Source organism: Oryctolagus cuniculus, chromosome 1 (assembly GCF_051225735.1).
Source record: "Oryctolagus cuniculus isolate XC-2025 breed Fujian yellow rabbit chromosome 1, ASM5122573v1, whole genome shotgun sequence".
NCBI classification, from domain to species: Eukaryota; Metazoa; Chordata; class Mammalia; order Lagomorpha; family Leporidae; genus Oryctolagus; species Oryctolagus cuniculus.
Window position 1 is genome coordinate 129389262 of NC_142867.1, and position 72089 is coordinate 129461350.

The window sequence follows — 72089 nt, forward strand, 5'->3', positions numbered from 1 at the left end:
GGTTCCCTGTAATAAACTGAAAAAGACAGATTCAGTAACAGAAAAATCACACAGATTTATTAATGCATAATAGAAAGAAAAATCACAGATTGAGAGACAATCACAGGTGTGTGATTACCCACTCGTCCAAAATTATTCTAAATCACATTCTCGGTGTTTTGACTATAGGGAAAGGGGAGAATAAGGAATGTCAAGGGGACAGTTAATGATTTTTAGGATAGATTTGGAGAACATACAATGGCTTGAGACACAGCCTATTGGGTCAGCAGAACAGACAACTGTACAAAAAAATTACAGTGGAGCAGGATTGGTTGGGAGCTTTCAAAATGGACTTGGGTCCTTTTGTTAAAACAGGTATCAGGAAAAGAGTTTGGCATAGCAGTTAAGTTGCAACTTGGGATGCCCGAATCCCATATCTGAGAGCTTGGGTTCAAGTCGTCGCTCTGCTTCTGATCCAAGCTTCCTGTGAGTAAGCACTCAGGGTGGATCCCTGCCACCCACACGGGAGACCAAGGTGAAGTCCTGGGCTTCTGGCTTCAGCCTGGCCCAGTGCTGGTGGCTGTGGGCGTTACCCAGCAGACGGACGCTCTCTCTCTTCCATAAACAACAAAAAATGCACTTAAGAATTTTTTAAAGCCATGAGACACTTTTGCAGCTGAGCTCTTGAAATGGGCTGTTAAGCAGACACCCGCATAGGTGATAAAGGGAGGCTTAGGTCCTACTGTTCCGTGTGGATGGCCGATCTAGGGGAGAGGTGAACTGAGCGGAGGGCTCAGCTTTATTCAGGAGGCCAGCGCTCTGGAAGGGAAAGCTCACACCTTCACTCTCAAAAGTGCTTTTCCCGCCTTGCTAGGTGGCAAGAGCAGTTTTAAAGGAGCTTGGGGCAAGTTAGGGCCAGCGCTGTGTCATAGCAGGTAAAGCCACTGCCTGCGGTGCCAGCATCCCATATGGACACCAGTTTGCGTCCCAGCTGCTTCACTTTCGATCCAGTTCTCAACTAGGGCCTGAGAAAGCAGTGGAGGATGGCCCAAGTGCTTGGGCTCCTGCACTCTCATGGGAGACCCGGAAAAAGCTCCTGGTTCTTGGCTTTGAATTGGCTCCATTCTGGCTATTGTGGCCATTTGGGCAGTGAACCAGCAGATGGAAGACTTTCTCTCTCTCTCTATCTCTCTCTGCCTCTGCCTTCTGTAACTCTACCTTTCAAATAAATAAATAAATCTTTTTAAAAAAATTAAAAAAAATGATTAATCAGCAATCACCTTTTGTTACAAAGTGAAAGGGAGAAGGAAGATATATTAATTATGGACACATGTATATGCATACCTGGGGATGGGGAGGAACTGCTATTTCTGAAATTCACTGGCCTCCATAAGAGTTTCTGAAAATATCTCTCGGCTCCTTAAGACTATGTCCAGACCTCTTCTTGGAACACAGTTTGGACTTTGCTGCACTAAATACAATTCCTGACAAATAGGAGATACCGTTAACAACCCCCTTTGCAGTTTGGGCTATAAAACCAGTCACCATTGTGCAAAAACATGGAGCTCATTTTCAATGTTACTCCAATTTTGTTTCTCTCAGATTACAGTCCTAACAAGCCCCAAGTAAACTCAATTTGATATGGGATGACTAGACAGAGTTAGCTCTAGGTAAGCTGGAATTCTTGCAATCCTGCAATGTAATGTTATCTCTCTATTTTTTTAGAAAGAGATTTATTTATTTGTTTATTTGAAAGGCAGAGTTACAGAGAAGCCAGGGAGAGGAGAGGAGAGGAGTTGGTGGGGGGAGAGAGAGGTGTTCCATCTGCTAGTTTACTCCCCAGATGGCAACAGTGGCTGGAGCTGGGGTGACTGGAGTCAGGAGTTTCTTCCAGGTCTCCCATTCCCATGTAGGTGCAGGGGCCCAAGGACCTGGACCACCTCCACTGCTTTCCCAGGCTATAGCAGGAGCTGGATCGGAAGTGGAGCAGCCGGAACTCAAACAGGCGCCCATATGGAATGCCGTCACTGCAGGCAGCAGTGCCATAGTGCTGGCCCCATAATCTTATCTCTTTAACTGTCAGCTTGATTCACTTACTGTCCCAAGATGCATCGGTGTCTCATCTGGGACCAGAAGATGCAGATGCCATGAGGTGTCATAAACATACCAGAAGGCTTGAGGCACGCTAAGACTCCACTCCATTTGTTGAGTTAATCAAGGCACCACCCCTGCCTCATAAAAGAGGCTGCGAATGAGGAAGAGTTCTCTTTGCCACAGACCCCCCAGAAGTTCTACTTCGGCTTTCTCTGTGAGGGCAGCACTCTGGCTCGCTCATGCTCTCTCTGTGGGGCACGGCTCGCTCATGCTGGTACTGCTCCTTGAGGCAGCCCACACTCAATTGTGAATGTATGTTCACTCTCTCAGTTGTAAGCAAACACTCTTCTTCGCTCACTTCTACTTAGAATTTGTATCTCTGGGTAGGGAATGGCAGGAGCCTGGATTAAAAATCAAGGTACATAGGCCCACAGCAAAGTCTTTGTTCCTGACTGGATTGATTTTATCTCAGGTAAAGCAAGAATTGTAAATTATTCTCTTTGGAATATTGAATGAGACTGAAATAGAGAACAACTGGGTGACAATGGTCTGTCCCGTGTCTCTCTTCCGTGATTAGCTTAGTGAATGGAAACTCAGGCAGGGGGCAGAGGTGATTGCTATCTTCCTTGGCAGACGTACCTTAAGAAGACAAAGAGAAGGCAGGGGAATTCCCTTCCAGCACCTGCTGCTTTGCTCGATAAGAACCTTCTATTTAAAAGGGTCAGCAAGGGCATACTGTGCTGTAGTTGGTAAAGCCTCTGCAGGGCCGACATCCCATATAGATGCTGATTTGAGTCCCAGCTGCTCCATTTCCGATCCAGCTCTCCGCTATGGCCTGGGAAAGCAGTAGAAGATGGTCCAAGTCCTTGAGCCCCTGCACTTGCGTGGGAGACCTGGAAGAAGCTCTGGGCTCCTGGCTCTGGATCAGCACAGCTCTGGTTGGTGCAGCAAATTTGGGGAGTGAACCAGCAGATGGAAGACCTCTCTCTCTCTACCTCTCTTTCTGCCTCTCCTTCTCTCTCTGTGTAACTCTGACTTTCAAATAAACAGATCTTTAAAAAAATTAGCATACCAGGGTACTACATTTTGGGGTAACTGGCCCAAACTCCTTCAGCATCAAGAGATAGGCATTGAATGATCAACTTATACACTACCAACTTGGCTCAGCAGTCTTCCCAAAACCATCCAAAATCTCCTGTGGAAACACAGAGTAGTTACTCTCCCTTCATAAGCTGTTTAAGATGAGCAGAAAGCATCAGCGTTGTGGCATAGCAGGTAAAACTGTCATCTGTGACGCCTGCATCCTGCTTGGGTGGTGTTTTGTATCCCAGCTGATCCACTTCCAGTCCAGCTCCCTGCTAATGGCCTGGGAAAAGCAGCTGAATATGACCCAAATGCTTGGGCCCCTGGCACCCACATGGAAGACCCTGATGAAGTTCTCGGTTCCTGGTATCAGCCTGACCCAGCACTGGCTGGGGAGTGAACCAGTGGATGCAAGATATCTCTCTCTCTCTCTCTCTCTCTCTCTGTGTGTGTGTGTGTGTGTGTGTACGTGTGTGTGTGTGTCCCTCTTTCTGTGTAACCCTTTCAAAATAAATGACTAAATTGTTTTTTTTCTAAAGATGAGAAGAAAAATAAAGCTTAACGCCCCTGTTGAAGGGTAGGGCACGTTATTCCTTGGGTGACTCACCTGCCCTGCTCTTAGCGCTGTGCAGGGATCCCATGCTGCTGCAGGAGTTTGTGACCTCCCTGTTCCCCCTGCCTGTTTCCTGGCTGCACAGAGGGATGTGGAGAAGGAGTTCCTGAAATACACAGGAAAACAGGCAGCTGCAGGGACGAGAAACCAAGGGCACAGAGCCCAGCCATCTCACCTCACAAGTGTCTTCTTGCCAGAGACAGCAGGAGGTGGCTCCTTTCACACTCCCCTCCTGAGCAGTTGTGCGGTTCCCCGTGACGACTCAGTAGCACTGCCAGTCCCTGCCCACTGCCTGGCCCAGCCGCCTGGTGGTCATCAGACGGTTCTCCCCTTTAGTAGCTGGGAGGTTAATTGCTTTGCACTGTGTGGTGTTCAGAGCTGCTTCCTGAGGCTCAGAACCCCATCACTCCAGCAACCTGAGACATCTCATCCTCTGTCTTAAATTCTCCTCTCCCCCTCGTATGCACATAATTGAATGATTAGTACTACTCTGGGCACCTCATTCACATGCAGGTGAACTTGGCCCCAGGACACCTTACACAGGGCTCCCACGAAGGTGCAGCGGCCCAAGCACTTGGGTCATCTTCCAGTGCTTTCCCAGGCCACAAGCAGAGAGCTAGACCAGAGGAGGAGCACCTGGGACACAAACCGGTGCCCATGTGGGCTGCAGGCGCTGCAGGCAGAGGCTTAGCCTACTACACCACAGTGTTGGCCCCACAAATGACTTCTGGAGTCCAGTGATTAGAAACTTGTCAGGCCAGCTGTGTCACTCCCTCAGGTCAATGAATTCCTTTTGATAAAGGACAGGCAAGTATACCTTGGGCTAAAGGAGACAGATGAGAGGCTGGGTCCTGCCTGTACAGCAGTTTGGTCTCAGCATTGATGAACAAACACATCAGCCTCAGCCATTCTAATTCCTTGCAGGAAAGTACATAAAATTGGAATTTACCTCTTACCCCTGCATCCTTTCAAAAGACCAGCTCAGCCTCACACCCAGTATTGTTCCCCACCCCACCCCCTGCATTCTTTTCCCGGTTTGAAACCCCCCATAAACTTAAAAAGCCTGTTTGGAGAAACTCACCCCTGTCTACTGCCCCCTCCACCCCGCTTGGGACCCTTAGCCCTCCCTAAGATGTACGAGGCCCAGCCCCCTGGAGGACTGCGCCCTCTGCCAGTGTTCAGTCTGTGCATGCTGGCAGTTGGTCACTCACCTCTGCAAATTTATTTTTCTTGAATAAATTCGTTCTGGCTGTGAGTTTGTATCCTGCTTCCTCTCTGTTCTGTGCCCCTTTTCCTTACGAGTATCGTGGAGATGCGCTTAGGAAGCCTGGGTCCCCATTCTGGATTTGCGTCTCTGACCTTCAGCTTTTTCACAAACTGAACTCAGAAACAGCCACCACTCAAGGTCATCATCATGAGGTCGCTCGTGCCAGGTGCTGTGCCTGCTGTGTGGCACCAGGTGAGCTCACCCCTCAGTGGCCCCTGGGACATTCACTCTTACTCTAGACCCAAGTCACACTCCACCCCGCAGTGCCTTCAGGGAAACACCCTCACCCCCGAGTCCCTTTGCTACAGAAGTATTTTAACCATAGCAAATGCATCTTCTCTTGCCCTCTTTTCACATTTTAACTGACAAAAACCAACTGCTAATCTTGTGACTTACTTGTGACTACTCTTGTGAATAATAATGTTTGCATAAGAATTTCAGGAGCCAGCTGAGAGGAAATGACTAGAATGGCTGACCTTGCACCCCAGCGAAGAAAGAAATTTGCAGCCTCCAACTACAGACATATCAAAGAAAGCTCTGCCTGATGATCATCAGAGCACATTCAGAAAACCTGCCTAAAAATCTTTGGAGGAGACCCATTTTTCTTTTTAACCACAGCCCCTCAACGCAGCTATTCCTTTCTCTTGCAAATCCTCCCTCTGAATGTTGGGAAGTAAGAGTGCATGTCTGATTGAGTGATCCACTCTTTCCCCAAGACTTCTGGTTACTTGAAATAAACCTTTTCCTCTTATCAACTCCTGCCTCTGGTAAATAGCCTGTCCATCAGCGATCAGCAAGAGCTTGATTTTGTCCAGTAAAAATACGACCAACACACCTTCCACCCATGGAAGCACCTTCCTCTGGTCTGATAAGGGCAGCAGGCTAAGCAGGCCATTTCTGCATTTGTGGGAATGAGCTGGCAGCATATACATGGTCATATATCATGGCATCTTCTGTGTGATGAGAAGTGAGGCCCAGACGCATGATGGGGAATGGGCATTCTGAGCCTGCAGCCACACTGGATTGGCACAGAAGGAGGTGGGGTTTTGGGTTACATGGGTTACATGGGGTTGTAGAACAAAGTCCGCTGGTGGTCTCTCAGCTCCTCTTCCCTCACTAGCTCCCTGCCTAACCCACATCAGTACCTTGGCTGGCTCTGAATTAAATTGACAGAGGTTAATAAGAGAAAATCCATGTTTAATTACATACATATGCATGCAAGCCCCTTGAAAATACGAGTAGAAGAAGGGTCAGCTGTGGACCCTTGTGGACCACCCTGAGTTACAGAAAGGGATAGGGGATGGGACTTCTGTTGTAGGACAGTGTGAGGAGGAAATGCATGGTGAATAATGACTGTCTTAGGAAGATAAAAAGTCTCTCTGGTTGATAAAGTTGTCTTTAAGCAGCCCTCCTCTTAATACAGACACTTTGATTCATGCAAATATCTTTTATAGATGTAAATCTCCTTTGCAAAATTCAGCATTTCAGAGCTACTCCTGGTCTACAGCTTCTCAGAATAACCAACTGGCATTGTGCCAAAGAATGATATTTTGGGGTGGCACATTCTGGTCTCCTACAGCCACGTTTGGGGTGGTGTGTCCCGAGCATCTCTAGTTTCCATGGTGATGTGACGTCATGCCTTGCTAAGCAGTTATGTCGGCTTTGTGAAGAGCTCGGAGAAGAAGAAGCCGTGGGATGGAAGGCTTGTGTGTGTTTGCAAACACACCTTCTCTTAAGTACCCACGCCCTCCCACTTGGTAACATGTCCGTCACTTGGAATCCAATGGCAGCACCAGTGAGGTGGGCAGAGCTGACTTGGTTTCCATGGAAATGCTATGGCACCCTTGGCAAAATGAATCTATTTTGTGTAAGCAAAAGATGGGAAATAGTAGCTTAGATAAGAAGAAGAGAGCTGACTCATCTCCAAATTCACCTCTTGCCACTTACATTAGCCAGCTGGTGTTCCAGCTGGAGTTTGGGAGACAAAGCTCCTGTCTTCAGATTACGTCTGTGTCAAAGTAATTGTAATAAAGGCTACTTTGCTTTTCACAATTTTACCTTAATGAAAGAATCTTCCCTTTGTGAATAATATTTGCATAAGAATTTCAGGAGTCTACTGAAAAGAGAAGATTTGGAATAGCAGGCTCTTGACCAAGCTAACAAAGAGGACCCCACCCAACTGATGCTGAGCACCATCCTCAAGAGGCCTCCACCGGGCTCAGGTCCTGGACTGCCCCGATGGGCCTGAGGACATAATCAGAACAAAATCCAAAAACCTGCGTAATTATCAACTGACCAGAGTCACAGTTTCATTTCTAATCTCTCCCTGTCCCTTTAAAAACCCTCTTTGCTGGCTTGCTTGGTGGAAAGAGCACATGTAGGATAAAGACATCTCTCTTTCCTCATGACTGCCAGTTTCTTGAAATAAACTCTGTCTTCATACCAACACCCTACTCTGGTAAATTGATTATGCAAGCAGTGAGCAGCAAGGGTCCAGATATTTGTCCAGTAACATCAGGGCCTGGCAGACCCCACAGACTCCAGATCTCAACCACACTCGTTCATTCCACCTGGTGCCAATCTCTCAGGAGCCTGTAAGATCCTTTGGGGCATGTGTTGCTTCTTGAGATCTCTGTTACCGTTTGCTGCCAGGTGAGACAATAAGCAGTTTTTGGTGTGTTATTTCTCTCAAGAATCACAGTATAAGAGAGGGAAGAGATATACAGTACAGCACATGCTAACTGATCATAAAGATAGGATTAAATGTCAAAGAGATCACATAAATAAGAACAGTGTCTACTAATAATAACTGATTAAAAAGGAGAGAACAGTCCAACATGGGAAGTAGGATTCACAGCAGACTCATAGAATGACAAATGCCCTAAATAGCACTCTGGCCTCAGAATCAGCCCTTAAGGCATTTGGATCTGGCTAAAAAGCCCACGAGGGTTTCTCAGGCATGGAAAGCCAAGACACTGTGGCAAAAAAATGACCTAAATGAAATATCTCTGTGAAAAAAAAATCTCTGTGGCAAAAAAATGACCTAAATGAAATATCTCTGTGAAAAAAAAATCTCTGTGGCAAAAAAATGACCTAAATGAAATATCTTTGTGCCATCAAAGAAGGAGGCACCTTTCTCTGAAGAGAGGAAAGAATTTCCACTTTGATTATGGCCTAGTCTAAATTAGGTCAGAGTTTGTGAACTCAAGAGGCTTCCATAGCCTTGGCAGCTCATGACAAGAGCCTCGGGTGATTACTGGCGTCATAAATAAGAGTGTCAATTGTTAAATCAACAACAGGAGTCACTGTGCACTTGCTCCCAATGTAGGACCTCTGTCCTTAATGTGTTGTACCATGAGAATTAAAGGTAAAACTAGTCTTCAAACAGTACTTTATACTTTGTGTGTCTGTGTGGGTGCAAACTGTTGAAATCTTTACTTAGTGTAGAGTTGATATTCTGTATATAAAGATAATTAAAATGAATCTTAATGAAGAATGGGATGGGAGAGGGAGTAGGAGATGGGATGGTTTGCAGGTTGGAGGATGGTTATGGGGGGAAAACTGCTATAATCCAATAGTTTTACTTTTGAAATTTATATTTATCAAATAAAAGTTTTCTATAAAAAAGAAAATAATGTATGCAAAACAAAACACACAAAAAAACACAGAATCACAGCATAAAGCATGTGTTGCTATTTTTTTTTCCTCCTAAGGTCAAAGAAACTGAAAGTGAATTAAGTGAGTTGGTTAACATCTCATAAGCAGGACAGGCAGGAGTCAAACCCAGGTTCATCAACAACTGTGTCCCAGACCTCAGAGCCTTAGAGAACATCTGATTACAGATGTTCAAATGAATGAATGAGTGAAGATAGGAGGGTGCCAGGAGCAGAGTTCACTCCTTATTCAGCGTTGGGGCAGGAGTATGACTCAGGAGTTAGACAGGCTAATAGACTGTTAGGTCAGGTCCCTGTTGGAAGGAGAAAAGGGACAGAGTCCCTTTAAGAGTGAACGAAGTGCTTGCTTCTTTCCAGAGGCTTCCTGCAGCAGCATTTAGTTTTTTCAGAGAATAGGCTAAGCAGGATTACTAATTCCAGCCCTCTGATGGTTTGTTAGTCTAGCCTCCTGATTAGTTGTTATTCTAGTCCTCTGACGGGTTGTTTGTTGTTGTTCTGTTCTTCTCCTGATTGGTTAAATCTAGGTAGCCTTTTTTTGTGTGTAAAAGGGCCAGTACCCACAGGCTTCCTGGGCAACTCTTCCTAAGGAGGCCCCTCCTGACTGCTGTGGCAGGTGGTTTCTCACTTTAATAAATCTCACTTTGCTCACTGCTCTTGCCCATGTGGAAATGCTCCTTTGATGTGAGATAAGAGCTGAGATTGCCTTCATCATCCTGTAACATGACCAGCCCAAGCAGGTGGCACTCAATAATGATTGATAACAGGGGTGCTGGGTCCTGAATCATCCACCCAAGCCTGAACCCCAGCCTCTAACCCAGCACCTTGAATGCAGATGCTGGACACCACCAGGTCCCAGCTTCTAGCCTTGTTCCTTTGAATTAATTGCCCTGTTTTTGATTGCTAATCCACCACTTACTAAAATTATCTCACTGGATTCATGAGGTCAATTATTTCTCTAACAATTAATATCTTGATGGCCCCTATTGTCCGAAGGACTTTCTCTGGGTGGGGGGAATTCCAGGCTCAGTGCAGAACTTCACTACCACCTACATGCGGCCCCCAGACTGGCTGACATCCACCTTTCCATCATAAAGAACTTGGCATCACTGACCAATTGAGAAGTCCACAAGCACTGAGCGCCACAAGCCAACCAGGAACCTGGATATAAGCTGAATGTGTACATCTCAGTCCTAACTTGTATCCATAATTGCCTTCACCGCTAATCCCTCAGGGAGCCTGGGAATTAGGTGATAGGAGCCTGGCTCCTCACTCTGTGCATTGCAGTGAATGACTCCTTTCTCCCACTGTCCCTATGTGAGTGATTGGCTTTCTGCCAGTGTAGGGGGTTCCTTGGCACCTGCTCCAACAGTTTTGGGAGTTGCTCCATATCAAGCCCTCACTCCTGCTATTCTTGTCTGAATTAACAGCCACTGACACCACTCAAATCACCATCTAGAGAAACTGACAGGAGTGGATTCTTTTTCTGGATCCTTCTCTGGAGGCCAGGCTCAGTGCAGGGGATCTGGATTCTTGGCAGACAGTCTGTTCTAGCTCATCTGCCATTCCTGATGTTGGCCCTGGCCCTGGCCCACAGTGAGAACTTTCCGAATGGCACAGGAACTGATTTTGTCTTTAGAGCACCCAGAACAGTGTTCCTGGGCAAGAGACACTTTCAGAAGCTTTCTTCAGCTGTCAGCCCCTCTTGGCAACTATGGAAAAGAAGGGAGGGGTGTGAAAGAATCCACATCTGTCCAGATACGGCAGAAATCTGCTTCTTCAGCCTGGCAGTAGGGATGATAAAATCTCTCCATGTTCCTCCTCATGCAACCAAGGCTGAGGTCTCTTCTCATCAGGAGCACAGGATCTGATACCCACCCAAGACAGCAACACATGAGACTCCCACTGTGGTTCTTCTGGGACTTCCTGTTTGGACACATCACCCATGGCTTGCATCTCTCTCCCTGAAGGTAAGAAACATGGGGCTGAGGGCCTCTGGAGAAGCAGAAGTACAGGCACAAGGACAAGCTTGCAAGTTTCCTGCTGTTATAGCTTCATTGGGCTGAGTAGCAAACACTCACACAACCTACTAACTTAAAACCAGCACCATTTTGTGATGTAGCATGACTGTGTTAGTCACAGGTGGGGGCAGAACTTGGCTAAGCGATTGCTCTGAGTGCATCCACTGTCCCTAGAGGTTGCATGGTCCACAGACACCAGGAACTCTCCAAAGTGTCCCAGCAGAGACATCACAAGGACCGGGACTTGTTAGTTCAGGGGCCACAAGGCTGTTGATTGCTTTTTCTTTTATTTGTCTTCAAGGCAATAAATCAGGCTTCCCAGAGAGCAGTGTTTGGGGTGTATGAGCACTGGGATTTTGAGGCAGATGAAAGAGTTCATGTTTGGGATGTGAACAAATCCCTCTGCTCATTCTGTCCTACATCACTTTCCTTCCAGAACCATCTGAAGTCCCTTGGAGACTCCCTGGGGGAGCTGAGATTCAAGGCTGTTGTCACTGGGGAACTCGGAGAGGAGGCTGCAGAACAAGGACGGGAGCGAATGAGGACGGGAAATACAGCAGGGAGGAAAAACCATGGCTGAGGAACAGAAGCACGGAGGGACAGACACAGAACCAGGGGTCTGAAGGGGCGGAGAGGAGGAAGGAATGTTGTGGTGAGGGAGAGCAGCAAGAAACCTGTGCCGACGAGAGAGAAGCCTCAGCCAAAGTGAGAAGAAAGGTTGTTCCTGAAGATGGAGACGCAAAAGGTCAACTTAGACATCAAAGGGACTGCCCTGAGTAGAGAGAGGGAAGCGTGGGAACCACAGACTTCAGAGGGGAGGGAGGCAGCACTTGCAGGGCCGTGGGCGGGGCCGGAGGGAGTGGCTCGCTCTGTTCTGTCCTCAAGGGCCCCACATTTCTTTCTACTCAGAGACCGTGGCTGGGTCAAGATGGTTGAGGTGACAATAATAGAACTTTTCTCCTTTCCATTTTGGAGTTGGCCTCATTCCCAAGCCTCTCTGTGGAGTGGCCGGGATGGAGAAGGGAAACTGGCTAGGAGTGAGGTGGCAGCACGCGAGAAGGGACAGGCTGTCCCCAGCATACCCTGGGAGACAGTGGTACCTGGGTGTGCAAACCAGGTGTGCCACAGATGAAGGCTGACTGGTGAGGAGGGGCCTTCAGTCCTCGTGCACAGCTGTGTGACAGCCAGCGTCCCCTCTTGTGGCCTCCTTGGCTCCAGAGGAGAACCGCAGTCTGAGAATGCAGAGTGAGACACCTCCCGGTGTCCAGTCCCTGCCCTACACTTGGCCCTGACCAGTGGGCTGGAGAAGGTGGGAGGGGGCCATGGCCACCTGCCTCTGTGGCTGCTGACAGGGCCACTGCATCTCCAGCAAGCTGGAAATGCTGCTAGTCACAGAGTCTCACAATGCGCAAGTGGAAGCCCCAGGGTCAGCTGTCTGTCAGACATCTGCCTCTTCCCAGTGGGTTGACTCTGGTCACATCACCAGCCTCAGTGGTCTTGCCTGTAAGCTTTGCAGCTCACTGTGAGCCTTGGAGTGGGTGCCTTTCCAGGGGGCGACTCACCCTCGCATGCAGAGGGTGATTGGTGCTGTCTGCAGAGGACCCGATGACCATAGTCCCACACTTGGTAAGAGGAGGTTTCAGCAGCTCCATCATCGGGAGGGGACAGTTTCCCTATTCTAGAACTATTCTAGATGCACGTGCTTCACGTGAAGCCCGGCAAGCACACCCCTGCTTGCTCACACCAGTGTGAGCCCAGCCTGATGTGTGGCCCCATAGGAGATCCCACTATGGATGGGGCCCTTAGCCTGGGAAGACTCCTGGGAAGGAGACAGGAGGGTGGAGACCTCCGTCTCCCTCCCCCTCCACCGAGTGACTCAGGCAATACACCTCACAGCATCTGCCGCAACTGATGGGTTAAGGGAAGTTGTGTCAGCTCCGTGGCTTCATTGCTTTGTAAGTGATCATGGCGCCTTCAGGGCCTGGAGTGTGATTCCCTAAGTAACCCGGGTCATTCACTCATTTGCAGAAACCATGCAGAGCTGCCCCTTCCTGAGCTGAGCCCTGCATCCAGCCCAGTGACAAGAGTGCTCCCTTCTGAGAGCAGTGAGCTCTCTCCTGGGAAGGGTCTCCCCTCCTCAACCCCTTTCCTGTCTTTAACGAGGACCCTTTGAGCCACAGCTACTCTCCTTCCTAGAAAACAAGAGCTTGCTTAGTTCCTAGCAGCTTCAGGAAAATTTTGGTTATGAGTACCTAGAACCCATATCTAGATGACAGCTTAGACAAAGGTACTTATTCATTGTCTTCAGTAAGTAAAAACTGGGGCAACTGAACTTTGAGGAAAAACTTCAGAGTTGGGGAGTTGAACAACACCTGGGTCACCTCTCCCTTTTCTTTCTTTCTTTTTTTTTTTTTTTTTTTTTTTTACAGGCAGAGTGGACAGTGAGAGAGACAGAGAGAAAGGTCTTCCTTTGCCATTGGTTCACCCTCCAATGGCCGCCACGGCCGGCGCGCTGAGGCCGGCGCACCGCGCTGATCCGGTGGTAGGAGCCAGGTACTTATCCTGGTCTCCCATGGGGTGCAGGGCCCAAGCACTTGGGCCATCCTCCACTGCACTGCCTGGCCACAGCAGAGAGCTGGCCTGGAAGAGGGGCAACCGGGACAGAATCCGGTGCCCCAACTGGGACTAGAACCCGGTGTGCCGGCGCCGCAAGGCAGAGGATTAGCCTAGTGAGCCATGGCGCTGGCCTCACCTCTCCCTTTTCAAATCTGCCCCTGAACTTGGGGGGAAATTATCAGGTACCTTATCTCCAGCAGAGCACAGGCCAGCAGCACTGCTCATCTTCTTGCTGCCACATGTAAATGAGACCTGGCCGGTGCCCTGGCTCACTTGGCTAATCCTCTTCCTGTGGCGCCGGCACCCTGGGTTCTAGTCCCGGTTGCTCCTCTTCCAGTCCAGCTCTCTGCTGTGGCCCGGGAGGGCAGTGGAGGATGGCCCAAGTGCTTGGGCCCCTGCACCTGGGTGGGAGACCAGGAAGAAGCACCTGGCTCCTGGCTTCGGATCGGCACAGTTCTGGCCATAGCGGCCATTTTGGGGGATAAACCAAGGGAAGGAAGACCTTTCTCTCTGTCTCTCTCTCTCACTGTCTAACTCTGCCTGTCAAATAAATAAATAAATAAAAATTTAAAAAAACATGTAAATGAGACCTGCTGTCTCTAGTCTCAAGTTTAAAAATATCTGGCTGTGAATAAGATCCCGTGCCTGCTTGAAATGGAAGGAGGATGCCTCCAGGGCAGCCCAGCTCAGTCACTCATGAGCTAAGTGTGGGGTCTGCTCTCCCCAAGCCCTGCACTCTGTCAGGAGGGGTGCCCACTATTTCCCCAGGACTGAAGGAGCACCTGTGGGGAATCTTGACAGATTATTTTTCTTTTGGGTCTGATGGCCCATATGTACTTGGGTAGCAGCCTATCACATGTTTAGTGAAGACCTTCATATAGACTATAGATGGTAGATAAACTCTTGCACTATGACATAATTACTAAAGAGGAATGGGACATATATACACCCTGGGAGAAAATGATTGGAAATGTCAGACCTAACCCAGACAATGCATTGCCAATAGATGCCATCATGCAAACTGGTGAGTGTGTGCCATCAACGCAAATGTGGTTGCAGACCAGCCAGATCCTGAACACAGCAGGAAGGTGCCAGAGCTTCCCTTAATTTGACAATGATCCAAAAATATACATAATAATAATCAAGGGCTAATTAAGCTTCAAAAATAAGGAAATAATCAACTACGCTAGAGTGAAGACTGCATTATTGTTCTGTTTTTGTTGTAGAAAATTATGTTACAACATCATTGTCATACAATTAAATAATCAAAGGATATTCACCAAACACACAAAGAAACAAAGAGCAGGAATTGTGAAAGTTATGGCAAATATGTGCTTAATATAGTGCAAGTGTTTTTCTAGATTATCGAGTTTCTTGGCCAGTTTTCTTAAACTTGCAATTTATTGTGATTCTCCATTCAAAAAAATACTTCGTTATACAATTACTTTTGTATGATGCTACATACAAAATATATGGAAAATAGGGTAAAAATGTAAGCTTATTTTGGTGCAAAAATGTTTGAAATATGTGTGCAGTGTTTTCATAATGTGCATTCACCGTGAGCTTTTTGAAGACTCCCTGTATTTATAACATTGTTTTCTCCTTCTACCTCTCTTTCATAAAGAATATCTTTCCCTATTTCATAAGCCTCAGGCCTTAGGCCTTAGGCTCCTGGGCCCACCCCTTGTGGGGTACTGACCATCTTTTCCAGTGCAGATGCATGGGGGTTGCAGGAAACAATGTCTTTTTGGGTGCAGAGGCACAGCCAGGAAGTTGGTGCACTTGGGTTAGGCCTGTCTGGGGGTCTTTTCACCTCCTTTGTCTTTCTCTTTCTTCTCTCCTGTTTGCAGGACCTTATCTGGCTTTTGCCATCTCTTGTGGCTTCCGTTCATGGCATTTTCTGTGGCCTCCTTTATGCATTCAGGGGACTATGTGACCCACATTAAAGTTACTTGTGTATATTTCGGCCTCTTCAGTTCCCCTGGGGTAGGGACTGTTCCCGGAACCTAGCCTGATCCGTGGCACCTAATAGCCACACAATCCATGAGGATCACTTTGATCCAAACTGGTTTTGGTGAAGGTTCCAGTTTTAAGACTGAATATGTCAGGCTCAGCATAGAGGTCAGGTTCGAGCCCAGCAGAGATTTCCCCAGGGAGAGTAGGGAACAAGGCATCTCCGCAGAAGGACTTCAATAACTCAAGAGTGCAGGAGGGTGGACCAGTTGTCTTGTATTTGTAGCACCAAATTCTTGGTGTGGCAGAGACTTGCAGCTGTTTGCCAGACTGATTCTTATGGGTCAGATACAAGACAAAGGTGTATTCCCGCCTCCCTTGCTATGGGTGTGCTCCCATGACGGTGTTGCACGGCAAGTCCACAATCCAGTGAGGAGACCGGTAAGGACCTGCAGCTCATGCCTGATGGCTGCCTGTGGCAGAATGAGGCTTTGGAGGGTGATGTGCTTTACTCTAATTCCACAGATTTGAACACTTTCAAAAAACCACCTTCATAGAAATATCTAGAATAATGGTTGACTGAATCCTTGGCACTCAGTGGTAGAGTCAAGTTGGCACCTAAAATTAAACACCACAAGTCTGTTCCTTATCAGTTCAGCTCCCATGTGCATCCTACCTAAGTCATCCTATTCTCTGAGTGCATACAATAACAAGGTCGTGTTCTGCCTAACTACCATGACACAGCTGTCAGGCAGACCACCCAAGCGCACTAACCCTCTCCACAGAAGAGGATACAAAAACCTTGAGTGGCATTTACGCTCACTGGTATCTTAAAACGTAAGTGCTGTGGTGAACACTGCAATAACACAGTGGTGTAAGTCTATGCGGATGTAGGTGAGAATGGGAAGAAGAGCTTGTAACACAGTTCATAACGTATTGTGAAATACTCCTGACGCAGTCCTGATCTCTGCACCTGGCTGCATGGTTGTGACTGATATTCATAGCAACCATCTTCTATTACCTGTCTTGTGTTGTCTTTGCTATGGCAAGCACCTCAGCTGGGCCTGAGGCTTCACCTGATAGGGTGATGCAAACTTTCATTTCTAAAGGGTCTGGGCCATTGATAGTCCTCCCTGGATTGTAGTATTAGAGTTTTTCATGAGCCAAGGTTGCAGGCAGTGTGCAGGAGCTGGAGAAGACACAGAAATAGACTGTTCTAGGGCCTGCAGAAGGAACACAGCCTTGCCAGCACCTTGATTTAAGCACTGGGAGACCGTGTCTGACTCCTGGCCTCTGTAACTGGGAAAATGCCTCAGCTTTTTAGGCAACACAGTTTGTGGTACTCTGTTACAGCAGTAATAGGAAACTAATACGGGAATTAATTTATAAAATTATATTAAGCCGCTGAAATAGTGGAGTCAGTTGATAAAAGAGCCAAGTTCACCTATGCAAAATACTTAGGGACTAAGAAATAAAATCTCCACTTCAGGATAATGAGATTGGAAAGCAATAAAGCCACTTCCTACTGTGAAATCAATCCCTCTTTTGGGTTGGCCTCTAGACAGGAGCTTCTGAGTGACAGGCCCCCACTCCCCCACTCTGCAGTGCCCACATGACCCCAGAGCCTCTCGGTGCGGCATTTCTCAGGCATATAACTCAGTACTCACCATGGGAGCAAGCAGCCTGCAAGCTGCCAAACCGAGTCCCCTAATGCTTTAATTGGTACTTATTCCAGGCGGTTCATTTTAAAGTCCCCAGTTTCTGCCAGATGCACAGTCAGGCTGACCTGACAAGGGTCTGACTATGGCAGAGCAGGGTGATAATTAACCGGCCCTACACTCCCCTGCTGGGATTAATATCCTTATGTCATTTGGCCATCACTCTGGAAACTTCATTTGGTTTTCCACTAATCAGCAGTTCTCTGTCTCAGTACCAAGTAGATGATCAATACATATTTCTCTAGTAAGTGAATGTCCAAGTCGGAAGCCTGGAAGTGTCTAATTTCAGTTGGTTCAGGCCCTACTCAGTCTCTAACTTTTCCTCTGGAAAGTCTGGGGACACATGGGTTCCCAGGACGCCAGGGTGCTGGCTAATTGGCTGGGGGAGTTTGTCATGAAGGACGTAAAAACCCAGCGTGTGCATGCTATGCATCCCAGTAGACAGTCAAAGGGGCTGAAAGCTCTCGTATGGGCCCATCGAGGCAGTCTTCCTTCCCATGCATCAGAGTAGAAGAAACCCAAGAAGTCTGGGCATTCTCTGGACCCCTGTCCCCTGCAACTGACATAAGTGGAGCTTAGTGGCACAGGCTTCAGATCCAGATGGACTTGAATTTCAAACCCTGCTCTGGCCGCCTCTTGCTAGAGCTGGGACTCTGAGCTGGCTGCACAGTTCCTCCCGGATTCAGTTTCCTCATATATAAAATGAAGATAATAATAGCACTGACTTTATTGGATTGTTCTGAGGATTAAATCAAGTTAAATTGCTTAGCACAGTGCGTGGCAGTCAGCAACGTCTCCATAACTCTTCCCTCGCTTTGCTGGCCTGTATCTTCCCTCACTGCGGTTCCAACCTCCTCCAGAAATCCTTGAACTCTGAATTCAGGGCTGGGAAGAACCTGGGAAGCACAGAGGCCCATCCAGTGGGGTTTGTAGCTGGAGCCCTAGCCCCGCAGGAGTGGGCACACCAGATGGAGCCAGGCACAGTGTGTCTCTTGTAGCACAGCTTCTGTAATTGGTCAAAATGTCAGTTCCTCCCTCAGGGGCACAGGCTGGAGAGTGGGGTTGGGGGTGGAGCCCCTGGGCATAAGGTGCTTTCCAGGATGGAGGGCAGGGTTCCTGGTGTGCAGGCCTAGAGCCAAGGTACTGAAGGTTGGGACAGCAGAACCCTTAGTGCTTTTCTGACTCAGCCTCATATGGAGGCTAGAAGAAAGGAAGTGGAGCTCAAAGGAGGGACCTCTTTCCTAATACACCCTGTTCCCTGTCCCTGCTGAAACCAGATTCGGTGGGGGACTAAAGTGTTCCCCCAGCTGAGGTGTGACTCAGTCACATTGGCCACTGTGAACTCCACGGTGCAGTGAGGGGATTCAGGTGCTTGGGAGACAGACTCCTCAGCCATCTTCTGGCTTCTTGAATGAACCACACAGTGACAGGGACAGCTCTTGCTTCCAGGGCAGGCACTCCTTCCCACAGAGAATCGCTAATCTAATTAGGGTCACACTTGCAGCTTTCCTTTTCACCTCTCCTCCAGTGGGAAAGGGACTGCACTTAAATTCGCTTTTCTTCTCCCTTCAGCATCCTGTATGAATACTGCATTAGTCAAAGCTCTCCTTTCTGTATTCATCATGTGCTAATCGTGTTGTGCAATAAAAGAATGTCTAAGAGCCAACATAATTAATGACAACGTTATGCAGATGGGCATTTGGAAAGGTGCATCTTCATTCTGCACAAAAGCAAGTGTTGTGGCTGCTCTTCATTGTATTTGAGGAATGCATTCATCTGTATTTCTCATTCCATTTTCCATCAGTCACTCAGGGAACACTTACCAAGTGCTTGCTCTCCCTGAGGCTCTGTGCAGTTTCAGGTGTGGGAAGATGAGCCACCCCCTGGAGCTGCTGGCAGTGCCCCGTGGACACAGAAATGCAGACACACAAGGAGACAAGCACTGCGGTGGAGCAGGCTGCAGGGGCAGGTACGAAGTCTTCTGGAACAGGGAGAAGGATTAGGAATGGCTTGTGAAAGAGAACTTGAACTGCGGATGTGGGAGGAAAACTTGCTCCGGGAAGAACGTGAGGACGAGAGAACCTCTGAGCAAACATTTCCTGAGTGTCCGCAGTGCTCTCTCTCGGCCAGGCTGTGGGATGCAGCACAAGCAAGAAACGGAGCACGCGTTCCTGGACAGCGGCCCTTCGCCAGACACTCCAGAGGCTGCCCCCCCCCCCCCAGCAATGCACACCAGGGGCCTCTGCAAGACCTTGGTGAAGAAGGCGTCTTGTGTTGAATTGCAAAGCTGATGCTGAGTGGAGGCAAGGACTGGAATTGGGGTTTGATTATGAAGGCAACAAGGAGCTTTTGCAGGATAGCAAGTGGGGAAGGTAGGGCGTGGTTTTCTAACAATGATGGCAGTGACAACCAAGGGCTGTAGAGCTTCACTTCTGTCTGGCCCTGGACTCAGCCTTCACTCAGCTTTCAGTGTGGACAGCACATTGGCCAGAGACTGTGCTGTGGGGGAGCAGCAGTGTGTGTACAGTGCAGGCGGAAGAGCCTGTTACCAAAAGCTTGGTCCCTGTCCCCAGTTCCAAATCAAAATCATAAAGACAAGATTTGAGGCTGAAGAAAGAGAAAGTTTAACCTGTTGGCAGATGAGGAGGTAGCAGACCTCCATCTCAAGAACTAATGCCCTCTGCATGGGCGTGCTTTGGGGTTTTAAGGAGGTTACAAGAAAGGGGAAGCCGGTCTAATAAAATCATGAAGGAGCTTTGAGCCGCTGGTGATCCTTGAGGGACACAGGTGGTGAGATTACACCTGGCTTGAAAGGTTGTCTTGCTCTGGTTGGTTGGCTGGTAGGATGACCCAAGAGGGCTTCAGTCAGCCTGGTGGCTATATGCAGGTGGTGGTTACTTCCTGCCCCAGACCTGGAATTCTCCTAAAGGAAACCTCTCAAGACAATACTGACCACCATCGTGTAATCTATTGGAGAAGCAAATGACCTAATGAGTCCGGTGATTAGACACTTGCAAGGCTGGCTGTAACACTCCCTCAATTCAGTGAGTTAAGCTAATGAGGGTGGACGTGAGACTGGGGCCTGATGGTATCAAGCCTCTGCATTCAAAGCACTGTTTGGGGGACTGGTTTCGAGCCCAGAGGAAGCTTATTCTGCATGAGCAGAGAGAAACAGAGGAGCACCCAGAGCCATGGTTAAACTGTGGTATAAGCCCTTCAACCTGGTAACCAGGGAGGAGAAAGACTGTTGGTTACTGCCTCTAGGCCTCCTGCTTCCTTGGGTTGTCTATGAAATCCCTGGGAAGGGGGCACACCGTGATGTCCCATGCCTGCGGGTAGAAGGACCTGAAAGCCTTTGGTTTGCTATAGTCGTGCTATCGTTGGTCTTTGAAAAGCTGACCCATTGCCATTGACAAGGCATCTGTTTAGCTGTCACCTGCTTCCAGTCCTGTTTGTGTGACTAAGGGCTCCCTAAACAGGGACAACTTGGCTACGCCATCAGTCCGCCTGTTGGTGGCTGTCTCCGTCCATTTTGTGCACTATAGCACACTACGCCAGACTTGGGCATTTACAAAGAACAGCGATTTATTGCCTCAGGGCTCTGGAGGCTGGAGATCCAAGGCAGAGGGGCGTTCTCTAGGAGGGACCCTCTGGCTGTGCCCTAACATGGTGGCATGCACCTCATGGAAAGAGGCCTGCACTGCACCAGCTCAGCTCCTTTTTGCTATTTTTACAAAGCCATCAGTCCCATCACAGGCCCACCCTCATGGCCTCCTCTAATCCTAACCACCTCCCAGAGGTTACTCTCTCAAAGATCACCCATGTACCAATTTGAGGATTAATTGTGCAGCACGTGAACTTTTGGGGGGACACCAGCTGCTCTTCTTGCTCCCCTTCTTTGCATAATGCAAGCCCCATCAGTCACCCTGTTACTCACTTATTTTCCTTTTCAGCAACTAGCAGTGGTATAGCCCAGAGCGGTGTGCCCAGTGCCCTGGTCTGCCGTGTGGCTGACATCCAGTGCACTTTTATAGAACAAACACATGAACAGTGCATCTCCCCCAGGTCGTGCCTTCCAAGCTCTGTGCCTGCTGGCATTGTTTTTCCACCAGTGCTTGGGGTCTTTTCCACCCGACAAATGCCTGTTTGCTTCTGGACAGCTCAGTTCAAGTATCAGCGCCGTGGCCCTGAAACCCAGGCACCCTCCATGATGTTTATGGAGTAAGTGACTCATATTTATCTCTGTAAATGTCAGTCTTATTGGCTTTGACCCATCTTCCCATCTTTTCTAAATTATTTTTGAAGCCTTGTTTTGTGATCCAATCTGTAAGTGACCCACAATAGGCTGTGCCATCCACAATTAAATAAATGCACACTCTCTGTATTCATCCTGTTTCTATTTGTTTAAAATAGGTTGCACCAAACAGGGCTGACAAATATCATCTGTCATGTAGCTCAGGAAGACAAATGAGACTGACCGAGACAAAATATGGTGCTGGTAGCAGGCACTTATGTTGGAGATAAATTTGTATCTTTCCTATACCTGAATTTTCTTCCTCTGCCCTCATACCGTCCCTGCTCATCAGTCTACATACCCTTAGCCTAGTAAAAATGATGCTAGTTATGATATCCATACCCCACATCAGAGCTTTGGGTTTAACTCTAGCTTCCTGCTACTACAGACCCTGGGAGGCAGCAGGAGATGGCTCGGGTACCTGGGTCTCTACCACTCAGATGGGAGACCTGCACTGAGCTTCTGCCCCCCAGCTTCTGTTTCAGTCCTGGCCCAGACACTGTAGTCATTTGTGGAGTGAAATAGCAAACAAGACCTCTGTCTGTGTATCTGGATGTCTGTCTGTGTCTCTTTGCATCTCAAACACATTTTTTTAAAAAAAGAGCATTTCATATGTCACCAATTCTATGACATCTTAGTTCTCTCAAACAAAATCTTGTCTCCCTTCACGTTACAAAACAAGTTGTGTTTTCTCTGTGCTGTGGGCGGACTATGTCTTGGTACCTGAATTCATACAGAAATTTCACCCCTAAAGTGAAGAGTTAATAGCACTGAGAGGGTGAAAACTTGCTCTGACGCTGGTGTTCGGAAGGGGAGCCGAGAGGGGGTCCTCAGCCATTGGGGCTGTGGCCTCAGATGGGTGTTCTGCTGTGGTCTCTGAGTTCTTGTGAGAGGTTTGTTATAGAAGTCTGCATTTGAGCCCAGTACCTCTCTCTGTTTTCTGGCTTGCTGTGTGAGCCTTCCTCCCTCCACCCATACTCTGCCATCTGCCATCTGCCATCCGTCATCTGCCATGGGAGTCTTTGCCAAAGCCCACCTCCAACTCTGGACTTTTGGCTGCCAGAATAGTGAGCTAAATATGCCTCTCTTCCCTTCATGTGTGGCTTACCTCAGGTATTTCCTTATAGTAATGAGAAGCTTTCTAACACACCTTACGATACTCATTCATCTGATAAATATTCACTGAACATCTGCAATTTTGCAGCTGTTGCAATAGACACTGGGTCACAAAGATGGATTGGAGTGGAGCTTCACCTTGTCTTCATCTATCAGATGATTGGTCTGATCCCACATCTGTTGCTTGTGGGTTAGGCAAGTGGTGTAGAATTTTTAAGACTTAGTTTCGTTTCTGTAAAAATGGGAACAAGATGGCCCACTCCCCATAGTCCTGCAGAGTGGATGAGATCACAGGGCATCTGGCACAGTGTTTGGTATGTGACTGACATCTGATGATTGTTTGTTCCCCCTCCCCTATGCCCTGGATTGTGATAAGGAGTTCCTCTCGTGCACTTCTCTCTTTTCTGTTGCACTCAGCACAGACTGGCCCTAAGGAGACTTTCTGAGGCTCCCTGGGCTGCGTGGAGTTGATGTAGGATCCTGTACTTCTGTGTCCAAGAGCTGGGTTCTTGTCTTCCAGAGACGCACCAGCTCAAGCACCAAACACCAATACAGTCCTCCCTGCGCGTCTTCAGTGGCTCCCTAGGGAACACTCACTGTGCGGCATCTTCAGTGCACTCAGAGTGCCTCAGAAAAAGCCTTGGTCCATGGAACAACGGAACAGATGAGCATTCCAGGCCTCTACGGGCCATGAGGTTAATATGTCCCAATGTCATGGCCTCTGGGAGACCCTGGAGCTTGATAGCAGTTGCGGTCTATTGAGCATGTGTCCAAACACCTGACCTGTCTTCCTCCTCATTTTTATACTTTAGCCAAATTCTTTTATGCCTGTTGCACGCCCTTCCTACTTCATTTCTGAGCCCTCTGTGTCCCCCGTTCCACAATATTCTATTATGTTCCTTCTCCTCCCTGCTTGGGCTCCAGTTTGGCCTCTCCTTCCAGCTCTCCTCTATCCCAACCCTTGGACTCAATCAGATCCAAGAAGCACTTTGCACAAACAATGTGCTGGGTGTTGTTCAAAGTACCCTGCAAGACAAACACACAAACCAGCCTTTCCAAGCTTTGGAAAGATTCCAGTCTCCCTGCAAATTTGTGAGGCAATGTGACAGAGAGACAGGCACACACACACACACACACACAGATGAGAGAGAGTGTGGAGGTGTGAGGATCGCTCCCATTCACCAGTTTAGTCCCCCGATGTCCCATAGCCGTTGCCAGCTGAGGACTGCTTTGTCCCTTTTGACCAGTCAGTGCCAGCCTCTCACTACCCCCTTACCTCCTGCTCTCTCTGGTTCCCTTACAATTTGCTGTCACCTTCTCTGTCACTCACTGCTGTCTCCTAGAGTGGCATTAGAATTTTATTAAAAAAGAAAAACCTAGCTCAGAGCTGCTACTTGGCTGATCTCATTGCATAGATATAAATACACTTAATGCAAGGGGAAAGCTGTTTAATGGAAATAAATTATGAAAAATGTGCAGTATTGTCTTGGATTTATACAAATCATTCCAATGAACACTCGATCTGTTGGCAGCATGAAGCACTACGCTTCCTCCTCTTGTGCATGCTTTTGTTAAAGCTTTGCAAATCAGGAATCATTGAATATCTTGTCTATGGTTTTTCACACACAGTTTTCTCCACCTGTGCTGGGCCTTACCAGAAACAAAAGAACACACTCCGTTTTGGTGTGACAGCCAATTATTCTGTGGAAACATAGCATTGGCCCTGAATGGGTCTGTTTCCTTTCACTCCCAATGCATGATGATCCTGAAATGAGAGAGGTGAGATCTTTGTCAGTGCTCAGCCCCAGGGCCAAGTGAAGCCTTTCCTGCCTGAGCCTAGACCTCTGCTGGGAGAAACTAGGCTTCATTGTCCACTGTGGGTCTCAGGGGAGGTGCAGAGGAGGAGAAGTAACATCATGGAACTGACCTGGCCTGGGGCTTTTCTGGCTAAACTGAGCCGAAATGGAAAATCCCTGATGGAAGGCAGGACTGAAGACAAGGGATACAGGCCATGGGTAAAGGGGTGATGAGCCCTGAGATTCTGCCTCTCTAAATACCCTTCAAGTGTGGTGTTAAACACCCTTGTTGGATCACTAAGTCACGGGAGCTTCCTTGGCTACTCCATAGTGTTTTCTTTCCCGCATGCGTCTGCACGTGGTGCATTCTCCTCCTTCAATGCCCTTCCCTTGTGACCTGGCGGCTTACACTCAGCCCCAGGTGCTGTCACCCTCACGCTGCCTGCCCCTCAGTGGAATCCCATCCCTGAGAGTCCTCTGACTATAGTCTTCTGCTCTGCTCTTCCCCTGCACACAGAGTGAATCTGTGATAGATCTCTGACCTCAACATGAAAGCCAAGTTATAAAATCTGCAGGCAAAAAAATGGGAGAATAGTTTTAGAAACTCCATGGAGAGAGGATACAGAAAACAAAATACATTAAAATTATTTATTTGACATAATTAAGATTTAAGGGCTCGTTAAGAGAAATCATTAAAGAAAGAAATGTATAGGTGAATGTATCCACACTGAATTGCTTTCTGAACCCCTCAGATACCGAGACCTGCGAGTGCTCAAGACCCTCATGTGAAATGTTGAACCAAGTGCGTAAAACGTTAGGCCTTCCTCCCGTATATTTTAAATCATCTCTGATTATTTTTATTACCTAATAAAATGTGAATCATAGATAAATAGCTGTTATCCTGCAGTATTTAGGGAATAGTAACAAGGAAAAACGTCTACACATTCATTATTAGAATTTTTGATACACTGTACTTGGAATGTGCAGATGTGGGACCCAGAGGTTTGGGGGCTGGCGACCTAATGTAAGACTCGATGATTCAAAGACCATTGCAAGTCAACAGTAAAATGACAAAAGACAAGTTAGTAAAATATTTAGACACTACAGAAACAGGGCATACTGGTTGGTCAAAAAGCATATGAAATAAGCTATGGAGTGGGAGAAAAAGCTTTGCAAAGCATACAACTGATAAATAAAATCAGGCATTCAAAACAGGAAGGAAATTGCTAAGACTGAACAGGAGTAAATAAACTAATTTAAAAACAAGCAAGGCCGGCGCCGCGGCTCAATAGGCTAATCCTCCACCTAGCGGCGCCGGCACACCAGGTTCTAGTCCTGGTCGGGGCGCCGGATTCTGTCCCGGTTGCCCCTCTTCCAGGCCAGTTCTCTGCTGTGGCCAGGGAGTGCAGTGGAGGATGGCCCAAGCGCTTGGGCCCTGCACCCACATGGAGACCAGGAAAAGCACCTGGCTCCTGGCTTCGGATTAGTGCAGCGCGCCGGCCGCGGCAGCCTTTGGAGGGTGAACCAGCGGCAAAAGGAAGACCTTTCTCTCTGTCTCTCTCTCTCACTGTCCACTCTGCCTGTCAAAAAAATAAAAATAAAAATAATAAAAAAAACTAGCAAAACATCTAAGCAGGCTTCTCCATAGAAGATACACAGATGCCAACGAGCATGTGAGAAGACGCTTCCCTCTTACATCACTGAGGAACTGCAAACCAAAGAGCAAGGAGGTGCTACGCTTTGAATGTGTCTCTTCCGAGGTTCAGAGATTGAAACGTGTTGGACAATGTGAGCAGATTGACGTTTAGGGACTTTAAAAGGAGATGAGGCGATGAGGCTGTTATAAAAGAGGCTGCTGCAATATTTGTTCTGTTGCCCTTTGGCTTTTAGCCATGTGAAGACACAGGATTTCTCCCTCTGACAGCAATGAGCTGCCCTCTTGGAAGCAGAGGCCAGCTTCTCCACACAGTCCAACCTGTGGGCACCTTGATCTTGGACTTCCCAGCCTCCAGAATTGTGAAAAGTCAAAGTCTGTTCTGTATAATCACTCAGTTTGGAAACCGATCTGCTTATTAATATTTCTGAAAGTAATAAGCTGTGTGGGTTCTTGCCACAAATTCAAAGAATTCTGAATACTGGCTCAAATAGACCAGGCGACGTGGTTAAGTTTTTAAGCTTTTATTCAGCGAGAGAAATGTATAGGAAAGTGAGGGCTGTATCTAAAGGAGAAAGGGAAGTCTGGAAATTAGGTTGGGGCCATACCAAGCAGAGAGCAGGCCAGGAGCCGCGTACAGCAAGCGTTTGGTTATGAGCAGCTACAAGCAGCTTATCACGTGCAATGAAGTAAATTCACAGAGAGTGGTGGCCCGAAGGCCACGTGCCTGCAAGGTGCAGGGCAACAAGGGGACCCAGGGCAGCAAGGGAAAATAAGGGAAAAAGGGCAGGGCCCACCGGGTTCCACGCCTTTTATCCACTTCTAAAGGGGAGTGGTTAATTAGTTTGATTGGCAGGTGGGCATACAGGTGTGGTCAGGTAGTGGCATGAGATCACACAGGGGCATGGTGAAGGCATGGTCTTCCAGCTGAAAACTTAATCAATTTTATCCTGTTTGCCTGTTTACATCAGTTTGTTTTTCTTTTCTTTTAAAATTTATTTCATTTATTTTAGAGGCCGGCGCCGTGGCTCACTTGGTTAATCCTCCACCTGCAGCGCCGGCATCCCATATGAGCACCAGGTTCTAGTCCCGGTTGCTCCTCTTCCAGGCCAGCTCTCTGCTGTGGCCCGGGAGGGCAGTGGAGGATGGCCCAAGTGCTTGGGCCCTGCACCCGCATGGGAGACCAGGAGAAGCACCTGGCTCCTGGATTCAGATCGGTGCAGCGCCGGCCGTAGTGGCCATTTGGGGAATGAACCAATGGAAGGAAGACCTCTCTCTCTGTCTCTCTCTCTGTCTCTACCCATGAAGTAAAAAAAAGAGAAAACTTATTTTATTTATTTTAAAGTCTGAGTTACAGAGACAGAGAAAGGGAGAGACACAGAGATAGATCCTTCATCCTCTGGTTCATTCCAGAAGGGCTGCAATGGTCAGGACCAGGCAAGACTGAAGTCAGGAGCCAGGAGCTTCTTCTGGGTCTCCCACATGGGTGCAGGAGCCCAAGGACTTGGGCCATCCCTCACTGCTTTCCCAGACACATCAGCAGGGAGCTGAATTGGAAGGGGAGCAATCTGGACTCAAACTGGCGCTGATATGGTATGCTGGTGCTGCAGGTGGCAGCTGTACCTTCAATGCCACAGTGCTGGTCCTGAAACCCCAGAAATTAATCCACCCATCTACAATCAACTGGCCTACATCAGTTTCACATATTTTATTACAGAAGAACAAAACAAACTAAGACAATACCTCCATTAAAATAGCTAAAATCCTCAACACTGACAATTGCTGTGAGAATATGGAGCATAAAGAGCATCCGTTTGTTGCTGGTGGGAGTGTTACATGGAACAGCCCCCTGGGCGACAGTTTGGTAGTTTTCTCACAAAAAGAAATCTACTCTTCCTACATGACTCAGTAATCATGCTCTTTGGTTTCTACTCAAGTGAACTGAAAACTTATATCCACACTAGGAAACCAGCAGATATATTTACAGGAACTTTATTCACAATTTCCCAGTCCTTGATACCAGCACGCCCTCTGGTAGGTGAATGGATAAATCAAATATGGTATATTCAGACCATGGAGTATCATACAGTGAGAAAAATAAATTGGCTATGAAGCCACTAGAAGGCATGAAGGCAGCTTGAATGCATATTACCGTGTGAATGGAGCCAGCTAGAAAGAGTTCTGGGAACCAGGAAAGTGAAGGACACCACCATGCTAATAATTTCAGACTTCCAAGTTCCTGCAAGAAAAAATAAAAGGCATTCGAACTGAAAAGAAAGAAGCAAAATTATCTTTGCAGATAACATGTTCATATATCTGGAAAATACTAAAGATTTCACACAAGATATAAAATAACTGTTAAAGTTAATAGGTGAATTCAGAAACACTGTGGGACATAAATTCAACATGGAAGAATCAGTTACACTTCTGCTCACTGTCAAGGAGCAATTAAAGAGGAAAAATAAATTATAATATTGCTGGTGCTGGTACTGTGGTGTAGTGGGCTAAGCCTCCAGCTGAAGTGTCGGTATCCCATGTGAGCACCAGTTCATGTGCTGATCCTCTTCCAATCCAGCTCTCTGCTTATGGCCTGGGAAAGCAGTAAAAGATGGCCCAAGTGCTTGAGCTCCTGTACCCATATGGGAAGAAGCTCCTGGCTCCTGGCTGCAGATGGGCCCAGCTCTGGTGGCTGTGGCCATTTAGGGAGTGAACTAGCAGATGAGAGACCTCTCTCTCTCTCTCTCTCTCTGTATCTCTTGCTCCCTCTCTATAACTCTGACTTTCAAATACATAAATAAGATCCAGATCCAGGTCCTGCAGCAGCAGGTGGGCAAGGCCAAGAACCAGGTGCAGGCCTGCGGCAAGAGCTGGATGGTGAATAGACGCTGAAGGTGATGTGGGAGTTCTCATGGGAGCATTGAGTTCAAGGAGAAGGAGTTGGACAGGGCTCAAGAACAACTGGCCATGTTCTTACAGAAACTTGAGGGAGCAAAAAAGGCCACAGATGACAGCAATAGGGGAATGAAGGAGATAGAACACCAGGCAGTGAAAGATGAGGAGATGGGGATTGAGGAGATACAGCTCAAATTGGTCAAGCACATTGCTGCGGAGGCTGATGGGAAACACAGCGAGGTCACTCATAAACTGGTTATTCTGGAGCTCAGTTGGACAGAGCTCAGGAGCCAGTGGTGTCTGAACTAAAATGTGTTGAACCACAGAAGGAGTCAGGGATGTTGCTGACAATCTGGGCTCACTCACGGCTGCTAACTGAAAAGTGTTCCGAAGAAGAGGATGAATATTAAGAAGAAATTAAAATTATTTTTGACAAGCTGAAAGAGATTGATGCCTGTGCCATACCTGTGCCAAATCTGCAGAGAGAAAGGTGACAAAACAGGAAAATACAATTCATGACTTTGGAGGAAAAACTTGCCCAGGCCAAGAAGAGATGTGGGCTTACCTTGGGCACTGGATCAGACACAACACAAACTTCACTGTTTCTAAGCAGACAGGAGAGCCTCGTTTCAACAGACACTTCAGAGCCTCATGACTTTCTCTTCTCTTGAGTGAAGTTTCTCTTGCTCTTGCATCTTCACTTTGTGGAAATGTCAAACAGATTATGCACGCATGACCAACTATTTTGTATCCGAGAAGCTTTGAGACCCAGTTAAATGCAGTGCCTTCCTTGTTTCCAATGGCACGAGCGTCTCGGCTCTCTACCATTATCTTTCAGTTGTGTATATTCCTAGAACAGGCAAGGTATTTCGTCTTGAGCAGACTCTTAAGACGGAGGGCCTTTGCTTCTTGGGATAACAAACAACCTCACGCTCTCAGGAACACAAATGCAAAAATAACAGAAGAAAATTGGGGAAGTACATTCCCAGGGGAGAGTTGGAGGGAAGATTGCAGGGGAAATTGTGCAGACAAAAGGGTCACGCTGTGGAGCAGCGTGGAAAGTGCAGATGCACAGAGGTGAGAGGGGACAGGACACATTGATCCCACAGCGTGGGGTCGGGAGGACTGGAGGAAATGCCAGGGTCTGAGAGTGAGGCGAGGGCAGAATGCAGCAGCCTATGCCTCTGGTGATATTGCCTGAGGGAGAACCTTGCAGATCACACTGACTTTGAATCGGGCCCAGAACCCTAGCAAGAACAGGGTACTCACCTATTCCATTGAAGGAAAGACACGTTTCTTTCTCCCCATACAGCCACAAGGGCACCTGGCAATCGGCAAGGAGAAGGCACTTTATTATTATTTTTTTTGACAGGCAGAGTGGACAGTGAGACAAAGAGAAAGATCTTCCTTTTCCGTTGGTTCACCCCACAATGGCCGCTGCGGCCAGCATACCACACTGATCCGAAGCCAGGATCAGATGCTTCCCCTGGTCTCCCATGCGGGTGCAGGGCCCAAGCACTTGGGCCATCCTCCACGGCACTCCCTGGCCACAGCAGAGAGCTGGCCTGGAAGAGGGGCAACCAGGACAGAATCCGGCGCCCTGACTGGGACTAGAACCCAGTGTGCCCGCACCGCAGGAGGAGGATTAGCCTAGTGAGCCGCAGCGCCGGCCAGAAGGCACCTTATTGATACTAGTAGATGCTGCGTCGGCTCCCGTGCTTGCAACCGGGGATTTTACCAGAGGGAAAATTCTGCATTTCCAACTGACTTTGAGGCTGAATGGGAGGGATAACCAGGGGCTGGGGGCCCACTTAGCATTGTGAGGTGCTCCCATCCTCTCAACCTATCTCAGGCTTTAGGGCTCAACTCCCAAGGCAGAGCACCCAAAGCAGCTGGTGCTGCAAATCTCATTGCTGTCTCCATGGGTGGGCAGGCTTGTGGGGTGGAGAGAGGATCTTCTGTACCCTGCGACTGTGGGAGCCTTGCATGCTGTGACTGTGGGAATCCTGTGACTGCACAATAGGATGTAGGGATGTCGCTGGGTCTCTGGGCAGTGACTGTGTATGGCATCAGTGGCTCAGAGCTCACTGACTACCTGGGGTGGGTCATTGCAGAGGGTTTGATACTCACACAGGGGAAAGCAGAGATCCTTTGCGTGGTTCATGCACCAGTATGGGTGAAGGTTGTACTCACTGTAGGATAACTCTGGACATTGATAACCTTGGAAGAGAGGAGATAAGATTCTGATTATGCCAACAGGCATGACAATAGAGGAGATATACCATGCCCAACAGGTGTCATCCTGGATTCTCACCCAACTCTTGACCACCTACACTAGCTCCCTGGCTCTACCCAGCACATGCCTCTGGGTATCCACTGAAAGAGCAGACACTCCACTAAGCCGCAGAGGTATAGTTCAAAGATAAAACACATCAGTGGATAAAACCAACAAGTATTTCCATAAATGCCTAAAAATAAATGTAGAAATATAAGAAACAAGTACAAGGAAGACAACATGACTCCCAAAAAAGAATACAACAAACTATAATATTAGAATATGAAGACAAAGAGAATGATAAAATGCCAAAAAAGACATCCAAAAGAATGATCATAGGATTACTTAGAAATAATGAGAAGCAAATTCATGAGTGAAAGAAATCCATACATGACGTGGATGAACAACATTCCCATGAGATACAGATTTTGAAGAGAAATCAAACTGAAATATTAGACATTAATAATTCAATATGTCAAAAAATAAAATGGAAAGCCTGAACAACAGACTTGGTGAAGCCTAAGAAAGATATCCAAGCTAGAAGAAAAACCTTTGGAAATACCTCAGTCAAACTGAAGAGGAGAAGAAGAGGAAGAAGAAGAAGGGGGACAAGGAGGAAGAGGAGGAAGAGGAGGGGAAGGGAATAGGAAGGAGAATGGGGAAATTAGAAAAATTAAAAACAGTGTTTAACATTTATAGGATACTATCAAATGACCCAACATATGGGTCTTAGGAGGTCCTAAAGGTGTGGAAAGAGAGAATGGATTAGAAAGCATATTCAGTGAAATAATAACAGAAAACTTCCCTAATCTGGGGAAAGAAAGGGACATCCAAGTACAGGAAGCACTTAGAATTCCTAATAGACATGACCAGAAATGATCTTCAACATGACACATTGTAGACAAACTTCCAACAGTAAAACATAAAATAAAAGATTCTAAAATGTGCATGAGAGAAACACCAGACTAACTTCAGAGGGTCTCTGATTAAACTGACAGTTTATTTCTCATCAAAAAACCTATAGGCTAGGAAGAATAGAGAAACATAGTCCAAGTCTTAAAAGAAAGAAAAAGTCAACGCAGAATACTATATCCTGTAAAGCTCTCGTTTATGAAAGAAAGAGAAATCAAATCTTTCTTAACACACAGAAATTGAAAGTAATTGTTACCACTTATCCAGCTTACAAAAGATGCTTACAGATCTGCTACACACAGAAATACAGATATATGGTCATCACTATGAAAACAATGTGAAAACAAACAAATAAAAATCCCCTCTTAGTAGAAGGTAATTCAAAGCAAACAACAGGAATATTTATGGAAAAAGTGTGAAGGCCAAGTAGTTACTTATCAATAGTAACCTTGAATGTAAATGGCCCGAATTCTTCAATTAAAAGATACAGACTGGCTGAATGGATTAAAAAATAAGGCCCATTTATTTGCTGCCTACAAGCAACACACAGACTAAAAGTGAAAGAATGGAAAAGATATTCAATGCTAACAATAAGCAAAAAAAGCAAAGGTCTATCCATCTTAATATCAGACAAAATAGACTTTAACACAAAGATCTGTTAACAGAGACAAAGAAGGGCATTATGTAATGATTAAGAGATCAATTCAATAGGAAGATGTGACTATAATAAAAGTATATGCACCCAATGCCAAGGTGGCTGACTATTTAAAACAAATATTAACAGACCTAAAGGGAGACATAGACAACAGTAATAGAGGATTTCAATACCCCATTTTCATCAATGGAAAGATCAACTAGACAGAAAATCAATAAAGAAACAACAGAGTTATTCAGGACTGTAGACCAAACGGATCTAACTAATATCTACAGAGCATTCCATCCCGCAGCTGGAGAATCCACATTCTTTTCATCAGTACTCTCTCTAGGATGGACTATGTGCTGGGCCATAAAGCAAATCTCAAAAAATTCAAAACAATTGAAATCACATCATGTATCTTTTCTGACTACAATGGAATGAAGCTGGAAATTAACAAACTATTAATCTCTAGAAAACATGCAAACACATGGAGACTGAACAACATACTCCTGAATTAACATTTGATCATAGAAGAAATCAAAAGGGAATTCAAAAAAATTCCTAGAAATGAATGATGCTGACAATAAAGCATATCAAAACTTATGAGATAAACCAAAAGCAATGTTAAGAGGGAAGTTTATAGCAATTAGTGCCTATATCAAGAAATTGGAAAGCCATCAAATAAATGAGCTACCTATGCATCTCAAGAGCCTAAATAAAAAGCAATAAACCAAGCTGAAAATTAGTAGGAGGAAAGAAACAATTAAAATTGGAAAAGAAATAATGAAAATTGAATCAAAAATACAAAAGATTAGTGAAATGAAAAGCTATATTTTTGAAAAAAAAAGCTATATTTTTGAATAAACAGAATTGATACACTATTGGCTCAACTAACCAAAACACTAAAATAAAATAAACAGGGAGAAGATCCAAATTAATAAAATCAGAGATGAAAAAGGAGATGTAACAAATAAAAAGAATCAGCAGGAATTACTACAAACAGCAATATGCAAACAAATTGGAAAATCTAGAAGAAATGGATTGATTCCTAGACACATATAACTACCAAAATTAAGGCATGAAGATGGGGCCAGTGCTGTGGCATGGTGGGTTAATGCCTTGGCCTGAAGCATTGGCATCCCATATGGGCACCGGTTCGAAATCTGGCTGCTCCACTTCCTGTCCAGCTCTCTGCTATGGCCTGGGAAAGCAGTAGAAGATGGCCCAGGTCCTTGGGCCCCTGCACCCATGTGGGAGTCCAGGAAGAAGCTCCTGCCTCCTGGCTTCAGATTGGCACAGCTCCAGCCGTTGTGGCCAATTCGGGAGTAAACCATCGAATGAAAGATCCCTCTCTCTCTCTCTCTCTCTCTCTCTCTCTGCCTCTCCTCTCTCTGTGTAACTCTGACTTTCAAATAAATAAATTAATTTTTAAAAAGGCATGAAGATATTGAAAACCTAAATAGACCAATAACCATGATGGAGATTGAATCAGTAACCAAGACCTTCCCAACAGAAGAGAGCTAGGACCAGATGGCTTCACTGCTGAATTCTACTGGACTTTTCAATAGCTAATTCCAATTCTTCTCAAACTATTCCAAACATTTGAAAGGGAGGGAATCATTCCAAACCCCTTCTATGAGGTCAGCATCACCTTAATTCCAAAACCAGGAAAAGATAACACAAAGAACTATAGACCAAAACTACTGATGAACAAAGATGCAAACATTCTCAATAAAATACTAGCTAATTGAATCCAACAACACATCAGAAAAATCATTCACCCAGTCCAGGTTGGATTTATCCCTGTATACAGGATGGCTCAATATACACAAATTAATAAGTGTAATACAACATTAACAAATTAAAAAATAAAAAAATTATCATCTCAACAGATACAGAGAAAACATTTGAATATACAACATCCTTTCATGATGAAAACCTTAGACAAGTTAGGTATAGAAGGAACATTTCTCAAGATAGTATACAACAAACACACAAACCACCATATTGAATGGGTAAAAGTAGGAAACATTTCCAGTAAGATCCAGAACTAGACGATGCTCACTTTCACCACTGCTATTCAAACTTTGTAATTTTTAGCTAGAGCCATCAGGCAAGAAAAAGAAATCAAAGGGATACAAATTGGAATTGAGGAAGTCAAATTATCTATGTTTTCAGATGACATGATTCTATATTTGGGAGAACAAAATGACTCCACTATGAGACTATTGGAACTCATAAGAACATTTGGTAAAGTTGCATGATATGAAATCAACACACAAAAATCAATAGCTATCGTATACACAGAAAATCTCATGGCTGAGAAAGAAGTTGTAAGATCAGTCCCATTCACAACAGTAACAAAAAAGTTAAATGCCTTGGAATAAATTTAACCAAGGAGGTAAAAGATCTCTACAATGAAAATTGCAAAACACTAAAGAAATAAATAGAATGGGACAAAAAAATGGAAAAATCTTCCATGACTGTGAATTGGAAAAATTAATATCAAAATTGCCAAACTACTGAAAGCAAGCTACAGATTCAATATGATCCAAATCAAATACCAATGACATTCTTCCCAGATCTAGAAAAAAAATGATGCTAAAATTCATATGGAAACACAAGAGACCTAAAATAGCTAATGTAATCTTAAACAACATAAGCAAAGCTGGAGGCATCGCAATACTAGATTTCAAAACACACTACAAGGCGGTTATAATCAAAATTCTCTGGTACTGGGACAAAATAGACATGTAGACCAAAGGAACAGAATAGAATCCCCAGAAATCAATCCACACATCTACAACTAACTTATATTTGACAAAGGAGCTAAAATCAATCCGTGCAGAAAGTACAGTCTCTTCAACAAATGGTGCTGGTAAAATTGGACCTCTGCATACGTAAGTATGAAACAAGACCTCTACCTTACTCTATATACAAAAATCAGTAAGAATGTATCAAAGATCTAAATCTACGGCCTAATACCACCAAAATACTAGAGGACATTGGAGAAACTCTGAAATACATTGGCATAGGCAAAGATTTCTTGGAAAAGACTCCAGAGCATAGGTAATAAAGTAAAAAGTAGACAAACGGGATTACATCAAGCTAGGAAGCTTCTGTACTACAAGGGAAACACTTAAGAAAGTTAAGAATCAACCAACAGAATTTGGAAAAAAGATTTCTAATCTATGCAACTGGTAATGGATTAACATCCAGAAAATTTAAAGATCTCAAGAAATTCAACAATAACAAAACAATACAATTAAGAAATAGGCAAATGAATGAACAGGCATTTTTCAAAAGATGAAATCTGAATGACCAATAGATCCATGAAAAAAATGCTCAGGATCACTAGCCATCAGGGAAATGCAAATCAAAATCACGATGAAGTTTCATCTCAGCCCAGTTAGAATGGCTCTCATACAGAAGTCACAAAACAATAAATGCTGCTAAGGATGTGCAGAAAATCCACTAATCCACAGTTGGTGAGACTGCAAACTGGTCATCTTTTGTGGAAGACAGTATGGAGGTTCCTCAGAAAGCTGAAATAGATGTACCATATGAAATAGATATACCATAAGACCCATATCCCATATCCCAATCAGCATATGAAAGAATTATCTGTACACCAATGTTTATTGCAGCTCAATTCACAATAGCTAAGCTATGGAGTAACCCAGTTGCCTATCAATTGATGATGGAATAAAGAAAATTATATATATATATGTATGTGTATATATATAAAAAATCTATGAGATATTATTCAGCTGTGGAAAAGAATGAAATCTTGGGCCAGCGCCGTGGCTCACTTGGCTAATCCTCCACCTGTGGTGCCGGCACCCTGGGTTCTAGTCCTGGTTGGGGCGCCGGTTCTGTCCTGGTTGCCCCTCTTCCAGTCCAGCTCTCTGCTGTGGCCCGGGAAGGCAGTGGAGGATGGTCCAAGTACTTGGGCCCTGCACCCGCATGGGAGACCAGGAGAAGCACCTGGCTCCTGGCTTTGGATCGGTGCAGCACGCTGGCCATAGCAGCCATTTAAGGGGTGAACCAAAGGGGAAGACCTTTCTCTTTGTCTCTCTCTTTCTCACTAACTCTGCCTGTCCAAAAAAAAAAAAAAAAAAAAGAAATCTTGTTTTTTGAAACAAAATGGAAGCAATTGGAAACCATTATACTTAGTGATATAAGGCAGTCCCCAAAAGACAAATACCATGTTTTTCCTTACCTCTGGTAACTAATAGAATAAAAAAAGTAATGTATAATTATTTTAATTGCAATCTGCATAAAATTATCCCTGTGCCTAAACTGTTGAGAGGAAATGGCTTAAAGTCTTAATGAATTTATTATCTTAACACCACACAGGAAATATTTAGATGTTGCATTGTCATTGGTTCTATTTGATTGAAAAAAATTGTGTATGAGTAACTAACAAAAATGATCTAACCTGTATATGGTGAAATTGTCATTTTCCCATTTGATTATTGTTTATGGCCATTGTCTATATCCCCATTACTCCAGGGTCTTTCTGCTTTTTACTTGTTAAACTTCTTATTTGGCGAAATATTAAGCCTTTTTACTGCAATGTAAATTTAAAATATGTTATCTCAAAAAATTTAAAAAAGAAGGGGGTGGGAGGGATGAAGAGAATATCCTTATGTTCTTAGACTTGAATCTACAAATCATATTGAATCTGTTAATTAAATAAAACAAAAGTGAAAATAAAAAAATAAATGTACTGAAGAAAGAGCACAGATGCTAATATCTATCTAGCAATGGATTGATTCAGTTTATAAATAAATATTACTATATCCTGGGTCAGTTGCTGAAACTACAGGAGATGAGAGACCGTCACATTTAAGTGGGTGAGTGTGTCCCATTCAGAGCAAGAAGCGGATTATTGGGGGGAGTCGTAAGCCACAGATTCACACTTCTTGCAGAGCCAACTTCTTCTAAACACTCAGCATCAGACTGCTTTGTGAGTAATCGCAGTAATCACCCAAGTATTTTCTGGAGAGCTCCCTGGTGCTCTGCTTTTTCACAAGATTCTTTCATTCTCAAACCGTTCTCTGAGGATCAGGCGTCTCATTCCAACAATGACCCACGCTTGTCTATATGATTGCGACATTCAGTCTTATTCAGATCAACTGTATCGGAAAGACAGCTTACCATCAATAAACTGTGCAAGGATTTTTTTTTTTTTTTGCTATTAACAAATACTGCGCAAAAGGAGCCTGACTGGTTGCTAAGTAGAGATAAAAAGTAATTGTCCTGACTTCATCTCCATACTTCAGGGAATGGCAATCTTCTATCCCTCATTCTTACTTATTAACCATCACATCACTCAGGAGGTACAACAGCTAGTTATACAACTGAGTAAAACCTACAGTTTTCTTTTGATTTTTGAAACCATATCATATGTGTGAGTATCATTTTTCTACATTTTGGTCAAATATTTACATAAACTCTAAAAAATAAAAAAGAAAGACAAAAAATATCAATTGTTAATGAGGATGTGGAGAAATGAGAACCTTCACTTATTGCTGATGGGAATTTTGAATAATGTATCTGCTGTAGAAAAATCCAACAATTCTTTAACTACTTAAAGATAGAATTACTCCATGACTCAGCAACCCCAATCTTGCATACATAACCCAAAAGAATGGAAGACAAGGTCTCACACAAATACCTGCACACCAGCATTCATTGCAGCATTATTCATTGTAGCTGAAGGGAAATCTGATGTCCAGTGATAGATGAATGGATAAATGAAATGCATGTATGCATCCATTGGAAAATTCCTGAACCTTAAAAGCAGTACAGTTCTGGCACATGCTACAACCTGGCTGCACCGCAGAAACATTACCCTATGTGAGGTGATATGCTCGAAGGCGAAAATAGTGTGATTCCACGTATGTGCGTGGCCCAGAGTAGTAGTTCCAAAGTAGACCAGAGATCACCAGAGGCTGGCAAGGAGTGGGTATTATTTAATGGTATTGTCTTCCAGGAGATGTCAAAAGACAGAATTATGTCAGCTGTGGTTTAAAGATTAAATTGGGCTATTTGTGATTCTAACATTGGACAAGACTTCATTCTATAAAATAGAACAAGTTTTCTGGTGAGTTGAGCAGAGGAAGTTGGCTTTTCAGAAACACAGCAAAAAGTGAATTGGCTATCTCAAAGCTACTTTCCTTATAAAGATTAAGGAAGAGCAAACTTCTCTATCATGTCCGCTAAAGCTGTCCTGTTTGAGGATTTGGCTATTATCTCTATCTCCCCTGATTGCTTGTAAGGTCAGATAACCAGCCTGATTTCAGCTGAGTGTCATGGAACTTTGACATGAGTAAGTCCATCCTGATTCAGTCTGTTGGGCCTAGTGCAGGAGCTCAGTCCCAACCAATTGGCCTCTTGTAAAGTTTATTTCACAGGGATTATGGCTTAATGGGAATGGACTTTCTGTTGGGGATGATGAGAAAGTTATGAGAGTGGATACCGCTGATGGTCATACAACATTGTGAATGTACTTAAAGCCATAGATTTTTATACTTAAAATGGTAAAAAAAAAATGATGAATGTTGTGCTATGTAAGTTATACTGAAATCAAAATAGACACTGGGGAAGTTCACAACAGAAGAGGAAATCAATAAGAAAAATCCTACAGAGGCCAACAGAGAGTCCAACTTTCTAGGGAAGGTAGTCAACCATTTCAAGTGTCTCATATTCTCTGAGTCAAAAGCATAAATATTTGGAAAATAAATTTGTGATGTTGACAAGTGATGTGGTGGTTAAAGTAGCCTGGTTACAGTAGGGACAATGAACAAAGAGTAATCTTTCAAGGAGAATAAGATTTGTGGCTTTGGTGTCCATGAAACTGAGTATGGAACAATGGACATTTTCCTATGGGGAGAGGTGGGATGGCAGCCGTGGCCGCACTGCAGAAGAGTGTCGGGGAATAGTCCGCGGCGGCATCGCTAGGCGGAGGTTTTTACTTTCTGTTTTGACCAGGGGCTTTCCTACGGGCGGGGCTCTCCGGAGGCGGAGGGATCGAGGTCACGGTAAACAACAAGATGGCGCCAGGAGCCCCTGCAGTGAGTCTGCCTGCCTGCCTGCTGCATGACACCTCACCTGATTGGCTGAAGGACGCGTGCCCTTCACGTGAACAGAGACCGGATTGGTGTGCCCGATGCATGGACTCTAGCTTGCTCCTGATTGGTCACATATTGTGTATAAGCCGTGGTGTAAGGAGGAATCTCTCTCTCTCCTGTCCTTTCCTCCTTACTCTCTACCTCTGTCACGTTTACTTTCTCTTATAAAAAGTCTACTGAAGACCGATAAACGTCGTTCGTTCTTTTCTCGCCCGAGAAACCGTCATCGAGGGCCCTGGGTTGAGTCTGCTGGCCAGACTCCCCGAGACGCTTGCGGCAGAAGAGAAATGGGTTTCAGAAAAGGAAAGAAATTGAATGAAGAGGAGATGAGATTAGTTAGGGGAGGTGTGTGGCATGTTTCTTTCTTTGCTGTTTTTAAATGCTAGCACACATTTTCAGATGAAACCATAACAGTGAAGGGCAGCAGCAGACAGAGAAAGAGAATCGTATGTGGAGGTGAGGCAGGAGAGAGCTAACCCCTGGGGAACACAGCAAGAAAGGAACAGTCAGAAAATCTCAGAAAAGGCTGAAACTACTTTGCTAGTTTAAAACTCTTTGTTTTACTTCCTTAAAAATGCCAATTTAGAATCAGCTAGCTCAGAGGCAGCCTGCCTGCGTGCATGAGATAACACCCAGTTTAGGCCTGAGGTCTCTGTTAGGCAGGAATAGGACAAAGAGGAGGTGAGATATACGCACAGCCAGAGCTGGTAGTAGGCACCCACTGCCAGTGTGCACGCAGGGTGAAGGTGTGGCCGAAAGCAAGGAATCTGCTGCAGGCTAGGTTTATACAGCGCAAGGTAGCTTTTCGAGGGCGTGGACTTTTCAAACTCAGCAGGCCTTCCTTTCTGCGGGCTGCTTAGTTGGGGAGGAATGCAGGAGGAGCGTCTCAACAAAGTCAGAGGTGGCTGGGTACTGGTGGTTTATTCTCCGTCTAACTGACTGTCTGAGGGAGATAGCAGGAGAGATGTCTCAACAATGCAGGGAGTGGGGTTGAGCTGGCTGAGAAAATTCAAAGGGTTGTTTTTGTCCTTATCCCATCAGTCTCTGCTCCCAAAACTTCTGATGGGAGTTTCCCTGTTGACCCCTGCCCTCCTCACTCAAAAATTCAGCCTGTACATTTGTAGCCAGTGCCAATGGGGTGGGAACATGGTGTGTGTAGGGGAACTCTGGACTGAGTTTTCCTCTCCAGATGATCACACCTTTCTTAAGGAGTATTCTTTGCTTGCTATAATAAATATCAGTTGCCTATGCTTGCTGTCTCTCTGAGTCTTGTTCAGTTCATTGAAGCTCAAAGAACACGTCCTCCATAGCTACAGGACGTAAGTGGCAATGCACGCCTGAGATAGCAGACTGCCCTTCGCTAGAGTTCCCGTGGATGATCCCAACACAAATGCTCTTGCGATGCTCCCCCAATTGTTTCATTGATGTTTTAAAAATGCATTTATTTGAGATGAAGAAAGCCAGAAAGTTACACACAGAATGAGAGCCAGAGCAAGGGAGAGGGAGACACACACACACACACACACACACACACACACACACACGGATGGAACGAGAGGGAGGGGGGAGGAAGAAGGAGAAGAAGGGGAGGGGAGGGGAGGGGGGAGAGAGAGCGCTCTCATATGTTGGTTCACTCTTCAGATATCTGCAATGGTTTGGAATGGGCTTGGCCAAAGCTGGAAGCTGGGAATTCAATACAGGTCTGCGATGTGGGTGACAGGGACTCAGTTACAGTGACTGAACTCAAGTTATTTTTGCCTCCCAGGTCTGCATTAGCAGGAAGCTGGGGTCAGGAGCCAGCGCCAGGTACTGAAACAAGGTACTCTACTGTGGGGTGCTGGCATCTTAACTGCTAGGCTAAGTGCCCACGCCTTGCCTCCCCATTCTTTCCCGGAAAGCTTCCCTGCCTTAGGCTGTGACAATGACTGTGACCACAATTTTTAAGTCTTTGCTTTCTCGACGTGGTTGTGCTTGTGCAGAGGGGACCCAGAGGAAAGACCTACCTGCTGTGCCACCCAGTTGGGTGCACAAGAAAAACAGTGCAACCAAAGAAGCCAGAGTAGCACTGGAGCCCGAGTACAACAGACCCTTTCAGATCCAGGGCTGTCCACCTGACCAGGCCACTCTAATCAAACTGTGACCTTCCAGGAGTTTCCTGCCTGATCTAGAAAGCTCTCCCGCTCCGTCTGCTGGGGGTGCAGACTTTCGTCACTCTCCTACCTTTTCACTGGTGAGGAAAAGTCATACCTCTCTCCTCTAAAGACCGCCTCATGGGGAGCAACTGGGAGTGTGGGGGGGACCCTGGAGCACGAGAAACATCTCACGTTGGGGGATTAGTGCTGGCGTTGGAGAAACTGATCTTATGATTTGATGTCTACTTTGTTCATAGCTGAAAATGGCAAAAAAAAAAAAATTAGTTTGATAGCACTGGCTGTAGAAATCCTATTTTTCACATTCAGAACAGTCAAATCGCAAAAATGTTCCTTATATTCTATTTTTCTTATTCCTGAGGTTTTCCTCTTTAGAAACATAATGAAATGGATAACAGCCCTGGTTCTGGGTACAGACTGCCTGAGGACAAATCTTGATCTTTTTATTAACTCATAGAATTTGGTTCCTTTTCTTTTTCAAGTTTCAGTTTTCTCATGTGTAAAATGAGAATAATAATAGTCCAGCCTGATAGGTTTGAAGATTAAGGGAGATATTGCAAGGGATGCCCTGGGACCTGGCACTTAATACATAGCTCTAGCTCTTTCTTCTCCACACCCGCTTTGTCTTCCACCTCCCCAGCCCCCCACCCTCACTTCTCTCTCCTTCTCTTTCTTAGGGAGATTGCCTGTGCATAACAGCTAAGTTTCAGTTATTCCCCAAGACAATTCCTAGATTGACACAATCAACAACAGCTTGTGAACTTGCTAGAGATTCAGGCAGTTGGGCCCCACCCGGGTACTGCCTAACCTCACCTTTGAACTAGCTAGTCCACTGATGCAAGAGCTGGGGGCTTCTGTCGGGCTGCACCGGCTGTCATTCTAATCCCATGGATCATCTGCTCTGGAGCTGATTTCATTCCGCTTCCATACTCAGACACATCAGAGAAAAACGGACATGACAATGATGAAAATTGCCCCGTCACTCGCTTTTTTCCATTAGCATTTCTTACGGTCAGAATGAAAAAAAGTACTGAGTGTTCCAAATCTTTCTTAATAGATGTTCCCTTTGATCCTAACATCAAGTATACAGAGCAAGCAGTGAAGGTGGTTGCCCCACGCTCGAGGACAGGTGTACTGGATGGCAGAGTAGGAATGGAGCCCACCCAGGCTGCCTGTCTGTCCTCTCTGAGAGGACAGAGCCCCAGGGCAGACTTTTCTCCCTTGTGCTGAGAAATCAACTTACCATTGAGGCAAACTCAGCAGAAATCAGGGGCAGGAATTCTGTAGGTGCACACAAATTCTTTAACACCAGGCTAAAACCACGAAGACTGGACTTGCAGGCACAGCCCACCTGTGCTCAGTGCAGACGTTAGATTCCAGGACACCTGAGTCTTAGCTGTAAGGAAAGAGGGGCAGCACTGAGAGAGACAGGATACTAACCCACAGCCAGAATGAATTTATACAAGGGAAAATAAGTTCACAGAGGTGGCTAACTGCTGGTATGCCCTCAGAAAGAGCATTTGGCAGAGACGGAGGGAGAGTAGGGTAGAAAATATTATTAAGCTCCTAAATCTGTATATATGAAATACATGAAATTCGTTCACATTAAAAAATTTTACAAAAAAAAAAAAAAAACAAGAAAACGAATGTAGCTATGCTCTAGGTTTATATAGCATAAGCCAAGTAAGGCCATGGTGGGGCAGGGCGTGGGGGGGGGGGAGGGTTGGAGTGCTAGTTTCCAGTGGGCTTTTCAGACTTCCTCCCTGCGGTCCCATTCCTTGGAACAGAATGCAGAGAGCTGAGCGGAGAAGAGCACAGGGCATGAGCCCACGCAGGCCTAAGAGTACAGCGTCTAGGGAGTTTCCCGGGGGACTAGGTCTCTCAGGCAAGGAGCCAAAATGGCTCTGACACCCATGCCCTTGCTCCATCAGTAAACCAATGCACGTCTTCCTTTTTCTTCTCTACCTGCAGAGCTGGACCCAGACCCAGCGATCTCACTACCAAATTTCCCCAAGGAAGGAGACTAAGTAGGCACAGGAGAAACTGCTCTTCTGTTGGTGTAAGTCACTGCAGGTGGACGACAGCAGGGAAATAGATCTGTCAATTAATCCCACTTAACAAGGTGCTCCTCAGCTCAGTGACACTTTAATGAGCAGGTCCAGATTTGTGGCCTGACTCCAGGGAAGAGCAAGAGACAGACCCATCAGAGGGACAGAGAAATAACATAAATGACACAAGGGCCAGCCAATTCAGTGGTAAGATAACACTCTCACTGGGGATCAACCTGTCCTTTGAGATGTCAGAGTGATTGATCAGCAGGTGCAGCGGGTGGGGAGCAGAGTGGGAGAGAGCCCGAGTGGACTACAGGGAGAGCACCCCGCACCTTAGGCTATCCCTGGACCCAGATGTGTTCACAGTGCCCCCTTCAGGAAGGCTCTGCCACCTGCTCTGTCAGGAAACCACCTCTAGAATGTGTGAATTCTTCAGTTGTGCTCCTAAGCCCTGACCAGTCCAGGCAAAGGTGGGACTAGAAAGCCTGGAGTCTCTGCTCAATGTTGAATCTCAGGGGAGACAGTTCCTGGCCTTCCTTGCTAATCAAAAAGGAGCACTGAAGAATAAGCAGATACTGGTGCCCATGTATCATCCTATAGTCCGTGTATGAACGCTTCTTGCCTCAATCCTGGGTGTTGCACACTTTTAAGGACAAACTTTCATTTCTCAGTAGTTAATTTGCCAGTAAACATCAATAACCAATGATAACCAAAAAAAAGGCTAAATGCATGCCATTGCATTCTTCAGCTCCTCCCTCTATGCACACAGTTCAGTTTCCATAAAACCTAAGAAACTGACAGGTCCGTACCACAGCCTCCAAAAGGAAAACCTGAGTAGAGGTGAGGGGTGGGTCAGTGATCTGGTATCCTGGAATCGGCCCAGCACTACGCTAGGTATCCTCGGGCAATTGTGCCACTGCTATGTCTTTGCCCTTCTAGCCAAGGGACTTACAATATGGGATCTGAGCAAATCATCCAACCTCTTTGTGCCAGTTCCTTCCAGAGATGATGGTGACGATGATGACGATGATAAAATCTGCCAATTATTATGATGATGTAATGAGATAAAATAAGTCAAGTGCTGAGATCAGAACATGGCACAAAGGTTACTTCAAAAAGTTCACAGAAATGGAATTTTAAAAAGTCTATTTTGTGCAAAAAATTAAAATTCATGCTTAGACTTCTCAGAATACTCATTTTCTGTTTTGTTGATTCTTATATAATGGAGACATGATAAAGAATAGCTGCCATTTTGTAGATTTCTTTATGTATTTACTTGAAAGGCAGAGGTGTCAGAGAGTGGCATGTGAGAGAGAAATCTTGCATCTACTCATTCACTCCCTAAATGGCTGCAGCAACTGAGGTTCGGCCAGACTGAAGCCAGGAGCTGGCAATTTCATCCAAGTCTCTTATGTGGGTGTATGGGCGCAAGCACCCACTACCATCCCAGGCATGTATTAACAGGGAGCTGGATCAGAAGCAGAACAGTCAGGACTTGAACCAGCACAATGATAAGATATGCCAATGTTGAAAGAGGCAGCTTACCCCACTGAGCCACAATGCCAACCCTAACATTAGCTACTTGTATTAAGACAAATTAAGCTGTTTCTATTTATTAGAATAAATATTTTTTTGGCCAGTGCCATGGCTCACTTAGCTAATCCTCTGCCTGTGGCATCAGCACCCTGGGTTCTAGTCCCAGTTGCTCCACTTCCAGTCCAGCTCTCTGCTGTGGCCCGGGAGTGCAGTGGAGGATGGCCCAAGTGCTTAGGCCCTGCACCCCATGGGAGATCAGGAGGAAGCACCTGGCTCCTGTCTTCGGAACAGCGCAGCACGCCAGCCGTAGCTGCTATTTGGGGGGTGAACCAACGGAAGGAAGATATTTCTCTCTCTGTCTCTCTCTCACTGTCTAACTCTGCCTGTCAAAAAAATAGTTTTTGGTCTTTTTCCCCTTTGAGGTAACAGTATGAGAAGGAGACTGGTGGTAAAACGAAAGATTCTAATAAAGTAGAGACTACAGAGACCAGCTATAGGGAGGCAGAATGAATCTGAGACATGTGGCAGGATCCCCAGGTCACTATAAGATGTTGACTGGTGAAATTACCATGATTTGGCTCTGTTCCATTCAGGATTTATTTCTCTGTAATATCACTCAGTTGCACCAGTGTAGTTATGAGGAAGGTGGGTGGTGTGGCTCTTCTAAGGACTCAACATTTAGCCGAACAACTATAATGGCCTGAGAGCGGACCAGCTGAGCTCAGTTATAAGGAGGCACTCATAATGCGGATCATGGGTTTACATATGGTATATATGGGAATATAACAACAAAAACAACAAAATTTCAGGTGACCTAAACAAATAGAAGGAAAGCTGTTCATGAGGTTGAAGAAGTAATGGTTGAGGCAGGTGCTGTGGTGCAGTGGATTAAAGCCCCAGCCTGTAGCACTGGCATCTCATATGGGTGCCAGTTCGAGTCCCGGCTGCTCCTCTTCTGATCCAGCTCTCTGCTATGGCCTGGGAGAGCAGTAGAAGACGGCCCAAGTCCTTGGGAGACCTGGAAGAAACTCCTGGCTCCTGGCTTTGGATCAGCTCAGCTCTGGCCATTGTAGTCATTTGGGGAGTGAACCAGCAGAATAGAAGACCTCTCTCTCTCTCTGGCTCTACCTCTCTCTGTAACCCTTTCAAATAAATAAAAAAAAAAAATTTAAAAAAATTTTAAAAAAGTAAAGGTGTCAGGTTATGCAAGTGCATCTGTGTTTGAGGTTCCCGTTGGCCACGTGACTTCATTTCAGGACCCTCACAATCCTCAAACACAGGACAGGCTATGACAGTGAGAGTGGGTAGCCACTATGGAGTGGAAGGACTGGTGCCTGGAGAGGAGAGGTTAAGGCATGAGGGGTAAGAATCCTCAGGGATCTCATGGATGGGGAAGCCAGAGAATGACGCCTGGGTCTGGGGTGCAAAAGGACTGGTGGGTAGGTGCTGAGGCTTCAGGATATGGCAAGAAGAGGCTAGGATGATGGTGGATGGCAACTAAGAGCAGTGAGAAGAGAGGGTCTCTGAAGGGTCCAGTGTCAGGATGCTCAGGTAGGGTGGGGTGTCTACCAGTTGGAGATGGGGGTAGCTGTGGATATAGGCTTTGGACACTTACAGCTATTGACTAAATGAGTGACTTTCAGAATCCCATCTTTCTACTTTCTCCTCAACAAACATAGAATAAGGTCAAGCTTTAGGGAGCAAAAGTTTGTTATGTTTTTCTTTGATTAGCTCAGTCTATCATACATCATCAAACCTAACTCCACCCAGCTCGGCCAACGGCTCACACCTGTCTGATTCTCTGTGTTGGCAGGTACGAGACAAAGATGGGTTCCCAAAGGCAGCCCTCCTTTTGGCCTTGCCTGCCTCCCCTCTGCTTTCCCCACACAGCAGGCTTCTGTCTGACTGCATGGTTATCCGGCTTAGTATTTTCAGTTTGATGGTAATTTCAGGAAACACTTTCCATTCATAAAATGCAAATGTATTCAACATGCTCACTCACTGATATAATTTTCCCATTGATGTTTACACTGCCTTAAAATTCTTGCAACTCTAAAAAAAACTCTTGAACATTCATTTTAATTTCTACTAAGCAATGCTAATGAATTCCCTGAATAGAATTAAGAGCTTTATGACCTTTTCAATTGCTTGGAAGTAAACTTCCAATTTCCAAAGTATCTGAATTTTCCCAGCTCAAAATTCCTCTCGGAGTAGAAGAGGATGAGGGTGATTTTTAAAAAGATCCTGGGTCCCTTAAATCTAAAATAGGGCTTGAACTGCAACGGAGGCTTGCTGGGTCAACTGAGGGAAGCATTTCCCCCTGGGAAGAGTCTGACTCTCACAGCCATCCTCCAGTCCCGCTGTGGCGGGTCAGGGGTCACTTGTTTCTGCTGAAAATCCTGGGCTGAGTGCCATGCTCTTGCCTTGTAAAGAGCTGATCTGAAGGCTCCTGGGGGTGGGAACACTATCGATTTTCTGATCTTCCCAAGTCTGGCATCTGGAACACATGATGACATTTTAAAAAGTCTGTGGACATGGAATTAAAAGAAACGCTTAGGAGTGGAATTTTGACTTAGTGGTTCAGATGTCAGTTGGGATGACTGAGTCTAACACCTGGGTTTTATACCTGGTTCAGAACTGATTCCAGCTTCCAGCTAATGAATACCCTGGGAGGCAACAGTGATGGCTCCTGTCACCCACTGGGTTATTTATGTGGAGTTCCAAGCTTCTCTCTTAGGTCTGCCCAGCCCTCGGCCACTAAGGGTAATTTGTGGAGTAAATCAGTAGATAGGAGCTCTTTCTATTTGTCTGTGTCTCTGTCTCTCAAAAAAAAAAAAAAAAAATTAACAAAAGTAACTTAATCTTGGTGCAAAAAAATTTGAAATCCACATAGTTTTCTCATAACACATATTTTCCATGAACTTTTTGAAGACCCCTGTAACAATACCTGCAATTCCTTATTCACTTATTATGTGTTTTTTTAAAAGGAAAGATTTTATTGGGGGAGAGACCCAACAGGCTGGAGAGAGAGAGCAGAGAGAGCAGAGAGAGAGAGAGAGAGAGAGAAAGAGAGAGAGAGAGGATGTGTTTTATTGCTCTTCTTATTTAACAATAAGGTGACCTACTGAGGTAGGAAGTATAATTATCCTTGTTTTTAAACTCACGTGGGATAGCAGTAAGAGACACAACTTTCAGAGGGAGATCCTAGCCTACAGGCTCAGCCTTTCAACTTCACCCCAGTGTTTTCTGTTGGGTTAATCCTTCAGTCTCCTGGGCCTGGGCTCTGACTTCCTGATTCACATAGAGGGGTGGGGTCCTTTCTTGTATCAAGAAGCCTGTGGGTTTTTTTTTTAATTTTTTTTTTCTTCATACTATTTGTTGATCTCTTTTACTTAGTGTAGGGTTAACTATACAACCATTAAGTAAACTGAACATAGATCTTGTAAAAATTAAGAGTGGGAATGTGAGAGGGAGAAGGAGGAATGGCTGGAGTTGGGTGGGGGGGGGGAAGTGTTCCTAAATCTGTATATATGAAATACATGAAACTTGTATAACTTAAATAAAATTAAAGAAAAAAGAACAAGGCTGTGGCAGGGCTGGCTTGTTAATTTACCTCCTAGATCATCTCTAGTCCGTTGATTCTTCCAAGATCTAAGCAGGCTCTTGAGACCAGCACATGGTGGACGTGCTCACACTGGCTCTTTCTGCTGCAATGAATGAGACATGTCTGGTAGAGACATGTCTACACTTGGCATTGGGAGCCCATGGGTGCCTCGAGGAAAAATGCCTCCCCCTGAGATGGAAGTAGTTGAATTCGCCTGATTCAGACAGCAATGCTCATTGGAGCAGGTCTCTCAGGACTTCTTCCGGCCTACACCCTACTAGGTCCTGTCCCTTATGCCTTCTCTGGATCCACTAGGTCTCACCAGCCATTTCCCTCCTGTCAACTTTTGGAAGTTTTTCCTTTTTCACTTTAACCATCCACAGTCTCCACTTTGCAAGACAGTTGGCTGCAGGATTGCTGCCTCAACTCCACCTGCACAGGCCAAGAAACACCAGCCACCCCATGCACTTTTCTACTGCACTTCCCCTCATCACTACATCAAGGATCACTAGGGAGTCTTCACCCCAGGTCAGTGCTGTTTGGCCATTTCTGCTGCCACTTTGTGCTATCTGGATAGTTTCTTTCTTTCTTTTTTTAATTTGACAGGTAGAGTTAGAGACAGTGAGAGAGAGAGACAGAGAGAAAGGTCTTCCTTCTGTTTGTTCACTCCCAAAATGGCTGCCACGGCCAGCACTGTGCCAATTTGAAGCCAGGAGCCAAGTACTTCCTCCTGGTCTCCCATGCGGGTGCAGGACCCAAGCACTTGGGCCATCCTCCACTGCCTTCTCGGGCCACAGCAGAGAGCTGGACTGGAAGAGGAGCAACTGGGACTAGAACCTGGCACCTATATGAGATGCTGGCACTGCAGGTGGAGGATGAACCGAGTGAGCCATGGCACTGTCCCCCTGGATAGTTTCTATAACCATAGCCTTTCCCAGGTTCTTCCCCAGATCAGCAGCTCTTAGGACTATGAGGACAAAACTACGCCACCAAGGCTAAAGAACGTGATACCCAAGCACATACTCATCAAGGGTCAATGACTAGTGACTTGATCAGCCCTTGTCCTGACTGTTGATGTACAATTTAATATTTTACCCCTTTTAGTATTTTTTGTTCTACTTAATACTATTGGTCGAACTCTGTAATTAACACACAATTATTCTTAGGTGTTTAAATTTAACTGAAAAGTGATCCCTGTTAAATATAAGAGTGGGAATAAGAGAGGAAGAGAGGGAGGAGATGTACAATTTGGGACATGCTCAATTGGACTTGCCCCAAATGGTGGAGTTAGAAATGTGCCAGGGGATTCCAATACAATCCCGACAAGGTGGCATGTACCAATGCCATCTCACTAGTCTAAGTGATCAATTTCAGGTCACAATTGATCATACTAATAGGTCTAAGAGTCAAAGGGATCACACAAATAAGACTAGTGTCTGCTAATACTAACTGATAGAATAAAAAAGGGAGAGAATGATCCAACATGGGAAGCAGGATACACAGCAGACTCATAGAATGGCAGATGTCCTAAACAGCACTCTGGCCTCAGAATCAGCCCTTAAGGCATTCAGATCTGGCTGAAGAGCCCACGAGAGTATTTCAGGCATGGAAAGCCAAGACACTCTGGAAAAAAAAAAAAAAAAAGAAAGAAAACCCTAAATGAAAGATTTCTGTGAGATCCCAGTAGAAAGAATGGGCCATCAAAGAAGGAGGTACCTTTCTCTGAAGGGAGGAGAGAACTTCCACTTTGACTATGACCTTGTCTAAATAATATCGAAGTCGGTGAGTTCAGGGGGCTTCCATAGCCTGGGCAACTCATGACTAGAACCTAGGGAGATTTCTGATGCCATAAGCAAGAGTGTCAAATTAAGTCAATAACAGGAGTCACTGTGCACTTACTCCGCATGTAGGATCTCTGTCCTTAATGTGTTGTTCAATGTGAATTAATGCTATAACTAGTACTCAAACAGTATTTTACACTTTATGTTCTGTGTGGGTGCAAACTGATGAAATCTTTATTTAATATATACTAAATTGATCTTCTGAATATAAAGAGAATTGAAAATGAATCTTGATGTGAATGGAATGGGAGAGGGAGGGGGAGATGGGTGGGAGAGAGGTTATGGGGGGGAAAGCCATTGTAATCCATAAACTGTACTTTGGAAATTTATATTTACTAAATAAAAGTTCTAAAAAAGGGTCAATGACAAGCCTTCAGTTTCATTCCCAAACTTAGCCGCACTTGCTCAAAAAGAGGAATCCTGTCCCAAACCCCTGGCAGCGTAGTTTGGATATGGTCTGGCTCCATGTACTGCTGGAAGCCTTGGAATTGAAGTGGTGGGGCCCAATACAAAGTAATTAGGTCAGAGGCAGAGCACTCAGAAGGGCTTAATGCTGTCTCATTGAGTGAGTTTTGGGAAGGCCACGTTGTTAGAAAGCAAGGACACGCACATATGGCCCCTTCCACACTCAACCTGTCCCCTTTCCACTTCTCTGCCGCGCTACTATGTAGCCAGGACGCCCTTGCTGGGATGCCAGTAGTATGCTGTCTGAATCTTCCAACCACCATAACTGAGCGCCAAATCTCCTTTTTATCTTAAAAGTTTCTCAGGCTCAGGTGTTTTGTTGTAACAGCATAGAATGGACTAGGTATGGAAGAAAAAGCAAGTGCCCACATTTACTTCCCCCCTAAATCTATCATTAACTTTTTCCAAAGTCAAAGACCTGTTTTTTCATGTTACTTTTCTGAATAGGAATCTTCAACTGTGTTAAGTCAGAAAGATTATGAAGTACCTACTTTATCCACTGGAGCTCAGAGAGGGGACCTCTGTGGGTCAGGTGCTCTGAGTATCAGAACCCATCTGGACCTGGGACCTCCAAAGGTTTGCAGCCAACCAGTGGCTCCCACGCTCATGAGCCCAGTGCTGAGTCCCACAGAAGGAACAGGGGGCGCTTTCTCTGGTGTGATTTTGATGTGGGAAAATATCTAGACACTGTCCTCTCTGTCAGTGCCCTCAATGAGCCTAAGGTTTGCCAATGGGGAGGGCAGTCTGCTCGCCTGCGCACAGAAATGGCAGCATAAAGGAGAGAGAAGAATAGCTCCACATGGCGCCAACCTCAGCAATTTCATGATATGTTGGCAAGGAAGAAAAGAACTGGACACAAATCTTCACCTGTAGTCAACAATCATGTTTTTTCCTAACGCTAGTATTGTTAATTTAAAACTACTGTGCGATAGTTTTTTGACTGATTGTCACAAAAAGAAAATGATTAATTAAAGCAGTGTAATAGGGAATCTTGATTTTAAGCTTGGAATAAAGAAAACAGATGTAAGACTGATGAGGTTAGGTGAAAACCCTGTAATTTATAAATGTGTATTATCTATCTTCATCGACAGGAGGGTTTAGAAACAATGGACAATTCAGCAGCAATGAAAACCCGTAACACTCAAATTGTAGTCATTATATATCATTTATCACCAAAAGGAGCCAAGCTCCTTGGAAAAAGAGCTGATTATGGGTCTGTGGCTGAATGTACAAATTGAGCCCGGAACATTTTGTCCTTTCTGAAAGCAAGGAAGTGATCAAAAATAATAAGATCATGTCAAAAAGACTCGGAGGCAGCATTAAGAGGCTTCCATCCACCGAAGATGGGACAACGTGAGCATCAATAAGTCTGATAATAATAGTGAATGAACCCACCAAATATATTTAAAAATATGACCTCGTGAAACTGTTAAGAATAACATTAAAAAGGCTGATTGCTGCTAGTCGAGAATATTCTTGGGCAAACTTAACTATTTTGAAAACCGGAAAGAGTCAAGCTTGTATTCATCCTTAATACAAACCATGCTTTTTAGACAATTAAACAGCACACTATGGTTTCACTTGATAGAAAATGAAAGCTTTGTAGAAAATGCTCTAAAAACTTTACAGGCAATGAGTTAAGAAGGAATGATACATGCATACTGTTACTATTTTACTAACTTGAGGCTAATTAAAGGGTCTTGATGACAGATGGTCAGATCCCAAGTGAAGGACATTCAGACATTAATGCTATCTTACCTGACTGCAGTTTTTAGTTTTGCTCATGAAGTAGAGTTACTGAAAAATCAGTGATTTTTTGAAAATACAGAGATGGAGAAATATATTTTTAAAATGGGCACAAGAAAGCACTCAGCCAAATCTATACTGTGGGAAAAATGTCTGAGTTTCTTCTACAAATACATTGAGGAAGAGAGAGTTTGAGAGGATCAAGAGATTTGGAAAATATTAAACTGGCTAGACAAGTGATAACTTTAAAAAAATAATTGGTGACAAGTGTAGGTGTGATATGATGGTATTGTGGTTATGTTTATAAATGAATTCTTCTTGACATTTTTGAACTGGAGGAAACCAAATATGAATAATATATAAACAGCAGTGTTAAACTTCCTATGTGGAGACGTGGAATGCTCTTGTTTGAAGAGATACATGCTAAGATGTTAGATAGGAGCGAATTGTTCTGATTCGTGTAACTTACATTCAGATGTTTCAAGACATAATTATGGGGCCGGTGCTGTGGTGCAGTAAGTTAATCCTCTGCTTGTAGAGCCAGCATCCCATACGGCCACAGGTTCTAGTCCCAGCTGCTCCTCTTCAGATCCAGCTCTCTGCTGTGGCCTGGGAAAGCAGTAGAAGATGGCCCAAGTCCTTGGACACCTGCACCCACGTTGGAGACCGAGAAGAAACTCCCGGCTCTTGGCTTCCAGTTGGCACAGCTCTAGCCTTTGTGACCTTTGAGGAGTGAACCAGTGAATGTAAGACCTTTCTGTCTCTCCCTCTCTCTATCTGTAACTCTACCTCTCAAATAAATAAATAAAATCTTTTTTTAAAAAAACCAACAACATAATTATATTTATGAGTTAAGTTTTAATTTTGTAATAGTAATTGAGAGGAAATATTCTTATCTTTCAGAGATGCATAATGAAATACTCAAACATGCTTCAAAATCATTGAGGATTGTGGAAGTATATGGCTGAAGCAAAAATAGTCATGGACTGACCATGAATGGAACTGGTTTATGGCAAGTTGGTTTTTATTTTACTGTTGCTTCTACTGGTATATAGGTGTAGAATTTTCCCTGGACATCTGTGAGAACCTGAGGTGAATTCTCCTTGCTTTGATCACCATCTCTGCTTCCTGGGGCTGCTCTAGGAGGGTTTTTATCTGTAATCACAAGCTCAAATGCATAGGCTAAAAACCTAAACCCTAATGTTAAACCACAAACTCTGGAGACAGAGAGATCTCTAAAATAAAGTGTTTATTGAGTCATTACAGATCCTGGACAGAAAAAGGACCAGGTTCCGTGGCAAGTTCCCATGACTATAAACAGCAGGGCTAGGTAGCAGTTAGAAAATGCCCACTTGACCAGAGCTAAGAGTATTTATCCAAGCTTTGGGGAAGGGATTTGCATTTGCTACAGGTAGGGAGCTGATTACAGGAGGCAGGGAAAGCTTTGGGATAGGAGGGTTCCATAAACACAAGTAGTTGTCGCCTCTGGATTGGTTGGGTTTACAGTCCAGGAAGTTTATGTGTGAACAGAACACAGCAGCTATCCAGGGGTGAAGAACAGTTGTCTGCTCTTCTCTGTTTGTAGCTTCTTCACAGATTAATTTCTTCATCTCTCCTCCCTTCTGTCTTCCAGCCCTTTTTAATTAAAGTTAGGACTTCTCAGAATTTGTCTTTTATTTTTGGATGCAACAGGACATTTCAATGTAAGCAGAGGAGGTCATGCAGACTGCCAGAGGGAACAGGAGGAGAGGGCGTAGAGGGGCAGCCCCCTCTTCTGGTTTTGGTAGTGAGAATACAGCCATGGCCAGACAGACTTCCCCATGCAGTCCTGGGTTGCTATTTGTGATAGACTTCAGTTGGCATGAGCTAAACTTATTCTAAAACCACTGCTGTGGGCAACCACGGGAGATCAGAATGTCCATGGCACTAGCTGAGAGTCAGCATCCCAGATCTGGACAACCAGCGGGGTAGAAGGCAGGGCGCTCGGGAACCTGGGCTTCTATCCACACCTGGCCCTGAGCTGAGCGTGTGGAAAACTGTGACTGGAGTCTGTCAGAGGAAGACCACTCAACCAGTTCTATTTTGGGGCTGAAAACAAACTGCCCCTAGAAAGCCTGCAAAGCATTTAAGAGAAACATCTGCTGACAGCTGTCTGGGGAGTTCAGATACAGAGATGCTCATCTTGACCAATGAGAACGCTCTGTCTGCAGGGTCTGTTAGACCGACACTATCTGCAGCTGCCTTGTAGGACCATTTCCTCGTGCATCTACTCACAGAAATGTCCTTACCCAGCAGCCTTCCTTCAGCATACCCCTGAAGATGCATGTAAGCAATCATTCTCTAAAGGAGGGCATCTTCAGCCTGCGAGAGGTTTGTCCCCACTTACCTGAAGTCTGCCTTTTCGGGACAAGCTACTGTATGTTCACTGTGCAATAATACAGGACAATTTACTGTCTTAGAATACATGAATTCTGACTAAAATTCTTTGGGACACTTCCCAAGACTCCTCAAAAGTTGTTGGGCTTATGTCTCCCAGGCCCGGGTTCCTCCTGCTCTGCCCTGAATAAACTTTGCATTATCCTCTCACAGAGTCTGATTATCTTCACCCACAAGGGAATTGTCAAGGGCAAAGGTCCCCGATTTTCATCCGTCCAGTACCATGTGCCGTGCTCTCTGAGGTGCATTTGTTGCAAGTTTTGTCTAATTTTAAATTATGTGCTACATAAGGTTTCAAAAATACACAAAAACGAGGGAACAGAATAGTAGATTCCCTGTATGTATCACCCAGCTTCAGCAGTTATCAAACTATTTGCTAATTCTTTTTAATTGATAATTTTCTTTCCTTAGATTATTTGAAAGCACATTTCCAAATATCATGTTATTTACATTGTAAATATATCATCCTGTGTAACCAGTAAGAATATTTCCCCCAAAATTTCTTTCCATCGTAACACCTAAAATTTTTAATTATAATTTTTTTAAAGATTTGTCTGTTAATTTGAAAGAAAGAGTTAGAGAGAGAGAGAGAGAGAGAGAGGGAGACAGAGGGAGAGAAAGAGAGAGATCTTCCATCCACTGGTTCAGGCCTCAAATGGCTGAAACAGCCAGAGCTCGGTTGATTTGAATCCAGAGCTTCTTCTAAGTCTCCCATGTGGGTGCAGGGGCCCAAGCAGTCAGGCCATCCTCCGCTGATTTCCCAGGCCATACCAGGGAGCTAGATTAGAAGTGGAGCAACCAAGACTCGAATCAGCACCCATATGGGATGCTGGTGCCATAGGTGGAGGCTTAACCTACTATGCCACAGTGCCGGCCCCTGGCGATTCTCTTGGTTGTGCAGTCTTCTACCTTGTTTGCCCTGCTCTGCAGTTACTTTAAATGGATAATTGTAGCTGGATCAATTCAACTCAGGTTCCGTTGTTAAGAGAAAGAATGCCATGGAAGTGGTGCTGGAAACGTCCATCTCATCACGCCGTAGAGCATGTGCTATCAGTGGGTCTGCCTGTATCAGTTTTCATGATTGAAGTCTGATTCATCTAAAAACAGAGAAGAAAAATCGAAGTGCTCAGTTGGTATCTGTCTGATTCCCTCCACTATAAAACTTCCCATTCTTTTTCCCAGTATTATTTTTAAGAGAGACACCGAGAGATCATCCATCCATTGGTTCACTCTCAAATGGCCACAATGTCCAGGGCTGGACTGAGCCAAAGCCATGAGCTGGGAGCTCCATTCTGGTCTCACATATGGGTGGTAGGAGCCCAGGCACTCGGTTGTCTTCTGCTGCTTTCTCAGGCGCATTAACAAGAAGCTTTACTGGAAGAGTAGCTGCCTTGAACTGATGCTGTGGTATGGGATGCCAGTGTTGCAGCCAGCAGCTTAATCTGCTGTGTCACAGGGCTGGCCCCACCACTAATGATTTTAATATACATCAGTGTACACCACCAGTATCCATTATTTTATTTGAAGTTTCAAAATGTTGATTTTCCAATTCTCCCTTTACTTCTATATTAATAAACTTCAATTCTTCACAAAGAAGTTCTTTTGAGGGCCGGTACTGTGGCAAAGAACGTTAAACCACTGGCTGCAGAGCCATCATCCTGTATGGGCACCGATTTGTGTCCTGGCTGCTCCACTTCCCATCCAGCTCCCTGCTAATGCACCTGGGGAAGCAGCAGAAAAGGGCCCAACTCCTTGGGTCTCTGCACCCACATGGGAGACCCAAAAGAAACTCCTGACTCCTGGCTTCTGCCTGGCCCTTGCAGGCATTTGGGGAGTGAACCGGCAGGTAGAACATTTCCTCTCTCTCTCTTTCTCCCTCCTTCTCTATCTCTGCCTTTCATGTAAATAAATATTTTTTAAACTTTTATTTAATGAATCTAAATTTCCAAAGTATAGCTTATGGATTACAGTGGCTTCCCCACCATAACTTCCCTCCTAACCACAACCCTCCCCTCTCCAGCTCCCTCTCCCCTTCCATTCACATCAAGATTCATTTTCAATTCTCTTTATATACAGAAGATCAATGTAGTTTATATTAAGTAAAGATTTCAACAGTTTGCACCCACACAGAAACACAAAGTGTAAAGTACTGTTTGAGTACTAGTTATAGCATTACTTCACAATGTACAGCACATTAAGAACAGAGATCCTACATGAGGAGTAAGTGCACAGTGACTCCTGTTGTTCATTTAACAAATTGACACTCCTGTTTATGGCGTCAGTAATCACCCTAGGCTCTTGTCATGAGTTGCCAAGGGTATGGAGGCCTTTTGAGTTCACCAACTCTGATCAAATTTAGACAAGGTCATAGTCAAAGTGGAAGTTCTCTCCTCCCTTCAGAGAAAGGTACCTCCTTCTTTGATGGCCCATGCTTTCCACTGGGATCTCACTCACAGAGATCTTTCATTTAGGTCTTCTTTTTTTTTTTTGCCAGAATGTCTTGGCTTTCCATGCCTGAAATACTCTCATGGGCTTTTCAGCCAGATCCAAATGCCTTAAGGGCTGATTCTGAGGCCAGAGTGCTGTTTAGGACATCTGCCATTCTATGAGTCTGCTGTGTATCCTGCTTCCCATGTTGGATCATTCTCTCCCTTTTTGATTCTATCAGTATGAGCAGATGCTAATCTTGTTTATGTGATCCCTTTGACTCTTAGACCTATTAGTATGATCAATTGTGAACAGAAATTGATCACTTGGACTAGTGAGATGGCACTGGCACATGCCACCTTGATGGGATTGTATTGGAATCCCCTGGCACATTTCTAACTCCACCATTTGGGGCAAGTCAGCTTGAGCATGTCCCAAATTGTACATCTCCTCCCTCTCTTATTCCCACTCTTATATTTAACAGGGATCACTTTTCAGTTAAGTTTCAACACTTAAGAATAATTGTGTATTAATTACAGAGTTCAACCAATAGTATTAAGTAGAACAAAAAAAAATACTAAAAGGGATAAAGTATTAAGTTGTTCATCAATGGTCAGGGCAAGGGCTGATCAAGTCACCGTTTCTCATAGTGTCCATTTCACTTCAACAGGTTTCCTTTTTGCTGCTCAGTTAGCTGTCACCGATCAGGGAGAACATATGATATTTGTCCCTTTGGGACTGGCTTATTTCACTCAGCATGATTTGCTCCATATTCCTCCATTTTGTTGCAAATGACTGGATTTCATTGTTTTTTGCTGCTGTATAGTATTCTATAGAGTACATGTCCCATAATTTCTTTATCCAGTCTACTGTTGATGGGCATTTGGGTTGGTTCCAGGTCTTAGCTATTGTGAATTGAGCTGCAATAAACTTTAAGGTGCAGACAAATTTTCTGTTTGCCAATTTAATTTCTCTTGGGTAAATTCCAAGGAGTGGGATGGCTGGGTTGTATAGTATGTTTATATTCAGGTTTCTGAGGAATCTCCAGGCTGACTTCCCTAGTGGCTTAACCAGTTTGCATTCCCACCAACAGTGGGTTAGTGTCCCTTTTTCCCCACATCCTCACCAGCACCTGTTGTTGGTAGATTTCTGAATGTGAGCCATTCTAACCGGGGTGAGGTGAAACCTCATTGTGGTTTTGATTTGCATTTCCCTGATTGCTAGTGATCTTGAACATTTTTTCATGTGCCTGTTGGCCATTTGGATTTCCTCTGTTGAAAAATGTCTATTGAGGTCCTTGGCCCATCTCTTAAGTGGGTTGTTTGGTATGTTGTTGTGGAGTTTCTTGATCTCTCTCGTGAAAATAAATAAATTTCTGAAAAGAAGACAGAAGGGGCTGGCGTTGTGGCTCACTTGGTTAATCCTCCGTCTGTGGTGCCGGCATCCCATATGGGCTCAGGGTTTTAGTCTCGGTTGCTCCTCTTCCAGTTCAGCTCTCTGCTGTGGCCTGGGAAGGCGGTGGAGGATGACCCAGGTGCTTGGGCCCCTACACCTGCATGGGATACCAGGAAGAATACCTGGCTCCTGGTTTCGGATCGGTATATTTCTGGCCGTAGCGGCCATTTGGCGAGTGAACCAACAGAAGGAAGACCTTTCTTTCTGTCTCTCTCTCTGTCTAACTCTATCTGTCAAATAAGTTAAAATAACTAAATAAGTAAGTAAATAAATAAATAGAAAGAAAAGAAAAGAAGACAGAAATAAACAAAACAAAACAAAAAGGGGGTCTTTCCCTCATCAGCTCTGGCTCCTGAAGTACAGATTTGGACAGTCAAGGCATGATAAAATTTGAATATTTTATTTCAATTTTCAAATTTTATGTGTTGATTTTATAACTACTAGTACCACTTAATATTTTTAAAAGTTCATTAAGAATTAATGGAGGGGCCGGTGCTGGGGCACAGCAGGTTAACACCCTGGCCTGAAGCACTGGCATCCCATATGGGCGCCAGTTCAAGACCCAGTTGCTCCATTTCTGATCCAGCTCTCTGCTATGGCCTGGGAAAGTAGAAGATGGCCCAAGTCCTTGGGTCCCTGTCCCTGCATGGGAGACCCGGAAGAATCTCCTGGCTCCTGGCTCCTGGCTTCAGATCGGCACAGCTCTGGTCGTTACGGTCAACTGGGGAGTGAACCATCGGATGGAAGACCTCTCTCTCTCTCTACCTCTCCCTTCTCTGCCTTTCAAATAAATAGATAAATATTTTTAAAAAAAGAGTTAATGGATTTGTATATTTGTTAGTGTGACATTTTCCAATCTGTTGCAGACATTATTTGTGTTGTGCATAAATAGTTCCATCTTGGACTAGTGGCAGTTACTTCCTTGTTTGACTGTCTTTTTGGGAAACAAGGTTGTATTTTGAAAATGTTGACCATAAGCTCATGTCTTTTCAACATGACACTGCAGTTTCACCTCGTTCACCTTTCTTTTTTCTGGCACAATGATAAGTTCCACACACGTCTTCTACTCTCATGCCCCACACCTGGCATCTGACATTTCTGATTATTCTTGGTTCTTTTTAGCGGGAAGATGCATCCACTGGCCGGAGTATGAACATGTGGAGTAGATGATTTTAGGTAATCTTTCCAAATTCCCTGAATATCATTGTAATTGTCAATGGAGAATAAAATCAACCTAGTCAAGAGCAAAACAAAATTACATTTATGGGACTAGTTAGGATCGTGAGCCAGGTAAACACAGGTCCAAGCAGTCTTGAAGATGTGTCCTGAGATTGTACGGCATGGCGGCTGTGCTTCAAGTTCAATATCATGACGGTAAAGGAGGTTATACCACTTGCTTGTCAGGAATTGCAATTGGGACTAACAAGACTCAAGCGGAACTGGAGAAAGGGATTGGGTATTGCTAGGTAGGTTACAAATGGTTAACAAAGGCCAGTGAATTGCAAGCAGTACGGTTCAAAGGTTTGGCTATAGATGTGTCCTGTATCTGATATCTGAGAGTCTCTCAACTCCATTTTAAGTGGCCTGAAACATTGCTACTCCATTTTTATTTTCTTCTTTGACATTATAATTATCTAACAGTGTAAATAGCTGCAAAATATGAAGTGTGGAGAGGTCAAATTTAATCCAGGCCATACAACAGCATAAATAAGGTCCTGGGAAGTATTCTACTTGCTGTGAAAAAATACAAAATAACCAGAACAAATGATTTGGCCCTTTAGAGTTTATTAACAGGTTTAGGAGAGCCACATGTAAGAAATTATTTGAGGGGGCTGGTGTTGTGTCATAGTGGGAATGCCATAATGGTGATGCTGGCATCCCATATGGTGCCAGTTCGAGTCCTGGCTGCTCCACTTCCTATCCAGCTCCCCGATAATGGCCTGGGAAAAGCAGCGGAAGATGCCCCAAGTTCTTTGGCCCCTGCCACTCATGTGGGAGACAGGAAGGAATCTTCAGACAATACATCGAATGAGATTCACATAGATTGCAAAGGTTTATTATAACAAAGTATACTCCACCAGTGAGTGGGAGCAGGCCTCTGGGAAGAACTCAGCTTAGAGTCTAAGAAAAGAGTCAGCTAATGATGTTCAGGCTGTGGATTTATGAGCAGATTTTTAGCGGGGGGGGGGGGAGTTGTTGCCAGGGAGACTTTTGCCAGATGTCCTGGGGGACGTGCAGGCATTCTGGCAAGAGAGAGGTCATTGGGACTCCAGCTTGGGGTCCTGGGTAAAGAAGTGGTGGCATCCTGGCCTGAGAGAGACTGCTGGGGACTCTGGGCAGGGGTCCCGGGTGAAGGGCTGCTACCAGGCCACTCCCATGGGTGCTGCTGGGGAGACTTCCACTAGGGCCCCCTATTTGGCCATTGGTCATCCATCCGTGGACCCCTTGTGCGAAGTCCCCATCTATGTGTGTTTCACAGGATTAGCTCTGGTTATCACCTCACAGGGTTTGGCCTTAGGGTTTGGGCTTTCTGGCCTGGGCTGGTTGCTGTTTCAGGGAAACCCACAGGCTGTTTTTGAGTTAACTGATTTCTAAACTGGCAGTTTTAAGCAAGTAAAATGCAGTTTTAGTTTTTTTTTTTTTCATTTTTTCTGAATTTTCTTCTTTCTTTCTGTTTTCCCCAGGCTTTAGCTATCCCCTGCCTTATGGGGACAAAAAGTAAAGCAGGAAAGGATCCACACCACGGTGCTTCAGCCAGAGAAAGAAAGCCCAGCCTGGCACTGTGTGAATATTCAAGGCAGCTTGACTCACAATAGCCAAATTTGGAAATAACAAATATCCAACAGGTAAGTGGTTTTAATATGGGTATATTTGTACAACTAATTACTACTTGGCAATAAAAAAGGAACAGATCAATATAGAAAACAACCTAGAGATGAATACTAAAAAAATTATATTGGGATTCATGCACAAAAAGGTTCATAATGTTCAATTTGTGTGAGATTCTAGAACTTGGAAAAGTGATCTGTAATGAGAAGAATATGAAGAAAGGTCGTCTGGAATGTGGTTGTGCAGTGGAGAGAAATGACCTGCAAAGGCATGAGGTGGCCTTTTAGGGTAACGAAAGTGTTCTTCACCCGTTGGTGGTGACACAAGAGTGTTTCATTTATTAGCCACATCCAGTTGTACACTTGAAATGTGTGCCTCTAATTTGATGGAAACTATAGCTAACTGAAGTTGATTCTTAAAAACCAATCAAGATGTATCCTAATTATGGCTGTGATAGACAATGGGGTCTTCCCTCCAGGGGCCTTGACAAGTGCAGAGCATGCCTCCTGGGACAGTTTGTCTGCCGGGCATGGGGCAGAGACACAGCCCAGCTGCTGTCTCCCAGGGTTGAGGGCTGCCCAGGAGGTATCTGATCCCCTGCACTTGTGAGCTGGGTCTGCCTGCTTCTATGATCAACCGCAGCAGACTTCCGTGATTTCCCTCTGACCCTTCCCACATGCCTAAGCTGACACACAGCTGGAGAGTGCAGTAATTAGCAATGACTCATAACTGGACAACAGGGCAGTAGCGATGACCGATGCTGAGGGGACGCCCGTCTCTACTGCAGCCCCTCTCCCAGGGCTCGGTGTGTGAGGCGCTGTCAGATGAGGTTCATCTTTGCAAGCTCACGCGTTTCAGTGTTTGCCTGTCTTCACATGTGTCTTGGATGAATTGCCTACGTTTTCCGAAAAACACTCTCAATGAGGGGAGATATTTAAACATGTTATAATGACGCATGATGAAAATGACTGCTGTGTTCTTGTATCTACATAACAAATATCAGAGATAAATTCTGCCTGCATAAATAATCAAAGCTAATTTCAAACTGGTTGGCTACTTTATTTCCCACTAATGGCCTTGGAGTTGATGGACACAGGTTGATTCCTATCTTGGCTATTGTGAATAAAGCCACAGATATCCTCTCAACATACTTTTATTTCAATTTCTTTGGCAGCATGTTCAGAAGCAGGATTTCTGGATCAGACGGTATTTCTATTGCGTTTTTTGAGGAACTCCATAGTGGTTTCCGTAGTAGCTGTACTGATTTGTGTGCCCATCGCCAGCTTTCCAGGGTTTGTCTTTCTCTGATTCACAGCCAACACAGGTTATCCTTCATAATGTTTGATAAAAGCCATGCTAATATGTCTGAGGTGGTATCACATTGTAGTTTTAATTTACGTTTCCCTACTGATCAGTGATACTGATCAATTCTTCATATTGATCAGTAGATCACATTGATTAAAGTTGGATAAACAAAATGTGAAATATACACACAGCCTTAAAAAAAAGAAAATTACATAATTTGAGACAATGTGGATAGAAGTTAAGTGAAATAAGCCAGGCAGAGACAGACAAATACCATGTGATCTCATGTCCATGTGAGAGCTAATAAAGGTGAACCTCAAAGTGGAGAGTGCTGTGGTGGCCAGCAGCGGTTGAGGGCTAGGCAGAGGAAGGAGAGCGGGGAGCTGGGGATCAAAGTCTCAGGCAACCAGGAGGCATGGGCTCTGACAGCACTGTGCACCAGGGTGACTCTAGTCAACCAGGAGGCGTGGGCTCTGACAGCACTGTGCACCAGGGTGACTCTGGTCAACCAGGAGGCGTGGGCTCTGAGAGCACTGTGCACCAGGGTGACTCTGGTCAACCAGGAGGCGTGGGCTCTGACAGTACTGTGCACCAGGGTGACTCTGGTCAACCAGGAGGCGTGGGCTCTGAGAGCACTGTGCACCAGGGTGACTCTGGTCAACCAGGAGGCGTGGGCTCTGACAGTACTGTGCACCAGGGTGACTCTGGTCAACCAGGAGGCGTGGGCTCTGACAGTACTGTGCACCAGGGTGACTCTGGTCAACCAGGAGGCGTGGGCTCTGAGAGCACTGTGCACCAGGGTGACTCTGGCCAATAATGATGCTTCATGCATCTCAAAATAACAAGGAGATTGAATTGCAGATGCCTCACCATAAAAAGGCACCACAAGTGAGCAGGTGATGGATAAGTTAATTAGCTTGATTTTTGATGCTTACATCAAAATGTTACAGCGTACTCCCTAAGAGTACCCACTGTGACTTGACCATTAAAATAATATTCAGAAAATATTCTTAGAGTGTCAAGCTCATCGACATCCACGGTCCATTGGCCTGAACTGGTCCCCAGATCCTCTCAGGGACCCCTCTATTGTTTGAGTGCTGTGGTTTGATTTGCTGTCCTCGATCCTGAGATCACTATGGTTTCTTCCCTTCAGTTTCTTCATTTCTCATTCTCTCTCATTCTCTCTCTCTCTCTCTTTTCTATGAATGCTTGGTTTTACTGCTGAATTGATTTTGGAATTAGTAAGCACTGCTCTCATCTGGTTCTCCCTTGCCAAGTCTTATAAATTATAATGATGGGGCACTTCTCCACTTGCTGGATCTGATTCATGCATTACATTCAAATATGTATTAATTTTGCAATGCCATATTGCCATTTTTGTCTTAAATCATTGACTGTATTGTAAAGAAATTAAGAAGAAAATCTCCTCCTTCAACCACATATTTACTACTTCAGATGAGCAGCACATTTTAAAAGGAAAGTTTAAGAATCATCAAATATTTAACTGTCAGTGAGCAAGCTGTGAGATGTGGATAGCATGGCAAAGTTTGAGAAAACCTGGGAGATGTCCTCTTACAAAGAGGGGTCAAAGTCCCTGGCGTAGCCTCCACTGCCAGGCTACCGTGGTGGGCTTGGCCCCTGTGCTCTGGAGAGGCTCTTAAAGAACAGGAATGGTGGGTGGCAGGGTCCCAGGCTCTTCCTCAGCCACCTCTGCTCATGGCCTGGAGGACACTAGCGTGGGCTAGGACGAGGAAGCTAAGCTAAGCAGCTCCGTTGCACCTGGATCTACCATGTCCACAACCCTACACCCCTGATTCCTGGCATTGGTTCCTCCTGTTCTCAGCCTTTGCATCCATCTCCTTCCCAGAATTCACAAGGTGGCCTCAGTCTCCCCTTCAGACCTGTCCTTCCCCCTGCTTGAGCTTGTTCACCCTGGCCTGGGGCAGGACGGAGGCTTAATTTCAGTAAAATAATTTGTTTACTTTTTAGGATATAAGTGCCATACACACAAACACACAGATACAAGGGTACTTCAAACATCTCATGGAAAACAGAATTAAAAGGTTATTTTGGTGCAAAAAAAAAAATCTTGAAATCCATGCAGATGAAGGGTCTTCAAAACTTTCCTGGAAAATGTTTATTACTAAAACTGCATGGATTTCAAAATGTCCTTGTAGAAAATACATGAGATACAAACAAACAGAAGAAATGTTTTAAAATACCAGTAATCCCTGATCCTCTTCACTCCACAGATGTTCAGTATTTCTCTTTTTTAAGATTTATTTGTTTGAAAGGCAGAGCTGGAGAGTGAGAGAGAGAGAGAGAGAGAGAGAGAGAGAGAGAGAGAGATCTTTCATTTGTTGATTCACTCCCCAGATGGCTGCAATGGTCTGGGCTGGCCTGGGCTGGTCTGGGTCAGGCTGAAGCCAGGAGTCAGGAGCTCCCTCCGGGGCTCCCACTTTGGTGGCAGGAGTCAAAGCACTTGGGGCATCTTCCACGGCCTTCCTAGGAGCACCATCAGGAAGCTGGATTAAAAGTGGAGCAGACAGGGCTCGAACCAGTGCCCACATGGGATGGTGGCACTGCAGGCAGTTGCTAACTTGCTGGGCCACAGTGCTAGGTCCAGATGCTCATTCCTAACTCTCCTACTTTGTGAACTTCCCTTGTGATGCACTGGAAATTAGAGGCTGGTGGCCAGGCAAGGTTGCCAAATCCTACATGGTGAGGATTCTGGGGAGCCTGTGGTGAGGAGATCTGTTTGCCCTGATCTCCCTGGCTCCCTGGGTGGCACTGTGCATTAGATCCCCTGTTCTGTGCAGGTCTCTTCAGGCAATGCTGGAACACATGAAACCTGGACCCCAGCTGGCCAGAGGACGGGGGCTCTGCTGTGAGGGCAGGTCTCCTACCCTCAATTCCTCTCAAAGATTTCACCAGTAAGTGTGGCCATTGTCCCATTGTGGCTTAGGGAAGGTTTCCTTCATTGATTAACTCAGACCCTCAGAATCTGCCGGGATGCTTTAAGTAGCCAAGAAAAGACTCGGAGAAAATACAAAGGGAATGGATGCATGGAGTGGAAGCAACGGAGTAACACAGGATTCTCTCATCTTCCCCAGAGCACCCTGGCTTACCTCAGAGAGGAACAACAATTGGGGATGAAGCTCGTCACTCCTTGGATTGTCTTCTGTTCTCCCCACTGGTTCTGAGTTCTAATTCAGGGTATAGTCAGCACAAACTCGGCTAAAATTCATGTGCTCTTTCACAGGATGAAGAAGCTCATTTCTCCCGAGCACAGCCAGTGCCTGCCTGCCCAGGTAACACCTGCCCGTCCAAGATGGAGCAGCGCTCTCCTCAGGGGAGCTGGACGTATCATATCCCATATTAGTGACCTGAATCCCAATCCCATCTCGACTCTCCATCCATTAGGCTAATGCATACCCTTGGTGCATATGTGCTGGGGCCTGGCACCATCTCTGCCTGCAGTCCTCCTCAGGTCCTTCATGCAGCATGAGCACAGTGTGCAGCTTGCAGCCAGTTCATCAGAACGGATGGTTATCCTAGGAAAACACTGCAAATATCAAGTGACACACGACTCTTGAAGATGGAAAGTGAGGAGGTACGCAGATGTGGCATGTGGTGGGCCTGTGGGGAGGGGCAGGCTAATAGACACCTGAGCACAGGTGCTCCAGACTGGCCCAAGGGTGCCACTGGGCCTCTTCCCGGAGTGCGTTTGTGTGCTGGTCTGGGCTCCTGTCCTCCAAGGCCGATCCCTCTAGAACTGCTGCTGAAGGCCCAGCCTTATCCTCAGCAAAGACAGCTGCTGAGTCCTCAAAGGAAGCATAACTAGGGGAATCTGACAAATGAAGTGACTCTGAAGAGGGAAAAATTCCTCACCAGGGCAGGTGTGGTTCCAGGTCCCTGCAAACAGACAAGAGTCCCAGCAAACAGCCCTTTCAGCCCAGGACCCCCACAACACCTGAGATTATCTTCCTGAAGACCTGACTTGGCTCTAGTTTGTGTGGACATGAATTTCTCATATGTTTTTCCCCAGCAGAGACAATAAATTAGCAGCATATGATGATTGAAAAACTCATTGTACCCGGTTGCCCCTCTTCCAGGCCAGCTCTCTGCTATGGCCAGGGAGTGCAGTGGAGGATGGCCCAGGTGCTTGGGCCCTGCACCCCATGGGAGACCAGGAAAAGCACCTGGATCCTGGCTCCTGCCATCGGATCAGCGCGGTGCGCCGGCTGCAGCAGCGGCCATTGGAGGGTGAACCAACGGCAAAAAGGAAGACCTTTCTCTCTGTCTCTCTCTCACTGTCCACTCTGCCTGTCAAAAATAAAAATAAAAAAAAAAAAAAGAAAAACTCATTGTAACTGTGCCTTGGTGATGTCTATGTTTTTAGATATTGTCACTACTGTGAGTTTTTTATAGTTATCTATCTTCTATCATCTATACTTATTTGAAAGGCAGAGAGGACTTCCATGTGCTGGTTTATTCTTCAAATGCCCGCAACTGTAAGAACTCTGGAGCTCAACCCATGTCTTCCATGAAGGTGGCAGGGACCCAAGTGCTTGACTCACACCTGCTGCTGGTGTGTATTAGCCTAACGGAGATGGGGTTGGAATCCAGGTACACCAATACGGGCTGTGAGCCTCCTAATCTGTATCTCAGCCACTGTGCCAAATATTCACTCTCATTATTTGGTTTTACTTAAGTGATTACTAACATTCATTGGCTTTCAGGGGGCCGGGAGATCCCACCTCCTAGGCTGCTTGTGGATTTGGGTGGGCCAACTGACTCTTGTCCACAGCTTCTGAATCCTACCCTGCCTGTGTCTCTGGGGGCTCTGAAACAAGCATGGCTTTCAGCTGATCACTGGCCCTCTCTGACTGTTCTGAATGTGTAGGGATAGTTACAGAGGGCATAGGCTGACAAGAACTACTGTGCTCATCTGCCCCAGGAAGCCTGCAGCCCTTCTCTACACAATGGATTCCAAAAACCCTCTGTTGAATTGAGGGCTCTGGCTGTGGGCCTGTCTTTCCAGGCAGAGGCATGGAATACATGGAGATACCACCCTGCTCTCACCTTTATGCTCTCCTGTCTCTTACTGGGCCATGTGAGTGTCATTGCTCACAATTTACAGTTGCTCTTATCTTTGTGACATTAATTTCCTTACCTGGGCATATTAAATGGAATTATTATCCTCTGAATTGAAAACCAAAGGTGCAGTCTGGTAAGCCTGAATATTGTTTTTTTCCTGTAAATCCATTATACACGTCCAGTGGCTGTACCCTGGAGGCTCTGGCTCTCTTGCTTATCAGGTTGTCATGGACTTCTACCCAAACAGCTTTGAGTCAGGAGTCAGGAGAGCTGGGGCCATTTGTAACAAGTGTTGTCCAGGATTTTGGGATGGGATCCGGTAGCCACTGAGACCCTACCTGTCTCCTCTGTTGATGTCAGCACTACCAATACTGTTATTTGTCTCAGAGACCCAGAAATATACAGATCACTTCTTGTTTTATCTGCCAGCCCTCCTCATGAGTCCTGTGAAGTAACTCTAGGTTCAGGTTGCAGGAGAAATTAAAGCCTGAATTCACAAGTAGAGGGTGGAATAAACTTAGGGTGGAATCCACAGGGAAGGCCAGTTTTCTAGGCTAAGGAGGCTGAGACAGAGCCAAGGGCATTCAGCCTTTGAAAGAATTAAAATTGCAGGCCTAAACCTCCTTTCAAAGCTGAAACCCCGTGGGGCAGGGTTTGTATAGTTTCGGTACCTTATCTTTCACCTGTGTGAGGATGAGGGGCCAAAGCTGTGTAACCCTTGCCTCACCTGTCGTTCCCGCTACTGAGATCCTTTGAATTCCCCACACGTGTTTTGAGTTTCCTGCGATGTGAGTTAATTTGCTAATGATTTCCCTGCGATGTGAAGTGATCTGCTAAATGGTACCATGTGGAATGTCTCTGAAAACCCTATAAAAACCCTGACCTTTGACTTCTCGGCGGGGCTCTGTTCCTTCTTGGCGTGGCTCTGCTCCTTCGTCTTCAGAGAGCCCCAGCATGCTGGTTCAATAAACCCCTTGCTAATTGCATGAGAGGTCTCTTGGAGTTGTTCATGGGGCAGTGGACGTTTCTCGGCCCTAACATTTGGAGGCCCAGCAAGATTTGGTCTGCTGCCTGTGGACGCCTCCAACAGGTATCTCTCGGGGTAAGAAAAGGCGCCTATTAGTGTATGGTTTACGTCTGTTCTGTTCTTAGTGTATGTGTACGTCTGTTCTGTTCAGAGGCTGCAGCTGTCGGGCATGAGCATGAGCTCTCCCAGACTCAGGTTTTCAGGTTGTTCAGGCTGGTAAAGTGGCTGTTGGGAAGGTGCGTGAGCCCTCCCGGACTGTGGCCGGCAGACGTGCCCGGAGGCCACAGGCCACAGCCCTGGGGGACGCCCTGGGGTGGAAAAGGAAGACTGGGGACGCCCAGCATTGGGAAGGTGCGTGAGCCTTTCCCGACTGGCTTCCGTCGGGTAGATTCTAGGTCTGCTTCTGTATTGTCAGGGCGCTTGCAGCTCCCTGGGGACGCCTGCAGCTCCCATCTGGTAGATTTGGAATCTGCATTTGTATTGCCAGCACAATTGTCATGACTGGTGGATTCTTTTAAGGTTTTTTCGGACACTCGTTGTGGTTGTTGCGTGTTGATCTCCTTCTCTCTCTCTCTGTTCCTGTGCATTGTGTTGTTTGAGTTGTTTGTTCTACTCCTGGCGGTGGCTCTGGAATGGGAGGTTCTGGAATGGGAGGCCATGGCAGAGATGGAATGGATAATCGGGGAGGATATGGGTCTGTTGGAAGAATGGGAATGGGGAACAATTACAGTAGAGGATATGGTACTCCTGATAGATTGGGTGGTTATGGCCGTGGTGGTGGAGGCAGTGGAGGTTACTATGGGCAAGGTGGCATGAGTGGAGGTGGATGGCGTGGGATGTACTGAAACCCTACCTGATTGGGTAAGGCCCTTCCTACCGCCCACTTCTACTTCTCAGGCTTCCGCCTCAGTGGAGTGCGCTGAGCTCCCCGCTCCCCATTGCGATTAGGCTTCAGCGTCAGCTGTTGTGCTTCCCGTAAAGACGCCCGCCCTGCAGACAGCACCACCACCACCACCACCTCTGAAAATAACTTGCTGTGCAATTTATTTTAACAGGTTTCTGGGTAATCAGTACTCAAGAATTTATTGTACTCAGCATGCTAAATCTGTGTTAAAAATATTATAGAAATGTGCATTTGGTAAGGAAGGTTAAAAGGAAAGTTATTTTGAATAAAGAAAGGACAAAGTTTGTAAGATTGACTTCATCCTGATGGCTAGTTTACTCTAGACTGGAATGGAAATGATGGGATGTTTCATGTAAGTTGAAGAGGGTTTATGGACATAAAGCTAGAATTAATGAAGATCCAAAGGATGCTTTGCTCCGTCAGTTTCAGAAAGAAATGGAAGACTATGGTTTTGGAATACATTGAGTCAGGAAATTATGGTAGAAGGATGTGAAGTAAGCAAGTGCCTCTTGTTGAGTGTAATTTTAAACAAGGCAACTGAAAGTCTTTTGTCATCCCCAGTTTTATCTTAACAACTTATCTTAGTTATCAGATTTGCTGCTACCAGAATATCAGAAAACACACTGTTCTTAAAGGTGATGCTGTGTTTCATCTGGACTTGTTTTCATTTTGAATTCAAGTGTACTTCCTTTGCTGCTCTTGTTTCATGTTTCCCTAAAACACAGAATTGTACATGTGTTTTCTAAACTTCATTTTGAAGTGTGGTCTATGGGTGCTTGGCTTTGCTTGATTCCAAATTTTGGCGGGAATGATTGTGTTTTCCAATTTAGCTATTGGTCAAACTGGAACAGGCAAAACCTTTACCATGGAACGTGTTCGAGCTGTTCCTGAACTTAGAGGAATCATTCCCAATTCATGTTTGGTCATATTGCAAAGGCAGAGGGTGACACAAGGTTTTTGGTTCGAGTTTCTTATTTGGAAATATATAATGAAGTTTGTGACCTTTTGGGCAAGGATCAGACACAGAGGTTAGAGGTTAAAGACCTGATGTGGGAGTTTATATCAAAGATTTGTCAGCTTATGTTGTAAACAATGCTGATATGGACAGGATTATGACTTTAGGCCACAAAAATCGTTCTGTTGGTGCAACTAATATAAATGGACATAGTTCCCGTTAGAATGCAGTGAAAAAGGCATCAATGGTAACATGCATGTCAGGATGGGGAAGCTCTACCTTGTACATCTTACTGGTTCAGAAAGACAAGCAAAAACTGGAGCTACTGGACAGCGCTTAAAGGAAGTTACAAAAATCAATCTTTCTCTTTCTACGCTTGGCAATGTAATCTCTGCTTTGGTTGATGGGAAAAGTACACATGTGCCTTATGTGTGCAAATATTGGCATAAAACTAAAGTGGTGTTGGTTCTGTGCTTAGCTGTTCTTTTACAGGTTCTGATGGACTTTTTCCAGCCACTTCTCAGTATT

At 45.3% G+C, this 72089-nt stretch overlaps 1 pseudogene; it reads left to right on the forward strand.

Moving 5' to 3' along the window:
* Positions 1-19020: 19020 nt before the first annotated feature.
* LOC103345103 (uncharacterized) lies at positions 19021-29376 on the forward strand (annotated as a pseudogene).
* The last annotated feature ends 42713 nt before the right edge of the window (positions 29377-72089 follow it).